We start from the raw sequence: 72,089 nt of genomic DNA on the forward strand, positions 1-72,089 counted from the left end.
ACAGCTGGCTGTGGGGAAGTCCAGCTTAGATGCAGGCATCCAGCCCTGGGATTTATTGTCTCAGGACCCCAGCCCCCTCCCCCACCCCAGCCTCCAACACCCCTCCCTCCCACAACTGAGACAACTTCTCTGCAGCACAATAACACACCCCGTGCTCCAAGCAGTGCCAGTATCATATACATTGTTTTATTATTTGTTTGTATGCTTTCCATAGCAAGTGAAAAAATAATTTAAACCAATTATATGTACAGAGGCTTGGTTAGTTTTCCCAAGAACTTCCAGTAAGTCCCCCAACCCCCTAGATAGCAAAGAAGGGTTACCTTTAACATCGGTACAAAACTCCACCTATAAAAAGTCTCATGTGTAAAAAGGTTTCCTTTATTATAAGCATCACATTTCGGGAGCAGGGAGGGGATCAGGGTGGGAGGTGGAGGGAGATGTGCAGGGTGGGGGCCATACACAGCTGTCCAGGGGTAGTTCTGGGTGGGGAGTCTGTGGCTGGTGGGGCTCAGGTGATCTGCAGTGGGGTCTCCAACATCTCCATGAGGAAGGTGTCAATGGGCGTGTCTCCGATGAGCTTGAAAAAGAAGAGGTGCTCCAGGCATTTCAAGCCGATGGAGCGCAGAGCTGGGAGGCGCAGCAGCAGCTTGGCAAACCTGTGGGGAAGCCGAGGAGCATCAGGAACCAGGGAAGGACACGCCCAGACTCCTGCTGCTGGGCAGCAGGTCATTGGGTCTGCTCGACTCACCCGTGACCGAAGAGAAGAGCCTGGAAGGGGAGCCCAGGGAGCTAGAGAACTTCTGATTCTAGGGAGCTTCAGAAACAGGCTAGAGGGCTGGGTAACGGTAAAGGCAGACTCTGGATCACATGAGCTCTTGAGAATCTTGAATTCTGTGGCCATGTCCCCAAATTGCCCTCAGCCCCTCATTTGTGGGGGTGGTGGAGAGAAAGAGCTAGGCGCTGATGTATGCAGTCTCACGTCGCCAGCCCTCAGCAGCCAGTGCTCCTTACGTCCTCCACATTTTGAAGGGTTTCTGAAGCACTTAGGACAGAGCGTGACGCGTCACATGCGCTGAACCCACCTACCTAGTACCACGTGGTGAACATGTCTGATCACCTGCTGTGTGCCAGGCGTTAGGCTAGGTTCTGGGTTCCGGGATGTGCAAATGGACAAGAGCTGACATAGTCCCTGGGCTGAGGGCCCTGCGCTTCTCCTCACATTACAGCCGCTTTAGGCGATATCACCTCAATTTGCCTCAGATACCGAATTTTTGCTGCCAATTTGTAACCAAATGTTGCCAGTTTTTATGATCAGCTTCTTAGTCAGTGCTTACCCCTTTGAGTTAGGAAAAGAGGGAGATAGAAAACAGTAGTCTTTGCCCCTGAGGAGCCCGTGGTCTATTTGGAGAGATAATACACATACGCTGCACACATGCTGACTCACGCATCCTCACGCACACTCACACCACTCACACACACGTGCGCACACACTCTCACACGTTCTCTCATACCCTCACACACTTTAACACCACACGTGCATACACACACTCACTTACATGCTTACACTTTTGCATGACCTCACAACATGAGCATGCACACACCCTCACACACTCTCATACATGCACACCCTCATGCAATACTTCACAGTACACACATACCTCATGCATATGCTTTCACACATACACACGTGCACACACTCGTGCACACTCACACACACACACGCTCATGTGACCTTACATAAGCATACACACACCCACACCCTCACATGCTCTCACACACACACACCTTCCCACACACCTTCCGATAACTGAGGACAATCACTGTAAGGTTCACAAAAGGCAAAGACCAGCGTGTGAAAGAATTCATCACATATCTGCATATCTTTTTAGGGTCTTCATGCTGTGACATTTTTTACTCTGCCTGTGTGACCCTCTGCGTCTCTCAAAATCCTTCTTTTCCAATGCAGTGCTGGCTCATTTTTAATGTTATTAATGCCACTAGAAATTAAGTCACTACTTACAACTTCCACCGAAAAGCACAAGGACCAAAATCACTTTAGTCCCTGTGGTCTTAAATCAGAGGTGTCTGGTTCAAGTTGGATCTTTCCTGAGCATCCCAACATTATTTTATTAAAAAATTTCAAATTGGAATTTCAATGCTCCTTCAAAATGTGTATATTTCTATATTCATGCCACATGACATTTTAAGGAAATGTAGCAATACAAGGAAAATAAAGTGGCACCACCAAAAAAAAGTAGAAATCACTTCTCTACGTGGAAAAATTAAAGGTCTATGCCAACGCCAACGCAAAGCTTCAAAAGCTTTCGATGACAGGAGGAAGCCGGACTCGGCCCCTGTGAAGTGCACTTCTGAAGAATTTCCACGGGGTGGCAGCAACTACCACTGAGAAAACCACCTTCACCTGGCCATGCCAGGATCCCTTTCAACCAGTTTCTGCAAATCAGAGGCTACCAGCCTTCAGCACAGTTACCTGCCTGGTTGAGTCAAGTGACATCCCTTATGTACGTGATGTAAGCCTCCCACGAACATGTGTGTGACAAACCCAGAGGATGCACAGGGGACCCAGCCTCTGCCTAGTCCAGCAACAAGTGTTGGCATCTCTCTCCAGCATCTGGAAGCTGTCCAGGCCCTTTGTAGCCCTCTTCCAGGAAAAGTGTCAAATTCCAAAGTTTTTAAAGTGATATTCATTAGGAACAACCTAGATGTCAACCACAGGGCAATGACTAAATACATTAGGATACATCCACACTGCAAAATATGACAAAACCATTGAAAATGATAATTTTGTATTTTTCAATAATCTGATAAAATTCCTACAATGGCTAAGGGAGGAAAATAATACACAAAACTGTACCATTTTTTATCTGTAAATACATAGTTCTATGTATATCTAGATACACTAGGATACTGGAAAGAAATATACCAAAATATTTACAGTTAATTTTTATTACTTGATTTACTTTTCAAAAAATAGGTTTCTTATTTCCTACCAAAGAATGCTTTGCCTTTATAATTAGGAAAAAAGAGAGTTGGTATTTTTTGTTCATTTGTTTTTTAAAAGATAAACAGCAGGACCTAGAGCCAATTCCAGGAAAAGAGTGCTTATGAGACTTGTAACTCCTAATATACTGCATGCAATATGCATTCAAAAAATACGTCTAACATTGCTTTAGGGCTGGAAGATTCAGTAGAAAGCATCCAACTCAGGGCTTTCAGTTAACATGACTTGCCCAGGGCTCACAGAAGCCAGAGGCCAAGCTGATGCTGGCAGCCAGGTCCTGACGCCATGGGCAGGGCTCTCTCAATCTCACCTACACTGCAGGTAAGAAGAGACTGTCAGGTGTTCACCAAAATCCATTTTCTCCTTCATTGGCATGCGGCTGGATATATTCTGCAGCCTCCTCTGTGACTAGCTGGGCCATGTGACAGTCCTCAGCCAGTGGCAGTGAGTGAGAGAGTGAGGGAACTCTCCAGATCCAAGTCTTGCCCACACACCTGACCTCTCTGCTCCTCCACTTCTTTCACTTTCCATCAACTGGATGCAAAACACAATGTGGCTCTGAGTCGTGGTGGAGCCACAAAAAGAAGGAGCCTGGGTCCCTAAGTGATGGCATAGAAGAGAGCCACCTCTCTGAACTGATTGCCCACCCAGACTGACATGTGAGCAAGGAATAAACTTCTGTTGTGTTAAACTCCCGACACTGGATCACAGCTTAATCTCTCTAATACACTAGGCCTTGTTGCACCAAAGGGCTGAAACCCACCCACTTGGATTTATTTGCAGCCTCCAGCAAGTAACACAGTTTAGCCTCTTCTGGACAACGGACAGATAATGGCCGTGATTCGGGATAAACAGCTTAATGGAAATGAGACTTCACAGAGGACTATAAGTTATGAGTGAGAATTGGGAGCGTGTACAATTAATGCTACGATACAACTAGTATGGCTTTAAGGCAATCTTTTTAGTTTTATTTCCAGTTTTCTATGAGACTTGAGGATCATTATTTTCCTACTTTAAGTGGAGTTATCAGGGAAGGAAAACTCTTTTTGTTAGCTGCATTGTGGGGGCAACTTTTGGGAAGAATATTTTTTTAATGACTCCAGGAATACCTATAGTGCCTCAGAGATCTTCCAGACACACTTCCTGATTTCCAAACGAAGAGCCCAGAGCCAGACCTACCACCATGCCAGAGGCCACAGACGGCACCCCAGGGACCAGCGGCCCCACCTCCTGGCACCAAAGCCTGTACTTTCTACTGCATAGGGGTTTCCATGGAGGCAGACCGGAAAGCAGTGCAGTCACACTTCAAACACAGGCTCTCTGGAATCAGACGGACCTGGGTTCACATCTCACCTCCACCACATACCAGCTCTGCGATCTCAGGCAAGTTACTTCACCTTTCTGAGCCTCTGTTCCTTGTTAGAAATTCATCTGTATCCCAAATTGAAAGACGTGTACTATTCGTTGGGCACTGCTTTAGGCGCTGACGCTAGAGCAGTGAGTGGTGAACAAGACAGACAAGACCACTAGCCTCTCAGAGCTAACTTCGAGCAGCTTTCAGCTTGTCGTGAAGATTAAATAACACGAAAATGCTTAGACAGTGCCTGATGCACATGGTGCTCGATCGGTGGGGAGTGGGAGGGTTGCTGCTGTTACTACTATTCCTCCAGCGCCCTCTCACCTGCCTGGTTGTTCCGGATACTTCTGCTTGGTGTAGGCCTCGAGTGTGGCATAAACCTTCTCTCGCAGAGTCTCCACCTCAGAAGGGTTGGACAGGCCCTTGGCATCTGAAAAAGATGATTGAGTTGGCCTCTGGTACACAGCTCAGCAGGACACCCTCTCGCAGAGGCTGTCCTCATTCTCTCTGGCCACCTCCCCTAGAGTTACTAGAGACACCTGGATGGGGGACAATTGTGACAGAAACAAAGCTGGTCTTTGCACCCCTCATTCTTCTTTCTATGCCTAATCTACACAAGAACTTTTGGGGCAAAGGTTTTAAACTCCATTAATAGCCAAATGTACCCAATGAGGGGGGTTTCATTTTATCTGGGCCATTCTAGAAATATTACCTTCACACACTTATCAAGTGCCTGGATGCTAAGCCTGGACTGAGTGATGAGATGAGCTACGAAAACTGAATGACACGTGTCCTGCATCGATGAACTAACTGCCTAATTCAGGAGATAAAGCACGTGTGATAATTACGAATAATCCCGAGGACGCCTCTTCCTTGACCCACAGCAGCATTTGATGATTCTGATCACTTCCTCCTCCTTGAAAGTCTTTTCTCCTGGGTCTCCAGGACACCACCCATCTGGTCCTCGCCCTACCACACCGACTGCCCCTTCTCAGGCTCCTTTGCTGGCTCTTCCTTTTCCTCCTAACCTCAAATGTTGGTGGCCCCAGGGCTCAGTCCCCAGAACTCCTCTGCTCTATCTTTATTACTCCCCAGATGAGCTCACCCCTGTCTCGCAGCCTTACATGCCAGGTATGGGCTGATGCTCTCAAATGTGTAGGTCGGGACTGGCTTTTCCTGTGAAGTTCAGACTCATGGAAGCAGTTGCTTCCTGGACAGCTCCTCTTGGAGGTTTACTGTCCATCCTCAGTCTTAATGTCCAGAGACAAAATCATGACTCCTACCCACCCCCCTCAGAACTTCCTCCCCATGGCGTTTTCCCTATCTCAGTAAACCAGAAGTCCATTCCTCCAACTGCTCAGGAAAATAAAACAAGGCAAAAACCCCAAGAGTTATATCTAACTCCTCTTTCTTTCTCATCCTATATTCGATCCATCAGCAAGTTGCAGTGGCTTTACCTAAAACTATATCCAGAGTCTGTTTACTTCTTATACCTATTTCATGTGTACCCTAAGCCACCATCATCTCTCATCTGTCCCACCTGCCCCCAAACACACACTCCACATCCATTCAAAACACTCTTCAAGATGGCTCTAGGAGTAGAGGCCATGAACAGCGGACCCTATGCTCTCCTGGATTCCTGGCCCTGCCCTCTCTGTCTCAGCAGAGCTAGAGGACCAAAAAGCATCAAAGCACTGGAGGCCAACCATGGAGGGGGCTACACACTACACAGCTACTGGGGTTAAACAGCAGTCACCTGGGTTAAACAGCACAATGGCTCGCAGGCACCCCAGCTCCGACTTATCCATCTGCATGTCTTTCATTTTGGAAACCAGCTCAGTTAGAACTCTGTTCATAGGAAACAAGGGCAGGTAATGAGAAAACCATGAGTAGCACGCCAAGGACCAATAAGATGAATTCAACCAATATTTGTTATGTATTCATCCCGTTTTCCAGGCGATGTACCAGGAACTAGGGTACAGGGGTGAATAAGGTGTGGTCCCTCATCTCAAGGAGCTTATGGTTTAATTGAAGAAACAGACATAGAAACAGCAAGCAGCAAAGCCCAATGGAATACTGCCATGAGCAAAGGCCAAGGGAGCACCAGGAGGAAGTAATGAATCCTGAGCAGGGGACGGGAAAGGCATCTAGAAGACACAGACATTAGAAATGCAATGGGCAGTGCAGGGAGAGGGCAGACACGGCTGGAAGGACGCAGCAGAGGGCAGCATTCAGTGGAAGGGCAGAAACCTCCAGGCACCAGGAAGGGCTGAGACATTCCAAAGACCACATTGGCCTCTACATGGAACCCGTTGTGGGAAAGGGCAGGGAAGGAATGGAAGCATCATAGGTGGACATGCACATGACCCAAGAAGACCATGTATGCTGGAGGTGGAAAGGGGCTGTAGGACCCTGGCACTGGGCAAAGAGACTATTTCAACCTTACCCTCCTCTTTACCAGCTCTTCATCCTCTCAGCCCCAAGTCATTAATGTATTCATTTCATTCATCTCTTTCAATCAGATGGCTTAATTTCCCTGTAGTGCCATTTAAGGCACAGAATCTCTGTCAGGGTGTTGCTGCTTGACTGAAATGGGTCTGCCTGCCGCTGCTACAGGCTTCCCCCAGAGATTACACAGAGTCCAGCAAAAACCTCAGCCCATCTTCCCGGGCCTTTTGAAGACAGAACCTGGATCCTTTTCCCATCTCTGGCCCCTAGGATAAGCAGTTCATCGTCCCCACCCCCAGCTTACTTGCTAATGTCAACAATTCAATCTCTTCTTTGGCCCAGCAACTATGCTGGCCCCGACTGTCTCCATCTCATTGTAATTTCAACCCTTTTTTTAATCCTCTCATTTTTCAGGTTTATATTTTCATGGGCTTAACGGTCTCCATGTGGTCATACCCAGCTGTTTGGGCTGCCCATCCTACCTCCCAGATCTACCCACAGGTACACACACACGTGTGTACACACACACACACAAATACTGAAAGTAGAAGAGAGACACCTGTCAAAGATGGAGCCAACCCCAGCACTATGGGCACTGCTGCGGTGCACATGTAAACCCGTGGCCAGAAGAATGCCATCCTGCACAGAAACTGAGCGGTGGGAGAAAGAGGCAATCAGCAGTTCATTCCACCCTAGAGGAAAAGAAGGAGGCCTTGAGGAACAACAGACCACACTCTTGCTTCATCAGTCATCATCCAATGCTTGTATTATTATCCCACGTAATAAAAGGATTGGAAGTCCAGGGAGGTTAAGAACTAGTTCAAGACAACGTCACCAATTAATGAAGAAACAAAGGATGAGACTGGGGTCTCCTGACTTATGGCTCTGCACATCCCCCACAGTCTCTCCAACACAGCCCAGATTGACAGCTTGACAAGGACTCCTTCATTTTTTTTTTATTAGCCAATAAATATGGATTGAACATTTAACAGACAATAGTCACTACGCTAGCTGCCATGGAGGATAAAGCGGATATACCTTGCAGTCTCTGCCCCCAGGACCTGACAACCTAGTTTTATTTCTTTCACATTTCTATGTAGCTTTCAGTCAGCACCCAGTGATTGCTCATTATCTAACAGGGTTGAATGAGTGGACTAGTTCCCAATGCTCAGCCAATCTTCATGAAATTTCCTTGCTGGCTCAGTGACAAAGAGGAGACATGGCATATGTCAATAGATTGCACAGTGTCCCAGAAAGAGGAGGCAAGAGAGAAAGCTTGAAGGGACCTTGGAATCCATCTAGTACAAGCTTCAGCAAAAATCTTTGGCTTCTGTATCTCACCTGTACAATGGGAATATCTCTATTTGCCAGTTTCCTTATAATAATGAGGCTCTGCTTCAAATTATACTCAATAAAAATGATTTAACAGTCTGAAAATTTAATGCAAATTATAAAACTGTGGCAAAATTTACATGGGAAGAGTCACACTCCTCCACTAACAAACAATGTTTCATTTGGGAACAAAAGGCTTTTGGGAGGGCCATCCAAATTTAAGAACCTACAAATAGTATTTAAAAAGAACGACCCTGGATAGAGTTATCCCATCATCAACATAGTATACAGCTTGGATGGGTTGCAGCTTTATCAGGTTACTTGTTTTAGGATCCCAAGGGGGAATTCCAAAATGGCAGCCCAGGTGATAGAAAAAAAGAAACCCAAGATGCTTTACCTGCCCGCAGCAGAATGACCTGGTCCTCCAACGTGAGGTCAGAGAAGTGGGGGATACGCTTGGCCCATTCAACAAGGGTGAAAAGCTGCTTATCTGCAGCATGGCATATGTTGGTGACAGGGTCATTCGTCTGAAGAACGAACAAAGTACTGTGAGAGGCAGGTCCCTCTCCCCAGTCTCCAGCACCACCCAAGAAATGGAAGATGGATGGAGAGTTAAGAGCACATACCGAGTTCTCCATGTTCATGTCACCATAGGATTCCGTCTTTGGTTCAACAGCAAGTTCAGCTTCTAGAATCCTCTCCACGGGCATGTCTTCATGGCCACTGCTGGCACTTTCTGCCTCGCTCTCGGCTCGCTCCCGGCTCCTCTGCCTTTCTTCTTGCACAGCTGGCATGCAGCAGGACATACAGAGGTTACCATAAGGCCCAGGACAACTCCAGGAAGGTTAGTCACCTACTGAAACCTCAGTTTCCTCATCTGTAGAGTGGGGATCATCCTGGCGCTGAATCATGGACATTGCAATATTGACAGTGAAACAAGGAAAGCATTTGCATACACCTGTGCAGAACTAGGGGTTCTTTAGTCCATATTCTTTTCAATGCATTATAGTGACCATGCTAAGAAATTTGCATTTTAAGCTTTAATAAACTCCAGTTCTACCATCTCTTGTAACGAGCCTCCATCTCCTTGCTGTCCCTGCAATCTCTCACATTCTTCCTCTACCTGCTGCCTCTAATAAACTGTGAGCATGCAATAGTTAAGTAGCAAGCTCATCACTTTAAAACTCTGTCAGATCCTATGCATCATCCTTGGCATTCACGTCCCATTAGGTCTGCCTCTAGTGCACCAGCCTGAACACGACATCACCTGATCCAAGTTGTCAGGGAAGAGCTTCAGGGAGCCAGCTGTGGGTACTTAGTAAGTGAAGGGGTGGAGGATGTCACCTAAGTGACATTTCAGCGTCAGTGGCTGATTTTGGAGTTGGGGGAGGGTACATAGGCAAAGGTGTAGGCTGGACTTATCTCAGCCTCCCAGAAGCTTAGAGTTTTCATTAATGTTAACGCCAACTCTCAGAACAGTCTGGGTCTGTACATTAGGATGTAAGGCAGAGCCCCCTTCCCAGTTCTGCCCTCTTCATCAGGAGAACAGTCTCTGTTGGGCTAATTCCCATCATCTAGAAGGCTGTGGTTTCCAGCTTATTCCCAGCAGCAATAAGCAGAATTCAGTATTAGAACACATATTTTTACATCCCAAGAGTCAAGAAAATTACACTCAAAGTAGGTGACTAACCTGAAACTCAGTGATGGCCACTCCACTAGCAACTTCTACCTCTCAGCTTCTCTCCCTTCCTCCCCAGTCCACTTGCAGAGAAGCCTTCCTACTCTCTCAGGGAATGACCAGCCACACAGGCTGCAGAATGGACTGGAGCCAGGATGCTGGACATCTACTTTGTCATGCAAGCAATATCCCTGATCTCTCAAGGTGGGTCAGAGAAGAATATGACGACAAAAACACAACTTTTACTCCAAAGCCTGGTAGAGATATGCTGAAAAGCCTCAAGATGAGAATGGCATTCCACTGTTGGGAGAGAGAAAAGGAGAGAAGGAAGGAAGGCAAGAGATAATAAAGCAGGGGAGCGGGAAAAAGAAAAACAGAAGGGAGAGAGAACAGAGAGAAGAGAACAAGAGAGAGAAGAGCAAAAAACTTGTACCTTGGAGTCAAATAAATCTTTTTTAAAATGTAGCTCTACCACTTACTGGCTAAATGACATTGGATATATTACTCAGTCTACTAAGCCTGTTTCCCTATCTGTAAAGCAGAGATTATAGTACTGAACTGACATGGTTTTGTAAGGATTCATGAAATAATTACAAAAAGTTCCATTAAAAAGTTATTCCTTCTTTCCCTTTATCTCTATTTAGCCCCCTGGGCCTGTCTCTGGTCCTCTCTCCACCCTCTTTTTTGGCCTGTTGCCCCCTCTCCTTGCTTCCCTTCCTCTTTCTGCCTCACTCTTACTTTCTGTTCAATCTGTCAGTTTTCTTTCACCGCAACATATAGAAACTATAATATGTATTTTTCTCATAGTTGGATTTGCTGGCTAAAATAGAATGCTTCTTATATTAATTTTTAAAGGTAGGTTAGTGGGCTTCTATTTGTCTTGATTTTAAAGGATGGGGGAAAGAAAACTCAGTTAAGTGCCTTTTGTGCTCCTCAATTTCTTCCACAGACTTGTATCCCTCCAGGAAAATAACCTTCACGCTTCAAAGAAGATAACCTTGGCTTCAGGGAATTAGATTCTAATTCTGGTTTTGCCATTAATTGAGCAGCCTTTTGCTGTTTGCTTTTCCTTTTTGTTCCATAAATCTTACTGTCACAACTGAGGGTCATATATCTGTTACTGGAGGATAGCAGACATTCTGAGCTACTGCTGCTACCTACATCAGGATACGTCCAGGGAACGCTGGATGATCTAAAATGGTACCAAACCCCTGCCTTACAACAGGACTTTATTCATTTATCCAACATATATTTATTGTGCATTTACCGCAATAGCAACAATTTCTGGCGCTCTCTCTGTGCCAGGAATTATGCTCAACACTTTATATAGATCATATTTAATTCTCACAATAACCCTTTGAGGTACTATGAGCCACAGAGAAGCTAGGTAACCTGCTTGAGGTCACAGAGCTAGGAAGTAGATCCAACACGTGGACCCAGGCCGGCTGCCTCGTGTGCCCATCTCTATCCCCTCTGTACCACCTCCAAGGCACCGGCCTAGTTGTGTTAATAAAGACCACACAGGACTCACGAGGATGTGAGTGCCGCCCACAAATGGCCTCAAAGAGGATCCAGTTTCTAGTCTTGAGAGACTACTATGTGTAAATGGCCGCAGATCATGGAAATAGACTTCCGCAGAATTCCCAAGGAGGCCAGGGAGGCAGACAGTCCCAGTCCTATACCAACTCTGCCATTTGCTTGCTATGTAAGCTTGGTCAGGTCCCTAGCCTATCTGAACCTGTTTCTTCTTTCAGGAAATGGCTGTGTTACATCAGAGAAGAGCAAATATCCATTCCAGCTTTAACGTTATGTATTCTACTAGGGCAACAGGTCCTGGCCCTTGGTCCCATGCTGGTGAATTCTAAGCCCACCCCAATTCCATCTCTTTCTATCTGTGTAATTTCTGTAGTTTCTCTCAGTTATCTGTTCCATGATTTTATTATTCTCATCCTCAAGAAGGTGTTCAAACTGAGCCCCACATTCTGTAAATCAAGGCTTAAAATGATGGTGGTGAAGGAAAGGCTGTTCAGTAGCCTTTCAAATGGCTCTTCATGTACGGAGGTAAGGGATTGATTTACTTCTTTGCCTTCTCTTTGTCAGGGTAAATGGTTCTCAAGTTGTTTAGAAATTTCTCCGAGATCCTTCCCCCTTCCTAATTTTTACTACCTATCTTTTCATCACTCCTATTTCTTTACATTTTGTTAAAAAATGTAGGAGCAAAAACTGCATCCACTTTGCTATTGAAGTATCAGAACAATTCTAGGTTTAAAAAAAGGACTGCCCAGTCCCTTACAATTCACATGTCACTTTTGATTTCAGCATTCAGTTGAAACCATTCATTCAACAATTTATAACTGGCTATAATGGGCTAGTTCCTGGTGATACAGCATTTAAAAAAAAAAAAGCAGACAAAACTCTTGCCTTCATGGAGACAAACAGTAAATAAGTGTGTTAGATAGTGATAAATCCTGTGGAAAGGAGGTGTTGGGGATGGTTGATGCAATTTTAGACAGCATAGCCAGGCAAGGCTTCACCAAGAAGGTTACAATTGCATAAAGAGCTGAAGGACAAGAAGCGAGCCCTGCAGATCCCTGGGAAGAAAGCCTTGTGGGCAGTCAGATGGCACGTGCAAAAGCCCCAGCGTGGCAGCATCCCCGGTGTGTTTAAGGATGAGCAAAGAGGCCAGGGAGGCTGAACAGGGCATCCAGACCATGGACAACTTTGAAGTCGTAACAAGGGTTTTGCCTCTTCTCTGAGGGAGAAGAGAAGGCACTGGAAGATTCGGGTGGAGGAATGGCTTGATTTGACCCGCTTGTTCAAAGCTTCATCCTGGCTGCTCTGCAAAGAAGAGGCTGTGGAAGGACAAGGCTGGAAGCAGGGCAACGTCTCGGGACACTGTGATTATTACAAGAGATACACGTGGCTCGGATTAGGGTCATAGTAGCAAAAGAAGTGAGAAACAGAAAAATCCTGGATATATTTTGAGAGAGACACAAGAGTTTCTCACCCATTGCATGTGGAATGTGAAAGAGGAAAGTCAAAGGTTTGGGTCTGTAGGAAGCCATTTCCTGAGCCAGGGAAGACAGGCTGGTGGGGAGCAGGTTATCAGGAGCTCAGACTCGAGTCTGACAATTTTGAGATTCCTGTTAGATGTCAGATGAGCACTGATCTGGGAGTCACAGACCTGATGTCTGCTCATCGCCCACCTGGGGAACTTTGGAAAACCCAAAAACCCACGTCACCTCTCTAAGCCTGTTTCTTCATCTGTCAAATGGCTATAGCTGATCTGGTGATTCTGAAGGGTCACCTCTATCTTGACATGTGAAGATTCCAAGAATATCTTTTTTGTCAGTGGTGATGGAAGCGTTCCTTCTTAGCAGGGCCGTAAAGAACCTTTTTCTTCATTGCTTCATTCAGTTAGACTCCCCCTCCTCACAGAAAAGAAGTTCCTCAAGAAAGAGGAGCCCACTGGGACTGACTAAACTCCTTGTTCCTATTTCCTAGCGAGAGACAGGACTACCTCACTCTAAAATCTATTAAGATTCACCACTAACACCATGTACCTGCCTGAGCTCACTAGTTAATGAACTGTCCACTGCAATTTATTTGTGTTACTTAATGGAAAGACTTTCTGATCTTTTGAAGGAACAGAAAGCACTTTCAATATTCTTTTCCTCTGATACTAAAATAGCCCAGCTAACCCACACTATAAATTAAAAGATGTAACAGTTTAAATGCCCAGCAACAATCTCTGAATAAGAAGGCTAGGTCTGTCAGACTTGGGTAATGCCAATAATGCCAAGAGACCATGGAATATAACTGTATCAAAGGATTTACAGCAGACCAAAATTATAAAAGCCCAGCAAGTGAAATCAAACCTGCAGATTTCCCCAGAGTGAGACCTAGGACGGGAGGGGAGAGGTCAGCTCTCTCCGAAGGTCAATGTGACATTCCACGGCTCGGGCAGAGCATAAGGACCCTGAAACTCACCTCTGAGACCTGCTGCCTGGCTATTGGAAGAAAGAGGGAGAGGAGCCAGTTTGGAGACCACATTTGGACTCCAGGAGAGGAAGCGTGAAGGCGGAGGGGAAAAATGCCTCTTGCCCTCTTTGCTCTGGAGACACACATTTTGTAGGGCAAGGGGGCATCAATTGCAATGTTTGAGAAATCACAGTACCCAGAGTCATGCTGACCTCCACTCCAGACTTCTCCTTCCCACATGGTCCATCCTAGCAGGGTTCTTTCCCATGTACCTGTCTCCCGTGGCTATTTAGATGCCAGCTGCTGTCCCTTGAGTGGAGGGGGTAGCAGGGGAGCCTCACCTTCCCTCTTCATGCCCATGACAAGGCACTTCTGATAGCGACAGTACTGGCAGCGGTTGCGCTGACGCTTGTCAATGAGGCAGTCTTTATTATCCCGACATGTGTAGATGAGGTCTTTCCTTATGGTTCTCTTGAAGAACCCTTTGCAGCCTTCACAACTATACACCCCGTAGTGCTTTCCTGGTTACAAGAAAAGAACATTGCATAGATTGTTCTTGTGTTCATTGGGATCTTTTATTCAAAAGAGCCCCTTGGCTCTCCCCCCAGTGAAACTGGCACATCACCTGGGCACTGGGACAGAAAACAAATAATGCAGGCTTGATCACAGGAACCAAACTGAGAGAGTAAATACACCTTTCCTGGTATTATCCTCTGTATAACTCCAGATAGCATTATTAGAAAATTCCTCACCTAAGATTTTGTTTACATTTATTTTAACAAGGCAACTTTTGGGTTTAGTTAAGCAAATGTTCTGCCTCAGTTCAAGACGTTAGTGTACATGATAAATAAAAAATATGTATGCTGTCCTATATTACCTAGCAGGAAAAGAACCTCGGCTTAACTAGTCCATAACTGAGGCCCGAGGTCTTAGCAAACCCACTTACAATTATTATTCTTTATTATAAACTGTGAACAGAATCCTGAGTTATAATTTTTTTTAAGTTCTATTGCCTACTGAGAAAATAAATTGGTATATAATCTTTATAGCATAATATGACACTCAATCTTTAGATATGACATAATGATCTGATAGAAAGTGATTTTGCTTGATCCAGAATAATCTGTTGCATATTTCATTGCCCTTATTACCTCCTCCACCCATTTGGTTTTCAATTACCCCAGGCGGGGATGGCTAATTTGTGCCAGGAGAGCCACGACGCTGCACAGGCATCATGAATCAATCACGACACTCTAAGTAGAAGTCTTCTCAATGCTACTCACCAGGCAGCTATGCTCCACTGATTGGAATCATGGAAATTGAAAAATATAAGAAAGCAGATCATTTAAAACATATTTATGTCTGATTCTTGAATGCAATATGTGATGCCATTTAGCTACAGACCTGACATGATTTTCTAATTATATTTTATTTAAGTTGATATTAAAATAAATGCGAAGTCCCTGAGAACTAGCAACTGTAAATATCTGCACCCCAGGAGCATACATTTCAGAGGAAGCCACCCTAACTAAGATGAAATGGAGGCTAGATATAGCATGCCTGATGAAAACTCAGTCTGTGCCCAATTAGTGGATCATACTAATACACTGAACTCACAGCAACAATAAATATACCATTTTATCTTGGGTCCAAAGAACCTAATGCTCTAGGCTCTGAAATATTTGTCTTCAAGAAATATGGGAGCAATTTGTCAAATGTATGACCTAATCATTCCCCTGACTTTTCAATATATGAATGAACCTCTGGGCTTTCACCTAAAATAACCACAGCAGAGAAAATGCTCGGTCAGGGAGTGGCTGGCATTCTGTTATGGCAATGGCTAAGTCTGCGTGATTTGGAAATGACTTTTTGAGAGCAAGCAAACCATCAGCCATGTAGCTAAATAAGTCCCAGGCACCTGGAACTTCCAATAGAGTGACATTCCGTAGTGGCTTTGGTGACAATAAGAGGATGAGCAAATATTCAGTCAGCCACCATGGACAGCTATAGAAAAGAAAAAAAACCTTCCCATCTGCTTATTCTTCAAATCATGAAATGTGAGTTTCAAATGAGTTCAGAATTGGCGGGAAGGGGGTTAGGGGTGGGAAAGATGGAGACGAAGGGAAAGAAATCAGGAAAGAATGAACTCTAGTGAAAGAGGAAGATGATTAAAGAAGATAAGTTGGTGAAAACACATTTGTTTCTGCCCAGAAAAACACGTTTAAAATGTAGAATATTGTAAGAGGAAATATGCTAAAATATTAAAGGGTTTATCTTTCTTGGGAACATTATGGGTAATTTTTTTTACTTTTCCTTTGTACTTTTCTAGTTATTCCAAATTTCCTACATTGGAACATTATTTTAGTAATTATTTACTTGGGGCTTTTTACAATTATGATTTTTTTTAATTAAGGAAAATCTAGCTTGAGATACTTGATAATCACAACAGCTTCTCTGTCCCAGATACACATGCGGCAGCATAATTCCGGAGAGTTGCTTCTGAAACATTTCCTGTAACCTAATCCTCAGAAATAAAATCATACTTTATATTCATCAAGAATGCAGGCTGTGAACACAGGAGCAGAAATTTACAGTCTGAACCCCCAGGTGGATTATCCTAAAGGGCCACTTTCTTCCACTGGGAATGAAATATCCAGGTGGGCCTTGAAGTAAACCCCTTCTCCGGAACCCTGTCCCATGGAACATTTGGGAGGGCTGTCTGCCTCTGTGTGTACCTGAGGATCTGTCCCCACAGATGGCACAGATGTGCTTAACCAGAGATCCAGGGCTGGCGGATGGGTAGTTCATGTTTCCAATCCCAGGAAGCCCTGGTAAGGGCTTGATGTCCTCTGAATTGCTGACACTGTTGACCACATTTAGCTGCAAGAGAAAAAAAAATACAATAAAGCACAGAGCCAGAGTAAACCCAGTCCCTGAGGCCTAAAGCAATGAGGGCCTACTGGAAAACAAGTTCTATTTCAAGAATTAGTTTCCACATGCAGAGTATCTGAAACTGCCTACCTGTGATATGAATTTACAGGAGGAACAAAATAATTTCTAGAAGCCAAAAGCTAAAATTGCAACACCTTTCCATCAGTGTCACTCTGCTTTTATTCATTTACTCATGGGTTTTATGTGAGCTTGAAATCCATGCTGAGTTGCGCAACTAAACCAATGTCAGCTGTGCATTTTTAAATTTTTAATCAACTACTGGCTGCCTATTCAGCAGTGCTCTAAGAGAAGCGATGGCCCTCAGGCAAGAGACTTAAACTCTAAGAGAGAGGAGGAAAAAAAATGCAAATCCATTCATTCGTCAATCAATAGATATTTCCCAGGTGCCCACCATGCCAGGCACTGTGCCAGGCTTTGGGGCACAAAGGCACATAAAAATATGTACCCAGAAGGAGTTCACAGTAAAACGGAAGAGAAGGATATGCGTAATGATCATCTCCATGTGCCCACTGAAGATGCTAACCTAAAAGCCCAGGTCATTACAGTAGCTCCAAAAATTGGGTAGAAAGCTCCAGATCATATTTTTGAGCTTGTTTGTAACTAACAGACTATATTTTATAGTTTTTTTTATCAAACTATAAGATCTGTAGAGACAGAGACTGTGTCTGTCTTGCCTCCCCAGTCCCTGACACCGGCCCAGCACATGGTGGGGAGCTGGTAGATTTGAAGGGCTGCATAAGTGAACCTGCATTATCCTTTTCCTCATCCCTCATCACAAGTTAGCATGAGCTCCCCACCCCACCCCAGGGTCTCCCGGTGCTCCTGTGGAGATTACAAAGGAGCTGCTGCTAAGTGTTTTGTCTTCACCAAAGAAAACAAGTTGAACAAATATGAGTCAGTCATCCAATCAGCAATATTTCTGAGTGCCCATGGGTATAGAGCAACGTTGTAGGCACTGGGAAGAGAGACATAAAACCTACAAGGCATGTCTTTCACTCCTCAAAAATGCACAATCTCATTAAGGAGTCAGAACATGCACAAAAGTTAAGAACAGTTATAAGCAAGTTGAAATGAAGGTTGTGCAGAGTATGCGTGTGTTTTAGTGTCCAGTAGAGAGACATGGTAAATATCTGCAGGTTGTGGGGAAGGACCACTGACTTCCTATGGTCTATCTGAATTTTGCATCATATTGTCTAATCAAAATGACTGTAATTCTCCAACTGAACCAAAGGTAGGATTTTCTTCTGTATTCAAAGCCTTTGGGATAGAAAGAATGATCAATAAAACATAAGCTACAACAGGGCCTGAGTTAAGATCCTTCTAAATTCACTAGCTTTGCAATTCACTAAGCAAATATTTATTAAGCACAGGAGGTGGACAGAGGCTCAGGATAAAATGCTGTAAGGGACACAAAAAAGAAAAGACACAGCCCTCAGTGCCTTGCTTCGAAATCAAAGTCACTAAGAATTTTTAAAAATTAATTTGTATGATGGATAAGAACACACATGTGATGGAAGAATTCCACCATCCCCCACCCTTTTTTTTTGACCAGTAAGGGGATTGCAACCCTCGGCATGGTGTTGTCTGCACCACGCTCAGCCAGCGAGTGCACCCACCATGCCTATATAGGATCTGAACACGCGGCCTTGGCACTATCAGCGCTTCACTCTCCCGAGTGAGCCACGGGGCCAGCCCACCACCATCCCCTTTTTTACACGAGGCTAACAGACATCTGGAACTCGTATCCAATATTTTGCCTTGTTTGGGTGTAGTACATTGGTTTTCAACCCTGGAGGTATACCTGGAAGCTGTGAAAAAACCGATGTCTGGGCCCCAAGCCTAGAGACTCTGATTGAGTGCATCTGAGGTAGGGCACTGGCATTTCTTCAGGTCAACAGATGATGCTAATGTACAGCCCGGATTAAGAACCACGGGCACAGTGGGAATTCTGTCAGTGTGAATTCTAGGCAACAATTTTTCTGAGTACTTCAAGGAAACAGATTAGCACTTGGATCTGCCCCATGAAATGAAAGCATTTTAGGTCAGATGAGTCCACAAAGAGAGCCCTCTAGCTGACCCTGGCTCTGTCCTCAAGAAAGGTCATGGGTACGAGGAGGGGGCCATCATCACCCGGTGCCCAAGAGGCCCTCACCCATCCTTCCCTCCCACCCCATCCCCAGCAGGACTAGCCCTGCTGCTGCCAGTCTGCAGCAGCCACAGAAGAGTAACTATTGTTATTGCTACCATCATGGAATGCTTGCTCCATGCTGATCAATTCTCTTAATCCTCATAAAAACCCAAAGAGGTCTTTCTATTTTTCAAATGAGGACATTGAGCCTTAAAGTGGTTTATGAATTTGCTCATCTATGGAGATATATATAAAAAGAAGAAATAGCAGGCATTGCCTCAACTCACCTTTAATGAGATTAAGAGTCAGCTGGGATAGTTTAGGAAGGAAAGATCACATGATATTGAGATCAGGGAAGACTTCCTGAAGGAGGCAGCATTTGAACTGGGACTTGACAGTCTTCAAAAACAGGCAGGATTTGGATGGGCCAGGCTTTGAGAGCAAAAGCCTAGAGGGAAGCCCGGGAGTTTGTAGAGAAAATGTGTTCAGTGGATGGATGGGAGATAAGGCTAAGAGATGGGCTTTGATGGAGGCTGGAGGCTTAACTGACTGGTCAGGAAATTGGGTTTAGTTTGGGAGGCAAAAAGGAGCCTCTAGAGCAGCTGGGCAGAGGAATAATGCTCTTGAAACTCTGCGTCAGTGAAGTGAGGCAGCAGCATGAGGAAAGATTGGGGGAGAAACCAAGGCTATTGCACATGGCCAGGAACCGGGTTAGGTACCTTGTCAAACCTAACTGGTTGGAAATAGAACTCCAGCCTTCTGGATCCCAGGTTATCATTCCTCCTTCACCACATTGTTTTCATTGGTGGCAGAATATCCTCAGTCTTCCCCGCCCTTAGCAGCTTCCCACCCCACCTCCTTGGCCAGGAGCCCCTGGAGGAGCAGACACGCTTTGGACACTTTCTCCCCAGTCGTGGCCAGCAGCCACTCTCCAGCACACCTCCTCTTCATGAGTCCAGATGGGAGGGAGCGGCTGGGACAGATAGGCTGATGTTTTCTTCTCTGTCCATCTCTCTGGCTGGGTGGGGGTTTGTGTGGGCTAAGAACAATGGCAGATGAGATCAGAGGCAGTCATCAGAGCACAAACCCATTAGCTGCCTGGACCCTAGTCCCCCAACTTCAGCTGTCTTGTTCCATTAGGAGCAGCTCTGCTGACATAAGCACTTTAGCAACAGGATTCACCAGGCGGCTCTGATCTGCTGCTGCACAGAGGCTGACTGCTCCCTGAGAACAGGACAGAAACACTCACCTGCTGGCTCGTCTTCCCTTCACCTACTCAGCAGGAACCAGATGCTCCCTCCACGCTTCTGGAGTCATCACAGAACATCAAGTCTTGCATTTCTGATCTGCCTTCAGGCCAGATTATTGCACCAAGGACCAGACTGCAAGTAGGCACTCCTGTTTCAGGGCGCAGACCCCTGCAGTAGCACACCTTTAATCTAGTTAGGGTCTTTGTCGTGAGGAGTCATGAGCCTGGACCTCCAACAGTGTTCTGGTCTAGACCCGCCACTTCCTTGCTGTGAGAACTTGACCAGGTCACTTTGCTCCACAGAGACTCCATTTCCTCATCTCTAGACTAGATCAATGGTTTTCAAACCTACAGTGTGCGTTCAGCAGGGAGGCCGGGAGGTTGAGGCTTCCCATCTGCTGTCCTTGGTTCAACCAGATCAATTTTTATTTGACAAGGATAGTGGGCTTTCAAATATACTTTCATTTGAAGAAAAGGCTTTATGACATTTTTTTTTTTAATCATCAAACTAGATGGCCTTTAAGGTCTATTCCAGCTCTAACATTTGCAATTTTTTTATCTAAGTATTCTCTATAAAAATACTGATTTGAGAGAATAATAATTTAGTTATCAATAACTACCTAAGCAGAATTTAGCAAGGACAGAACCCAGGTCAGACACAGGGTTCAGGGGAGGAGAAAGAGCCCAGCCATAGACATCACACTGACAGATGTATAGCATTACACACACACACACACACACACACACACACACACACACACACAAGTGTATCCTAAGTCAACTTTATCTGAAAGATGCAGTTATACATTTGGTGTCTTTATAAATTGCTCACTCCACTCCACTTAGAAGCTCCCAGGGCAGGGACTGGATCTTCTACATTTTTTGTGTCTCCAATGCCTAGTACTGGGCCTGGTTCAATGAATGCTCATTGAAATGAGCTTCTCTAGGACCTTCCAGCAGCACAGTACAACAAATCAATGATCACCTAGTTGTATAATACATATCACCTAGGAATAATAATAATAATAATACCACCTTACTGCCATGGAGCACTGTGCATTTTAAGAAATAATTTTTCAAATCCACATCTCCTTTGACATTCATAAAAATCCCTGTAGGGTAATCAGGGCAAGTATTTGTAAACCCACAATGGAGAAAAGGAAACTGAAACAGAAACCAGTTAAAGTGGTTTACAAAAGTTTACACAGTCCCTGCTTCTGTAATACCAGTTCTGTTGTCTAGACTCCTCAAGATCAAAAATCCAACAAGAGCAAAAAGGGAAGCTGCCCCACACCCAGCCACTCCCTCCCTCAGGTCACAGAAGGAGCATGCTTCTGTCCCGAGTGCCACTCAGACCCAGCACTGGGCAAGGAAGGCAGGATGCGTAGGAATAGTCTGCCAGATCATTCAGATTCAACTCACCGCTGCTGACACCAAGGCCTTCTGTCGTGTGTCATCTTGTTAACTGGGCAAAGTTTTGCTGCCTGTGGTTCCAGAGCCCCAGCCCAGAAGATTGTTCAGGGTCTGAGGCTGCTGAGCTCCACCAGCACTTGGCAAGCTTAATATAGTTCCCCAAAGCCAAACGTGGCCTTGGCCTCTGCACACAGCCCAGTTGGCCAGGACCAGAACTTTCAGCTGACCTTTCAACCCCAATCCCTCTGTACAGACATATGGTCCAGGAATAGCGGCCCTGCCACTCACGCGGCTATGAAGATGAATTTACTGGCCAGGTTTGGCTCAGTCAGACTCAAGTGTGGTTGCTAAAAGCAGCCTCGGAGGGACGGTACCTTGCCTGCTTTCTACACACTGGCTCTCCACTCTCTCACCTCATCCTGGATTTTTTTTTTTATATAGATATAATAATTGCTATTCGAAACTATCTTGCTTATTCCTTAGGTTTTTGTCTATCTTGCCTGCTTCAGTGTACTTGCCGAGAGTGAAGACTTTCACCACATTCTTCAGTGCTTATCCCCAAAACCCAGGACAGTGTCAAATACCACCAGATGGACACTAGGTCCTCGTAGGCAGTTGCTTGAATGAATGTCAATGCCCTTTGCAAAACTGTACTTTCATCCCAGAGCTGCAGTGTATCTCTCTGCCTCTAGCTACTGGCTCTACTAGCCTTCCTGGAATCTGCTCAGAGGAAAGAAGGTAAATAAACAAACCTCACATGAATTCTGAAGGGTAGGGGTCACCAGCTCTGCAGATTACAGTGGGTGGGAGTGGCATAATAAACACATGTATGTCCCCACGGTTGTCAGGCCCACTCCTCCAAGCATTCTTACACTCTCACTGGGGTCAAGGGACATGTAAGCGGGCAGTTCACAGGTCTCTTCTCTCTGCTGCCTTCGGGTTCTGCCCCTACATCTACACCAGCACATGCCACACCTCACTGCAGTGTATCTGCATAATGTGGCCACCTCCCCCACAAGATCTTTTAGAAGCACTGATTATTCATCCTTTAATCCCTGGCAGTCAACGAGAAGATCTTGGAGTCCCTGTTTAAGTCAGCATATATCACAGCACTAGACAAATGCAGTCTGGATCAAGAGCCTTGGGTTCTGAGCCTGGCTCTGTTGCTGACAGGCTGTGTGAGGCTGGACACATCACGTGGGCTCACTACTCCATTACTGAAGGAGGGATTCGGATGGATGGGATGAGTGATCCTTACCTGGGCAGGGGTGGGCTAGTTAGAATCCTGTGTGGGGCTTTTGCCACTTGCACAAGGGCCAAAATATGGGATGGGGGAGAATTGTGTACTCTGAAAAAGATCTCCCATGTGAGAACCATTAAATTAGAAATTGGGGTGAAAATGGCTGGCCAAATGTGACTCTACTTGGCCTGTGGGGTGCTTTAAAAGTGTTTGAATCTGAATAACTTCGAGGGAGCAGAGCAGCTCCCCACAGCCCACCAGTCCCATGCCCCTCCTTTACTCACCTGTGTTGTCCTGCCTGGCCCAGACTCCCGTAATCCCTATCTAGGTGATCTCTAAGGTCGTCTCCAAATTCTCTAATCCATGGAGCACTACATTTTTTAAGTCCTTACCATCCCTAAAATTCTGTGACATGACTTTGCTTTTAGACTCCTAGAACATGAGGTGTCTCCGAAGAGACCCCAGGCAAGGTCACCAAAGTTCTCTCTGTAATAGTAGAAAAGGCTGACACAAGGGGAGTCCTGCCTCGTTTTCAAAGCTAAATTCAAAGAAGGCTTCAGGACTGTATTAATGTTCTCCAGAGAAACAGAACTGATAGAAGATATATACATATATATATTTATATTTATGTTTATTTATTAAGATATTTATTATAAGGAATTGTTTCACATAATTATGGAGGCTGACAAGTCCTAAGATCCGCAGGATGAGTTGGCAAGCTGGAGACTCAGGAAGAGCCAATATTTTAGTTCAAGTCCAAACGCAAGAAAAAGATGATGTCCCAGTTTGAAGGCCCTCAGGTAGGAGGGTTCTGTCTTCCTCAGGGGAGGGTAAACCTTTTTGTTCTATTCAGACCTTCAATTTATTAGAGAATGCTCACCCACTTTAGGGAGGGCAGTCTACTTTACTCAGCCTACCTATTTAAATGTTAAGCTCATTCAACATCTTCACAGAATCACCCAGAATAATGTTTCACCAAATATCTGGGCAACCTGTGGCCCAGACAAGTTGGCACATAAAATTAACCATCATAAGGCCCTACCAGTTCTGCCTCTAAGTGTGCTGGTGGTTGGGGCAGCAGGGATCCTGGCTGTTACGTACACAGGGAGGGAGGAAGTTGTGGTAGATGGGATATTGTTCCCACTTCCTCACATCCTCTGCATTGGGTCTTTATAGTACCTCCCACTAGAATAGACATGGCCTGTTTCTCTGTCCCATCTATGTTGGAATCAGCCTCATGGTTTTCTTAAGGTTATGGAATTTTCGTGGCACAACATGAGCAGAGGCTTCACTGTGCCTCCCAGATATGGTTTGGCCTCAGGTCACTGCTGCTGCGTGAGTCTGGGGAATAAGGAGTAGACTTGTGCCCAGCTTGCAACCAAGCCCAGTTCACCCACCATCTGAAGGGCCACCCTAGTTTAATGCAGACTTGTGAGTGAGAAGATAAATGTTTGTTTTTGTAAGCCTTGATGATTTTGGAATTGTTTGTTATGCAGCACTGTTGCAGCAATAGCCAGCTCCTGTAAGAGGGGAAGGATGATGACCTCAATGTGGCACTGTTAGAAAGAAGTAAAGGGCATCTGGCCATCCCGTAGGCTCTGCAGAGCAGCAGGCCAGTGTCTGCCGTGCACACACCTTCTCCTCCATCACAGTGTAAGGAACTCGGACTTCCTGACTTCCCACAGTCTCAGAGACAGCATGTAACATAGTCTGTTTTGTTCTAGATTTTTCCATGTGCCACACCTGCCTGTTTCCCCTCTCAGCTGTAAGCTCTGAGAGAGCAAAGACCATGTCTTAATCATTTCTGTATTCCTTTTAACAAGAACACACGGCACTTCATTGACTCAATAAATACCCATACTGAATTGAGAAGAACAAAGGTGGTCCATGCAAGTGGTGACCCAAACAGCCCTGAGAAATGCTGAAGTCACATCCAGCACAGAACCACTAAAACGACAAGGGAGGCTCCGTTTTGGTCACAGCCTCCCAGACCCTAAGGAGTCGTCAGTTCCCCGGGACTGCTCAGCCTGAGGACACATTCAGTGAAGGCCCTGCAGGAGGGAAGTCTGCAGAGACAATCCAATCTCTTCAGCAAGCACACATGAAGCACCTGCTGAGTGCTGGGTCTGCTCCAGGGGCAGCCTGGGAGAAACCATCTAAGGTGGCAGGAGAGGCCTGGTAGAGGAAAGACACCTACCTGAGAGCTGGGTGGGGCAACCAAATTGATTCCTGGAGGGGCTGCCAGCGCTCCTGAGGGTGGGCCCACGGCAGAAGTGATGACACGATACGGAGAACCCAGGGCATTGAGGGGGGTCCCCACTGCACTCAGAGTCCGTGGGGCACTCACTGGGGTGTCTGTGTAGCCGGGGTGGCTGTCCATTGGCTTCCCTGTGGACAAGGCTGCCGATGGGCTCATAGACATGGAGCCAGTGTGGCCAGGGGCACCTGTGAGGAGAAGAAGAGGATAGGTGATGGGGGACTGAGGGAGCACAGAAATGGCTCCTGTGAGAACAGGGGCCTGCCCCCACCCCCACTTTTGTTCCCTGTATTTTCCCCTCCAGTTAGCCACACCTGCACACCTGTGACCCCCAGGTGCTTACATCCACACTGAGCTGGGAGTGTGAAGGCAAGCAAAAGACAGAGGAGGAGGGACTACTCGAGGACAGAAATATTCATTGATGCTTTAGTTCTCTGGGGTCCCACCTGGAATCCACTCTGGACTGAGTCAGATCCACAGCAAGTGCAACAGGGGCCCAGCGCACAAGTTCCCCAGTCGATACCAAACACCCATATGGGGAGCCCAGGCTGCTCCAGAATTCCCCACCTCAAACTCATATTGCTCTGAGAATTGGGGCAGGGCTGAAATTTATGCACTCATATGCTACAAATATTTATCAAGGTACTAGGTGCTGGGGATTCGGAGCTGAAGAGAACACAGTACCTGCCATTGGTGGTCACATTCCATAATGATGACGGGGAGGGCAGAGGCTGTTGTCATACACCTGGCTTCCTTTATCTTTTGAACTTTATGCCTGTAAGGTACTTGGCCTGCCCATCTCTACAGCACAAGCTTAATTAGTACTCAGCGAAGAAGACTTGGAATGGCTAGGCATGGCTTCATGGCCACATAGGCCCAGGAAGCACAAGAAGGCAAGTGCAGACGGGCCTGCAGAGACCGCTTCTGCCTCCAGGAACTGGAGGCTGAAGCCACAAGTGTCTGCAGAACAGGCTTTGGGCAGATGGGCACCACAGCAGCACTTTTCTCATGTAAGTCGAGCCCATGTTTTCCTGTATCCAGTAGCAAACTCAAGATGAAAGAGAAGGGAGCCCCCCTGTCATCCTAGGAGCCCAGCAAGGGACCTTCTCTCCAGGGGAGAGGAGATATAAGCCTCAGGATCTGCAGCAGCAAAGCAGAGACTGGAAACATAACAGGACAGCCCACCCTGAGCCACGGCACTTGTTCCCCGTGCAGCTGGCACACAAGAACAGAGGCAAGGAAAACCGTGTACTAACTAGCTGCACTCGGCTCAACCACAGCACCCATGCTGTCCACGTGGGTAGAAAGTGAAAGGATTAGTGGTCAGGAAGCACGGCCTGCTGGAGAAGCTACTCAATTCTCCCGTGCCTACTGTGAGCCAGACACCATGCCAAGCAGACGTGATACTGAGTGGAGAGAGTCATGTGCCCCACTTTATGTAGCTCACCGCTCACTCAGCAAATATTTCATGAGTGCCTACTGCATGCAGGGCACTGTCCTGAGCCTTTGGGAGGCATCAGTGGCAGCTAAGGGTAGTGTCAGGAGTAGGATGCAAGGAGGGATTTGCTTCCTTCAAACTCTGGAGGAGAGCAGGGAGTGTCAGGAACACAACTGTGGAACTGTTCTTAAACATAAATATCTCACCAGAGCTTCTCTTGGAGCTAGCTTTCGCTAGGTTGGCTAAGATCTACTTGTGGAAAGAAGTCACTCCCGTATCCAAGCAAGCTGTGGCCTTCTATTCATTCTACCTATGGAGTTTCAGTCTATCAGGGACAATTGCTTCATAAACAGATAAATCCCAAGACCCATGTTCTGAGTACCACAAGTGAGGATGAACTGCATGCTGTGGGCCCACAGGGAGAGGCAAAGGGGTTGAAATGATCAAGTCAGACGTTTCTTATGTGTCCTCAGTAGCATTAGCCAATTTTCATACATTAACTCTTTTTATCCTGACAATGATCTGTAAGGATCATTTCAGCCTTTTGCAGATGAGAAAATTTAGGCTTCATCTCACCCTGATGCTCTCAGTGCCAGGATGACTTGCTCCACCTCCAGTGTCTAGGGAGCTCATATTCATCCTTCAAGGTCTAACTCGATTGACATCCCCTCTGGGAGGCCTTTCCTGGTGTTCCTGGTCAGTCCGATACACTTTGCTGTTTTCTGATAGTTGCCTGTGCTTACTCATAGCATAGCACTTGTACTGCATTGCCATATTTATTTCCCTGTCTTTCCCACTAAACAAAGAGAAAAAAACCACATGTTCATTTTTGTTTCCCCATCGCTAGCACTGTACCTGGCCCTGCCTGGGTGGTAAGCAGCAGAGCCTAGATTCCTATTGTCAGTCCAAAGCCCACACTCTCTCCTGTGTTTGCTGTCAAGGACAGCAAAGATGATTTGGAGAACTGTCTGCATCACAAAGTACAAGGCGACTCAATTATGAAGTGATCTCAAGCTGAAAGTTCATCTGAAGGAGGCAGAAGAAGGCAGCTCCCAAAAACTCAAGCCAAGACAATAGAAAATCTTCCCAGATGGCTACTGATTGGAAAGAACAATTTTAGACTCTTCTGAGGCCCTGGAGGCTGTGACATTTACAGAAGTCAATGTATACCTCAAGTCTGTTACCAAGATATGTGTGACAGGTGAATTAGGAGCCAGCCCTGACTTGATGGGTGAGGAGCGTGAACTCCACTGGGACAACAGCTGTCCTTCTGCCATAGCCGAGCCAGCTGAAGGAAATCAGCTTTCCCTTCCGGCTTCAGCTTTCCAAAAACAGAGCAACAGGCCCTGCAACTCTCCTTTTTAATCTGATATAAATGGGTCTCAAGGAGACTGTGCCTTTTACTTCTGTATCCCCAGGGTCAAGCCCAATGCCTGACACCAGGCCTAGAGTAACAGAACAGGCAGAAACAAGAGTGTGCTCGACCCAAGAGCGCCCAGCATGTGGAAGTTGTGCCACCAGTGACAAGGGACATTTTAGATGGGGTGTAGGCAAACTTTTAAGAAATGCTAATAGTTTAACATTTATTTTTTCTGTTTCCTGCTCATAGCAAGTGACTGGACTCCCATTTTCTGTATAAACTTGTCTTATTAAATATAGCTATTTAAACTTTTTAAAAAAAGAGTAAATTGATTTATGAAAAGTCTAAGTACAGAGGATACTTGACATATAAAATATTATGAAAATAATACGTAAAGAAATGATGTTAAGGAAACATTGACTTACACAAAAATATACAAATATGGACTTTGAAGAACTCACAGATTGTTTCAAAAATCAAATGAGATAATGATGTGAAAGTGACTTGCAATGTAAATACATTGTTGTTACTATTATTATTAATAAAAACAAAGGCAATTTGACTACTCAGTGCAGTGGTAAGACTGGTACGTTGTTGGGACAGAATGAAACAGCAGGTTCAAGTTGGGTTTTCAATGGCCTTAAAAATGTGATTTATTTCTACTGAGTCAATAACCCAGAAGAGGTGGGCTATTTTATAATCACATTTTTAAGAATAAAATAAAATTCAAAAAGACAAATATATCTTACACAAATGCATTTTGGTGCTTTGCCTCTCACAGTGACCCAGTGGTTCTCAGAAATAAATAACTTTGCCTTTAGAAATGGTGGGAAACAATGACTCTTATGACAAAAGTGTTTCTCAATGGAAAAGTAATCTATTCTCCCAAATAGACACTAATGCATACCTGTCTATGACATCTTTATCAGCCTCTCATGCCCTCTCTCTTTTTTTTTTTTTACAGCCATGTGGAAACTGCAGCCAGTATCAAAAGGCATCACGTTTTCCAGAAACCTGATTATATCTTATTTCTTTTCCTTCCTCACCAAGCCTTTTCGTTAAGATACGAACAAGGGCAGAAAAATTGAAGGTTTCCCTCCAGCACTAGCCAGGAGGAATGGGCAGGTTCCCTTTTGAAGGATGAGTGGCATTTAGTGCAAATTGATCTGGGGTAGACTCTATCTAGCCCTCAGCCTGGGGTTTGCCTAGTCCAAATCTGAAGTCAAATTTTTCTCTAATGCTCCCTGTTGTGGTTTGAATGTATGTGCCACTCCAAAATGAATCTCAGAACTTAAAACCCAAGGCAATCGGATTAAGAGGTGGGCATTTGGGAGGGAGTAGGCCATGCAGGCTCCACCCTCATGAGTGGGATGAACGCTCTAATAGAAGAGCGTCAGAGAGCTGCCTGGCTCTTCCATTTCTTCCACATGCACGGACATAGCATTTGTCCCTTGTTTGCCCCTTCTGTCAGGTGAGGATGCAGCAAAGGGCATCATCTTGGAAGCAGAGAGCAGCCCTCACCAGACACTGAATCTGTTGGTGCCTTGATCTTGGACTTCCCAGCCTCCAGAACTGTAAGAAATAAATTTCTACTATTCATAAATTCCCAGTCTGAGATATTTTGTCATAGCAGCATGAATGAACAAAGACAGTCCCTCAACCCAATTCACATCATGTAATGACCCTTGGCCTCTGCATCCAATCAGCCCTGCTGGCTGCCTGACCCTGCACCCTCTTGGCCTTCTAGCCACTTATACTGTGCCCATTGTCCAGGTACCTAGAAAATGCACAAATTCTGTATTCTGAAGAGTCCATTCTCTTTGCTCAGGCAATGATTTTACAAAAATGACTTAACTGATGGGAAAGCACTAGTGGAGTTTCTCACAAGCCTCCCTTCTCTCCTGGCAGCATACCCAAGAGAAGTGTTTCCTATTCCTGGGCCTCATTCCCTCCAGTAAGGAGTCAGCACTCAGTGGCCACTCAGATCCCTTCCACCTCTAATATTTCATGAGCATTGGGTAAGATGTGGCTCCCTGGCGTTGAAAAGAAAGAAGTGTAGGTGGCTGTGGTCTGGAGTGGTCTGAGTCTGGACCACTTGCTGACAGGACCCTGTCATCACCAATGGGATCTAGTTAGACTTTCAAGCTGTTTGGCATTCCAGATTGCAGTCTGAGATGCTGAGAGTGTCACCAGGGGCCAAAACTGTGAAGGGAATCTGTAGGGTGCATGACACTACAATGGTTTCTTAAGTCCCTGTGTGTGCTGTGGCAGGATGGCCGCAGGGGTGCAGAGCTATGGAGAAGACAAGAGCTCTGAGGCCAAAATAATACTCCATTGGACTTGAGGCTTCACCACTTGCTAGCCATGTGTAAACTTGAGCAAGGAGCATAGACTTCTCTGAACTGCAGTTTCCTCAGCCATAAACTGAGTCAAATGTGCCTACCTCAGAGGACTGCAGAGACCACCTGAGACCACTGGCCCAGTGGCAGCAGCTGTACTTACTAAACTGTAAATGTTGTGAGGGGAGGGGCTGTGTATGGCTTGAATGCCACAGTAGAAGATTATGGACATAAAGGGTTTAGCTCAAGCCAGGCAAACAGTAAAGGCTCAGTTAAGGGTACCCATTGCCATGTACTAGAACACACACACCAGTTGTTTATATTATTGAATTTTCTGAATGGTTGGTGGATAGTCACAGCTCTGAGCCCAGAGTGTCCTCCTATCATCCCAGCCCCCCAACTCCTCCCCTAGGGACCCCCCCAAATTAAGCCTGATGCACAGGTGTCCTCCATGGTGACTCCATTCTGCATTCCTGATGCCCTATGGGTTGTCATATATTTTGTATTTCACCTCCTTGCTGTTAATGATTATCATTCCAATGCCTAGCACTGTGTGTGGAACATGGTAGATGCTCAAAAAATATTTGTTGATTAATCAATGAATAGGATAATTTTTTGTTAATTAATGTATATAACTAGATGTAGGGTTTATCAAGAGAAATCATATGCATAAGAAATCAATATCCCAAATGTTTACCCAGAACCAAAAACTTTTGAACAATGAGAGAGAGAGAGACAGAGAGAGAGAGAGAGACTGACTTATTGAGAAAGAGGAAAGAAAAGCTCGGGTACTTAGAACTACAGAATTCTTACCAAGGTAGGGAAGTTGCTTAGCAACCCCATCCTCAGCCAATAAAAGTAAAATGTCAAGCATGCAGCCCTTCTGACTGGCCAGACACGGGAGCAAATGGTTTGGTGTTTCCACCCCTGTGCTGTTGTCGTGCCAAGGTAGAGAGTTTGCTTTCCCATTAGCACCCCTCTTCAGGAAGGAATGGCAACTTGTAATGAATCATTGATAATGGCTAATGCCCATCCGTGGGGAAGGGGACAGAGCTGAAGACTTGCTATTTCTCAGAGTCAGGACTCTTCATTTGAAGTCAGGGGAGCATCACGGGGGCCCTCTCCCACTGTGATCCCTCCTGCAGTGGGACAATCACACACGAAGGCCTGCCTCCTCTTCCCCAGGAGAGGGACATGATGCGCAAGCCTAATGATCATACAATATTCAGACACCTGGCTTGTTCTTCTTTGTCTGAGGGAAACTTATTCACATATCTTTTCCCTGCTTGGCTCTTAACATAGGCTGCTGAGCAAGGTCGGCAGGGGACTGCCACAGGAAGGCACTTTACATGACACGTTAATGGCATCTCCTCTGCTGAGTAACACCATCACCAATAACAATAGTTAATATTTACTGAGCAATTGCCTTGAGCCAGGCATGGTTCTGAACACCTTACATATATTAACTCATTTCATACCTATAACACCACTTTGGGGTTGGTACTCTTATTATTGCTTTTGTACTGATACAACAACTGGGGGACAGAGGAATTAACTTCCCGAAGGGAACATGGCTAGTCACTGGTACAAGTAGCATTTGAGCTGAGGAGAAGCAGCAGATGTAGATTTTAATCCCAGCCACACCATGTACTGTACCGTATGGCTCTGCCAGTTCTTACAGTAGGTACCCAGGACAGCCCTTCCTGCCCCTTCTCAATCCATCCTGACTCTAGCCCCTCACAATTCAAACCCCAGCTCTGGTTCCCTTCATCAGGGCTCCCAGCCCAGCCTAAACTTTTCCTCCCTGCTCCTTCCACAGAAGAGCTACTCAGACACCAAAAATTTGCTAATCTGCATTTTTTATCCTTGAACTGTCATCAGCATTTTCAAAAGCACTTTCACGTATACATTTGGGCTGTACAACCACCCTGAGATTGGACGAAAATGTATCTTAAGCCCGTTTTACTGGTGCAAAGCTCTATATTTTAACAGATGTGGAAAACAAGATATCAGACATTAGGTTCCCAGTGAGAGGGGAGCGGAAGTAGAAGCTGCTTCTTTTGATGGGAAGTCTTCTCTGCTCCCAAAGCCATTTCTGGCTTTCTCAATGGGATGATAAAGGAATGTGTGAGCGTGAAGAGCGTGGATGAGAGCCCCTTCTTCTGCTCCCAGAGGCTCAGCCCCCCTGTCTCTCGGTGGGAACACGAGGACAATAACATGCATTAGCTGATGGGCTGACGCCCATGCCCCTGAATGCAGCCCCACCTCAGTTGAGCCACTTCTGCAGCTGCGCAAGGCAGTTCCACCTGGATTCATGCGGTTCCCAAAGGAGGGCTGACTGGGGTTCGGGGTGGGGACTGGAGGTTGCTGCTTCTAGTGCTTGGAGGAGGGGGCAGGGGAGAGTAGCATCCCTTCATCTCTCTCCCTCTCCTCTCCTTCCCTTCCCCCACCCCCATTCCTCCTGCCTCCCTCCACCCCCACCCCCTTCCTCTAAAGTCTGTAATGATGGAGTAGTGAAAAGCAGGGAAAGATTGATAATCAGCCTCATTATTACCAGCATTATATATAATTATCACAAAACCTCACTCATTTGGATCAAATGAGAGAAAAATCAAGTCTAAATTCGTGACAAGTTGGCAGATTACTTTTAAATTGCAATTGTATTACTTTTAAGTAACACACGTGAATACTTTGTTTCAAGTACCACAAGCTAATAGTTACTAAGTGGGAATTTTATAAAACCTGCTTTAAAAGACTCTTTTGTAATTAACCCTCCGTTAACATGCTAATGATGCTCCTACTATGCTTTTTAAATTGCTTGAAAACAGATGTATCTTAAACAGGCTCAACACTTCTCCTACCATCTCATTTGCCTAACAAACCTTTTTTTAAATTATTATTTTAGGAACAAGCAAATACAAACTAGTTCATATCATGAACAATTTAGTCACCCTCCCAAATCAATGATGTCATAAATTAATAAGACCATATAGTTTTTGTTTAGAAACCAGACTGGAAGAACCAGCTCATTTTATAGAACAGGAAATAATCTCAGAGAGGTTGAGGGACTTGCTCAAGGCCACACCAGACAAAAACACCACGTCTTCTGGCTCCTGGGTCCCAGCTTATTCCATCCACTACATAATGCCTTACATTCATAAAACTCTTTATGAATATATACTGGTATTTTTATTTCAATTATTGGTTCAGTCAGTCAAAAATATTTGTTGAGTGCCTATTAAATGCCAGGCTCCATGCTAGGCACTACAGATAGAGCAGTCCCTCCTGGAGGAACTTGTCTATTTCACACAAGCTTCGAACTGACTTAGAGTAGACTGTAAGGCAGAAATTATTCCAATTAGATAGATTAGGAAACTTAGGTTCAGAATGATAAAGCTGCCCTTTCAAGTGCTTGCTGTTAATCATTACAGACCTGGAACTTGAATGTAGTCTAACACAATGGCTGTTAACCTTTCTGCATGTAATTAATGGCATTTTGCTTGCACACTATCTTTTCCACCCAGGACCAAATTATAAACCTTGCTGGTATACATGGACTCTATGCTGTCCCTGACAAACGAGAGGCACCAGCGGATCTGTCTAACAAGGAACAGCTGTCTGTCCCTTTAAACCAGTTCATATGCTGGTACACCATGTACCACTTGGTCCACTAAGTCAAGTGCCAGCAAACATTCGAGGGATTTGCTGAGGGTGCCCCTAGTGCACTTCTTGTTCCTAAACTTCTTGAACACCAATTTTGTCCACACTCAGTTCTTGAATCCATGACCTCCATCCCTTTCTCTGTCTCTCTGGACTTCATGTTCAGATAGGCTGTTTCTAGCCCCTAAATATGGATTGTCTTCTAAAGACTGCAGTCATTTTAAAATATAATGACCTCTATATTTCCAGTGCAATGTTACCATTGGGTTCTAAATACCTAAATTTTTTTGATCCATTCTCTTACACTCAGCCTAAGAAAAAACTCCAGGAATAACTGATATCCAAATGTTCTGAAGGCTTCAGAGCTTGTAACTAGCTTATGCATCCCTCAAGGCAGGGGATGGGTCTTATGTTCTTGGTGGCTTGCACAAGGGCTGTGCTTAGCCACTGTGTGCTGATCAGTCTCCAATCAGTCTAGGATATTCTTTCCCTGCTCTCTGACCTCTGCTCTGCTCCCCACATCACTGGGGCTGAGAAAACGCAGGTACCATGGGCCCAAACCTTCCAAATGACTGTGTCCTCATGACATTTAGCAACCAGTAAAATGAGAAGGAGGGACAGAAGAGATGTTGAGTCACAGAAATGAGATCCATGCAACCAACCCAGAAAAAACATCCCAAACTATTTCTTAAGCACTTTCTTTGCTGCTCCTCTGCCTTCTTGTAAATGCTTTTTGAAATAATAACCACAGGCCTTCCCATTTTTTAAGTTTATGAGATCCCATCAGGAGTTTGAGATTGATCCTTATCCTAGAAACTCTTGCTATTCCCTACCCCTGCCCACATATAGTTACAGCAGCTGATAAAAGGAAACAAGCGATTCCAGGTTGTTCAATTTGCAGTTGAGGAAACGAGGGGCGTCAGGACTTATCGAGGTCACTGGCCTGGGGCAGGTTCTCCTGAAGATGATAGGGGTTAGAAGTCCCAGGTCATGGCTTCATTCCTGCCTGACTTCATGAGCGCCTGCCCTGAAATCACTTGTTAAAACATAATTTGCCGAAACTGGAGTTCCCTCCAGGGCAGAATCCATGTCTTACTTTACTTTGTCAGCATCTCACAGTGTACAGTCTGACACTTTAAGAACAGGCAGGCCTCCTCTAAGGGAAACGTACATGCAAAACTCTAGCCGAATGTAATACCATCGTCTTCAAACTTTCTTCGGAAAAAGGGAAGTAACATTTATTGTGTGTTTACAATTTTCCAGGCATTATTTTATTTAATCCTCACTGTTGAAGGTTAACATTTCCCCATGTGACTGGTCACATTTGGCTATTTTACCAAAGGGCGAGGGAAGGACTCCCTGTGGCTTAGCTCCCTCTACTCCTCTTCCTGCCACCCCAGGTGGCTCTGGAGGGACTCAAGAGAACCCAGTTGGAAGACCACGAATAGACACAGGTCCTGAGCAAGGCCCACCGGCTTTCCCAAGTGTCCTCACCTGTAACCAAGGGGTCGGACCAGATGATCCGCAGGCACTTTGACAATTCAGCTCTGTGACAGGGAACCCAGCAAAAGAGCTGGTTAGGGCTAAAGTGTTGGGAATTGCTGCTTACTGAAGAGAAATGAGAAATGGTAATAAAACGTCTCTAGAATGATCCCCTGGGGGTCGGCAAACTTACTGGAACCCAGTGTCATCCGACGTCTGAACGTGTTAGTTTACGCTTTGACCGTGGCTGCATTTGCACTGCAAGACATTGTGAGAGTTGCCACAGAAACCCTACAGCCAGCAAAGACTAAAGTATTTGGTGTCTGGTCCTTTAGAGAAAGATTTGCAAACCCCTGCTCCAGAATGTAAAATTGAGTTCCACATATTAAACTAAAGTGGAGTCCACCTGGAAAAAGATTTTTAACCTTTGTTTTATTAGCACCTTTGAGGGCCCAGTCCCCTGTTCCCCCCCCACCACCCACCGCTAGTCATTTTATTCATTTGCTGCAATTATATATATTCAAAAGAAAAACAATGCTTCATGATCCATAAGTAAATTGTGAAGAGCATAGGGTAAAAATTGAATATTTTGGTTGTTCTTACACACTATCCACCCCACTTGGGGCTGATCTGGAAGACCACCCCCCACCGCACCTCCACCCCCAGTGAGTGGTAAGCACAGTGTAGGGTTAAGCACAGCAGCCCTGTGCAAAGCTGCCTGGATTTGGATACTGGCCCCGCCCCTTACCAGCTAGGTAATCTTGGGCAGTTTGCTCAACCTCCCTGTGGTTCCACTCTCCTGTCTGTGAAATGGAGATGATGACAATAATAGCATCTGACCTGCAAGGATCCTTGAGAATACTAAATGAAACAATGCAAGCAGTGCCCTTGGAAGAGTGCTTGGCATGTTGTAGGTACCTAATAAATGTTGGCTACTATTTCCATTCCTTTGTGAGGATCCCTGAGCCAGGACTGAGTCGATCTCATGAGAGCCACCAAAACCCAGGCATTCCAGAAAATAGATTTCTTTCATTCCCTGGGCCAATGTGTCTCCTATTTTCAAATAAGAGGAGAAAATACCAGCTTCCTGTAGTAGCCCCAGGCATGCCAGGCACCCAGTGCTGGGGGCTAAGTTCTCTGCAGATCCAGAGCTACATAATGAGGGGAAGGAAGAGGTGGAGCATTTAGATTCTCTTTGCACAACTTCTTCCCCCAGTTGCTATTCAACTATCTCTTGGTAAGACTAAATATTTCAGAAAATAGTTTATACTGAATATGTTCCTTCCCAAACCTCATAAACAGTTACTCCTTCCTACATAAATCCTAACCACTTACGCCCATGGTAGATTCCAATTAGCCACCCACACATGTGTGGAGGGGAAAACTGTTCCAGCATGTGAACACAGGTGCACACACATGTATATACAAGCACCTCCAACTGTACCCTCCTCTGTGGCTGTGCTCATGAAAGAGGGGGTTTTCTAGCTGAATGGTTAGGGCCAGTTGGGCAGGACTCTTGCAAATCAGTAGGTCCTGAGGAGAAGCCACCAAATAATTCTCCAGAGGTCACCATTGCTCTGCAGTGGCTCCTAAACCACCCTGTCATTTATTCCTCAACATCCAGGCTATTGTGTCAGGGCTGAGGCTGGATTAGAGCTCCAAGCCCTCCCCCCCCCGACTTCCCCCCCCTGCCCCCGGGCAGTGTGCTGCTACCCCTAGTTCTCAGACCAAGTGTGTCACCCACAGAAGCCATGAGAGGCAGCCCAGCAGGGCATGAACTCTGGAGTCGGACTGCCTGGGTTCAAATCTGTGGCTGGGCCATTTTCTAGCTATGGGACCTTAAACAAGGTAATCACCTCTTGATGCCTCAGTTTCCTCACCTATGAAAGGAATATGATAATAATGATAGTAGTACCTACTCGTGGGGTTGTAGTAAGGATTAAAGGGGCTGATACTGGTGCAGTGCTTATGGTGGTGGCTGGCATTAGTGTTACAGTGTGCTTGTTAAACGAAATGAGAGAAACCCTCTCCCTCCCTGATCCCCTTCTCACCCTAAGGATTACTGCACAATTGGATGCGGGGATTACAGGCTTTGTTCTGCCATCTTCTAAGAGGCAGCAACTGTCTCATCCCAGGAAATAAATCTCTTAGTGAGCAGCTGGCAAGCCCAGGACTTGGCAGAGAAGGAGAAGGAAGGATTCTCTCATCACCACAAGGCAGGGCCCAGAGATGGGAGAGAGGGGGCTCATTGGCCAGGCCACTGCTGCCCAGGTAGTCAGCTCTCTATGGCCAGTCTGACCAGTCTCTTGCTCACTGATGGGATGATGCACTGACATCTGGTAAACAGGGCCCCGAATACACATTCCAGGTATTACGTCCCAAGGGTGACATTGCTTCCTTGGAGATTCTCACACAAATCATGGGAGTCCTCTGATATGTGAAAGGGCAGGGGATTATACCCCCAGTCATTTCATAAGGGCAGCACAACCTGCTGCATTGGGCAAAGGCAGTTAGAGGCTGCTGGTGACATCCACTCCAATCCTCAGGTTTCTCCTGTGCCTGCCAGTGAGTCCTCCTGTGTCCGGCCATCCCTCCCTCCCTGGGCACTGCAAGTTCTCAGACAGACCTCCCTGCAGAGGGGGTGGCAGTGTCCTGCAGCCCAGCACCTCCGCCTCCTTCTAAGCGGCGCATGCAAACAAAATGGAAAACATCAACAGAACTAAACAAAATAATTGTTCTCCTCGCTCAGGAATGACAAGAAAAAGTAGCTTTAGAGGGAGACATTTAAACAACCTAGATGACCCTTTCCCATCCCATTCCCCATGTTACATCAGATTTTCTTCCATGGCTGTACCATTGTGTTTCTTTCTATCCGAAACCTAATTATACTAAATACTGGAGCCTCCTCAGTTATGAAAATCTAAGCCAGCAAAATATGTGGGTCTTTGTGGATCTAATTTTATATTCCCAGATTCCTAATTCATTATTCCATACTAATGTCTGATTTTTAAATTAATTTGCATGTTAGTATCTGAGCAAGACAGAGGGGGTGAAAATGTTAACTTGTCTTATGTGCCAAATCCATGGACAACACTATATAGTAGCTGCTTTTTTATGTCATAGCTCATTTAATTTTCACATCAATACTCAAAGGATGAGATTATAAATCCTGTTTTAGAGATGGAGATACTGAGGCTCAGACAGGTTCACTGGCTCGCCTGAGGTCACACAGCTAGAAAGTGAAAAATTGAGAACCAAACTCAGCGCACTGTCTCCCCCTACCCCCCACCCCCACCAAGCGCCTTTCACTATATCAGATTAAAGCAACACTATTATAGGTTTGAGTCAGGGCCTTTTCCAGAAGTGCTCCACATCTCAACCCCACATAACCTTGGACTAGTCTCTGCCTTCCTTTAGGCCCCATTTTACACATCTGTAAACAAAGGAGAGGTCTAAGATGCTTTTTTTTTAACATCCCTTAGGATGCTAACATTCCAAGATTCCAGCAAGTAGCCCCCATGGAATTCTAGACTAGACCTTCTGTCTTCCGCCTTTACTTTAGTTCTCCCTGACCTTTCTATATTCAGCCCTTCTATTCACCCCTACTGTCTCAAAGGGTCTCTGGCATTAATGAAGCCATAATTTCACAGCCTGTTGGGGCCCCGAGAATCTGGCTGAGGATGAACATGCTCTTCAAACAACTGAAGTCAGATGTAAAGGGAAAAGCAATTCTCAGCTCTGAATGGGACTGAGATGGGCATTGAGAAGGCTTTTCACACGCAGGGCCTAACTATAAACTGGAGATCAAATGCCCAGGTTGCAGCATTGGTCACCACTCTCACTCAGTCATCAGACTAGCCCAAATAAAGAACATTTCCATCGCCCCCCACCCCTCAGTCCCAGCATCAACCTCGTCACGCCTCCGCTATTGCACACATCACGCAGCATTATAATATGCTTGTTTAATAAGCCTGTCCCAAGTCCCAAAGACAGAGACGGTGCCTCATTCCTGTTTGTATTCCCAGTGCCTAATACCATGAGATGCTCATAAAAACTACCCGGTGAACCCTAAATGAGTGAGCAAAAGCGCCAGTCTAATACCTCCAGGCAGGGATCACATCTACCTTGCGATGTTCCACCACACTTCACAGAGGGTCCCGCCCAGCAGAGCAGGCAAGCTTGACTCCCAAGCCTTTGGATGAATTGGCCATCTGTCCATAGAGGAGGTTGGGAGAGCAGGAACTTTTCAGTTCTCAAGAACTTACAAGAATTTCTGCTTTGTCCTGCCTGCCAGAATCCACAGGGCAAAAGCTCCCCTTTTGGCTCCCAAGAACACGAGCCACATGCCACCAACTGACAAGTGAGAGGCCAGTGATCAGCTGTTGGGTCCATTTACTCAGAGCTGGGTGGCTGTGCTGCTTCTGTCACAGAATCCATGGATCCTTGGGACCAACGTGCCTGGGCGCTAAAGCGGCCTGTGCACCCAGTGTGGAAGATTCTGGGAAGTGTGACTGGGCTGCCCTGCCTGGCTTGGTGACTTCAGTTTGCCAGTTCTAAAAGCCCAGACCCTTCACCCCCAGACCTTGACCCCCGGAGTGTGAGTGATGACAGCGACCCTTGCAGAAGAATGGGGGAGGGGGCGGCAGCCCGGGAGGAGAGGAGAGGCTATTAGCAAATCAAAAGGAAGGAAAACAGAGGAAGGAAAACGCGGTGGCAAATTAAAGTGCTATGTTTTCTTTTTAAAAATCCAATTACAGGAAAATCCGCTTTTAAGTAAAACAATCATGCCCTTGTTAGGAAGTATCCCAGGGACCCTTAATATAAGCAAAACCTTTTTAATCACATTTTTCTCATTACAAGTTGGATAATAGGGACATCATAGTAATTTCCCTTTAACTCTTTCACTTTTCACACCCACACAAACACATGAGTTATAACAATGCTCTTATTCTATCTTTGTCTCAGACACACTCTCAAGCATGTTGGTTTAGACGCTCTCCTTAGAATATCCCCGTATCCCCATTCTGGTATGCAAACATCATTCTCTCTCTCTCTCTCTGTCTCTCTCTCTGTCTCTCTCTCTCTCTGTCTCTCTCTCTCATGCACGCACGCACATACACACTCACATGGAAATACATGCTATATATCCACTATGTAGGTATATGAATATACACGCTCTCCTTCTAATTCAATACTAATCCAGTTTTCTGTATTTTCTGATTTCCTCTCCCTCTCTCCATGTAGGTCCACACAGTGAAGCCCAAGTGTGATACTTACCGCCAAAGCTTGCAGGAAACTTCATGAAGTGAGAATAATTTCCATACATGTTTACTCTTCAGTTCATGCTCCTGTCTCGTGAATCTTCTAAATATACAGCTTCTCCAGGCTCCCAGGCACAGCCGGGCTCTCTTCAACTTGGGCTAACAAGAGTGGTCATTGCTTCCTAGCAGCCCGGGGAGCACAGGCTGGGCCAGCCCTCTGGGATTAGTCAGGAATCTGCCTCTAGATCGGAGAGTCCACATAGTGCGTTTGAGCCGGCTGTGGCGGCAGCAGCTGGTGCCTGTCAGTAATCACGCATAATGCCGCCGCCGCCGCCGCGACACTGCTACTCTTGCTACCGCCGTCGCTGCTGCTTGAGATCCTGTTGCTAGTTTGATTAACTCGGGGCCGGGCTGCTGCCTGCGACTCTTCCAGCTCCCCGCTAGTCCCCAGAGGTCCCTACGGGGTGGCACGATCTATTATCTCGGAAGCCAATCGATGTATGACCGCCCCAGAGTAGGTCAGGAGAGAGGGGGGAGGTGGCAGCGGTTGGAAGATTCTTTAGGTGCCTTTTCTTTGACTTGCACCCCCCAAAATCAATGGGGTTTTATTAAAATGCATTTTCTTACTTGGGCTTCTATCTGTCCAATGCACTTGGTATTTGATCTGTGAGAGGGGGTGGGGGTGGGGGCCAAGAGAAAACAGAGCCCTTTCAGAAGCACAAGATTAGAAAAGTGTGAGACTCAACCCCCAGCATGGAACACTAAAATAGAGCAGTTCTTAGATTTGGGGTGGGCCTCTCCTGCTTTGGTGGCTGGAAGCATTTGACTGTGCTCTAGCAATGGAAGTTGACAAGTGCAGATGGGAGCCAGAGCTCACTCAATGGAAAACTCACAGGTAGGGAGGAGGTGTTGGTGTGACGTGGTGGTCATTCTCTGAGTTTCGCTGGAGGGATACATTCACCTTATATGTCATTGTCATCATGCCACCTGTTCAAATCACCACTGGGTCCTCACTGACACAGACTCTTGTGTGGAACTGACCCACTCATCAAAAAGTCTAAGCACACCTTTGATGTTTGGATCTGCCGTACAGTTCTCCTGACAAGTCACTTCTCAGCCTATACTTGAACACATCCAATAATGGGGAGCTCACTACTATCCCATTCTGTCTCTAGACAGTTCTCACCAGGAAATTTATTACACTGAGCTGAAATTTGCCTCTTCTCCCTATAGCTTCCATCCACAGGTTCTGGGACACTCCCTGGGGCCACATAAGAGAAGCCTGTGGGGTCTGTGAGATCTGCAAATTCTGAGACAGATCTGCCATGCCCGTAGTCTCATTTTCGCTAGGTACTTCTGGCTTTTCCAGTCATTCCATGTATCATCCAGTGTTCAAATATGCTCACAACATATTGTTTTTCCAATAATGTACTTCAATTCACATAGATAACCTCATGGTGGGAAAGGGGGTCGGCCTGACTTCGATGCAATACTCCAGGTATGGTTCAGACCTTTTCCTCCTGGCATATGTGTTGGCAGGGTGATGGGGATGATGTCAACACACCCACCAACATCAGTGTTACGGGCTGAGCTCTGAGGGGCTGGAGCAAGAATGAGAGGTTTTCTCCTGATGCAGCACAGACATAGTGAGCCAGAGAGATGAGTCAAATCAGGCTCCTATAGAAGAAAATCAAGAGGCAAATGCTAGGAGAAGCCAGAACAAAATTAACAATAAAAGGCCAGAGGCACGAGCAAAATCAGGATGACAAAGGAGGAGGCCGAGATGAGGATCAGAACAGGAGCAGGTCAGGAAGGAGGAAGAAGGATCCAGGCCATCACTGTGAAGAGCCGTGGAGAACCTGGAGCTCCCTTGGCTGGTGGCTGGATCTCAGTGCATCAGTGGAGGCCAGGTGGACATGAGCAGTGCAGAATGCAGGAGGACCGTATGCCCACTGGCTTTAGCTTTTGGCAGCTCCACATGTTAATTTGTGTAGCACTAATTGAATAAACCTTCATGCCCCTCCCTGCCCCAAGCTGTGTTCTCCTTTATACACATTCTTCATTCCATTCTTGGGCAATTGGTTTGGGGGGCCTACATGCAATAAATCCTATCTTCCTCAGAAATGAAAACTTTTTGGATTCATTCATCATCCCAGATCTTTTGAGATCCTGCTTCCATTGTCCAGTATATGTTTTATTCCTACCCCCATTTCATAACTTGTGAGAATCTGATGAACTGCTTTCCATATCTTATCCAAGTCATTGATAAAAATGTTGAAAAGGACATAGCAAAGACAACATCTTATAACATATCACGAGAAAGTCCATTCATTAGTGCCTTTGACATTTTGCTCTATTACTTACTAGTATGGTCTGGAGAGTATCTATCTATAGAAAAAGCACCAATGCAGAAGCCAACCTTGCTGGGTACAAATCCCAGTTCCATTGCTTACAGCCTCATGATGTTGGTAAATTACTGAACTTACCTGGGCCTTGGTTACGTTGTGGAGTTGTGGTGAGGATTAAATGAGTCGACCCATGGTCATCACTTAGAAGATTCCAAATATGTAGTAAATGTTCAATATGTGTAAGCTAATTTGATGATGATAATGTGGAGGAGGAGGAGGAGCAGGAAGATGTAACCTTAATCAAGTCATTTTACCTGTCATTTCCTTTTTCATCATTTGTAAAATGATGGAGCAGGTATAGATGAGTTTCAATATATCCTTCAGCTTTAAAACTGAATGCAAACTAATTTACCACCCACTCCATAATTGTCCATTTTCTCCACAGTGGCTTTTGAAGCAAGAGTCTTGCTGAAGTACAAATGATAGTTTTCTACAGCACACTTGTCAGAGAAGGAAATGAGTTATTCCAACTGGCTGTTTGTTGAACCTGTGCTTACAAGGGTTTTTCCAAGTGCTCAAGTACTCTGAAGCCACCCTTTAAAAAGCTCACTCTAGATCCTTGTCCAAGGGCAATGTCAAGATGATCTGTTGGTTGATTGTGGTAGACTCTTCTTTCTTCTCCTTTGGCTAAATTAGGCTCATTGTCTACCTCTTTTCCTCACAGAATGAAAAACAAATCCCTTAAAAGTGGCATGGAAAGCCTGCCATTGTGTCTCAGTCTATCCTTTGTGCTCTCTGGAGAGGAAAGTGCTCTGGGACAGTATTCACAATGCATAGGGAACATATAGCTCTGCCATCTCCAGCTGTCTGACCGTGGGGGAGCTCATTTACTCTCCAGAAAAATACACACAACACCTACCTCACTGAAATTTCTGGTTTTGATTTTGGTTTTGTGTATCATATGTGATAAGAGTTGGTCATGTATGTTCATTTTCACACTGCAGAGTTTTATACAATTTCTTTGTAAATGCAAAGAAATTACGTTTTCTTGTCTTTCTTTTCTCCCTTGCTCTGATGGTTCCTTCTAGTCTAGCTGTTGTGCTCACTGTGGGAGCATGGTATTTTCATTCCAACTTCTGGTTCATTGTTCATGCCCATTTACCTTTTCCCATCTGTCAAATTCTTACCTATCATTCAAGTTCCAGCTCAGTTCCTACCATGACACACTTAACCATAAAGATTTCTCCCTAGCCTAAGCCTGATAAAACTTATTGTCCAGTGTGTTCAGGTGACACTTAACATGTGTGGCCTTGTGGCACCTTCAGTGTAGTGCAGCCGAATTGTTATTTATCTTTCTTTTGTCTTGTCTTCATAACATAATTGCTAACTTTTCAGACAGTGATAATGTGTTATGTGTCTTTGTTTTCCCATAAGTGCTAGAACACACAGTAGGTGCTCAATAAATATTTGCATCAAAAAATGCTTGACATGCTTATAGTATGCCCAAAACAATATATCAAAGAACACCCTTGTGATATCCTCCATATGGTTTTAATATCTGTAACAAACCATAAACTTTGCCTAAAGTTCAAGAAATATGAATGTGGCTTTTCTTAATTCACATTTTTTGTTGGGCACCACTGTATCTTATTTAAGACCATTACTGGTATAACAACATTATCCTAACTCATTGATATTTCTAACCTAAGCAACCCACTTACTTCAGTCATTCCAGTTTCTCCAGCTATTACTGAATTCTCATTACTATGTCAAGTAAAAGACCAAATGCACAATGTCCATAGTAGAAATTAACTAATTCATTCATAAGAATTTTGGGTTTACTTCTTGTCAAGGCTAGTTATCTAGTCCTCTTAAATGATATGTTCTGCTTTTATTAAAGCTGTAAGTACCTTTGACTAAATGAAAAGGGCATGCAGTTTCACTAGTATGGTTTACACAAACTCAGCCAATAAGATCTTATATTCCACCCTGGTAATTAAAGGACATAGCCTTACCTCTGGTCTTTTTTTTTTCCCCCTGCTTTATACCAAGGGTGATATAAAACAATATATTGCAGAAAACATGAGTAAAAAAGCAAACTCACTCATTTGACAATTGCCAATAAACATTAGATATAGAATTGGATGTGAATATCTCTACACTGATGCTATGGACTAATGCTTTTATTTTTTTTAGTACTTTACCTATATAATAGTATATTGTCTCAATGTATTTTCCCTAATATTAGAGTTAAGTAGGGCAGGCTTTATTAACTGAGTTTCATAAATGAGGAATTGGAGACTAAGGCTGTGAAGTCAGAGAAGGAAAGAGACTTGCTCTAACAAATTGGATTTTGGGTGTGGTCTCACAACTAGGTAATGACAGAAATGGGTATAAAAGTCAGGCCCTCACCTATGACTCCAAGCCCATGTGTCTTTCAGCAGACCATGATCCTTCTCTCAATGACATGTTTGCATTATATGTGTGTGGAGGTGTTAATGTATATTCTCTTTTCTCTTTGCTGTTACTCATTCATTCACTTATCATTCAACCAACATTTACTGAGAGCTTATTATCTGTCAATCAGTGGGGATATACTAAGGGAAAAGATGGATATGGTCCCTGACTTCATGGAGCTTATGCAGCCTCATGGAGGAGATAGATATTAAGCAAATGGTCACAGACACATATGTATCATTAAAACCATGGTATATATTATGAAGGAAAACAATTGGATGAGATGAGAGAATATAGCAGGAGAATCTAATTTAGATCGAAAGGTCAGGGCAGACTTCTTTGAGAAGATGACAGTTACACTCAGATCTAATGTATGTGTAGGATCCAACCTGGGGGGAAAAGGGGTAGGGTGGGGGTGAGGCTGTAACAGGAAGGAGGAACAATAAGTCCAATAGCCCCGAGGAGGGGATAAATGCAGTGCATCCAAAAAAAAATGGGGCTCGCAGTTCCATGGTCCGGCCTCCCAGGGCTCCATTGCAACACTCTCCTGCCCATGACTATGCTCACATGCCTTGGCAGCTCTGGACTCTTACTACTAGAAAACCTCCCTTCCTGGCTTGTCCCCCCTTCACGCCGGTCAAACAGATGACTTGCCATTTGCCAATGACATTCCCCAGTAATCCACTTTCCTGCATGTGTTCAGTGTGCTCCTCTGCCCGGGATAGCCCTCCCCTCCCTCTGCTCTCTGTTCCTCAAGGAACATTCTCATGGGCCTGTGGGCAGCCCTTTGGTGAACTACCCTCTCTCCAGACTCGCTTAGTCTGTGGCTGGGACCAGTCTCACGTCACTCAAATGTTCCTCCTTATATCATTATCAGGAATGCATCTGAAAGATCCTCTCACTAGATGGCAAGCCTCAGATGGCTGGCAACTGAGTCTGAGTCATTTTTGTAGCCCATAAAGCTTTTACAACAAATTCTAACACATAGTAGAAACCCAGTAAATACAAGATGAATGGATGAATGAATAAATGTTTGTTGGTTATGCTGAGATCTCCTGATGTCAACTCCAGAGCTCTGGGCTTGAGGAAGTGAGCGTGCCTATTCCTAGCTTCCAACTGTGTTTAACAGCCCAAATTCCATCTTCATGGGCTCCTTTTCCTGGAGTCACAGACTCATATGTGGACAGACTCGACATTAGCATTAATATGGTACATCAGTCTTGATGACTGAGATACTCTGAGGACAGAAAGGAGGTGCCTGAATTGGAAAGAGTGCTGATTAACTTTAAATTAGAACTGTCTCAGCTATCATCAAAAATGGGGCCATTTCCATAAGGCTTGAATGTTCCCAAAGGCACACTCTGTCTATGAGGTGTTATCCACAGCTTAGGAACCAACTATAAGTTTGTATCACAGGTAATTGCTCCAGTCACTGGTGAAACCAGCTGACTGAGTTAAGTTTGCCTGAAGGAAATGGTTCCAAAACTTGTCTGCACATTAGAATCACCCAGGAAGCTTAAGAAATGACTAATGTCTGTGTTTACCTCCAGAGATCATTCAAGTGGTCTGGAGTTGTGGTTTGGGACTTGAAACTCTGAAAAGAACCCCAGACAAGTTTGGAAACCATTGACTTAAGGAAAGAGAAATTTCTTATACCAAAAATCAAAGAAGGGCCCATCAGCAGAAAATGAAAAACAGCTTCCCGGGGTAATTCCAAGAAACCAATAGGATCCACTTTGCCCATCTGCTACTGCACACAACCGGGGCTTATGAGCCCTAGAAGCTCTTGCTCAGTGGGAGATGTGGTGGCTGTAGTCATCTGCTGTGGAAACTTAGCAAATACTGACTAGAGTTTTGCTGGCACTGTGTCCTAAGCATGGCTTGCTCTCACTCCACCCCCTCTGCTGTCAAAATCTTGCTCATTAAAGGCCAGTTCCTCAGTTAAGTCTTCCTTTACACATAGTTAATACCTCGACTGCTCTCCTCACAGGAGCTTAAATCTTTATTACAGCACTAATTTAATTTCCCTTTGTATCATAACTCATTAAACTGGAATCTTTTTCTTGAGTATAGGGACAATCTCTTACACGTCTTTATATCATCAAAGAATCAATCATTTTGCTTGGTACACAGCAAGAGCTTGATAAATGCTTATTGAATGGATGCTGAGATAACAACTATGAACAGGGAATACTTTATCCCTATTGTCATGGAGCTATAACCTATAACTTATAACTTATAAGGGTAACTTATAACTACCCTTAACTCCAAACTAAATAATGTCATACAATTTTCAAGGTAGAAGAAACAGTTACATAGATGCCTCCATCTCTTGGCTTCCAGCCCAGTGATGATCACAAAACCCTCACTGTCATAAACAACTCAACCACAGCTGCAATGCACATGGGAGCTCTCAGGATACAGAACAACTGTGATCATGCTGAGAGAAGAATGGGGCTGAGACCAGGGGAAAACATCTGGTCCCCTCCAGAAAGGAGCTGGCAGTGTGAATATGGGAAACTCTAATCCACACTGGGTTCAGATCCAAATAGTCCCAGCCAAAGAGGTGAATGTCACCATTAGAGCTCAGGGAAGCATGTTCAAGTTCCTGATAGGAAGGAAGAAATTCCTAAGTACAGCCCAGACCCTGAGACCAGTCCACTGCCACTTGGATTCTATTGAACAAACATGTATTAAGAACCACTGTGTCCTGGCTACTGGCTACATGTATTCAGGTGTAGATTTGGAGGCTGCAACCCAATCGCACACAGGCAAAGCAGTCTATTTTCAGATCCCACTTAGTCTTGGAGAAGAGGCTCTAAATATACCATCCAGTGACTGCAGGAGGCAGATTGTCATGCTGGCAGCTGAGCGGGGTGGGGCAGACAGGGATGTCAGGAACCTCACCATTAACCTCAGCACAACACAAAGGCCCCCACCACTTGTAGAACTATATTTACATAAGGGCAAATGTCTATTACGTTTGACTTGGTTTTCATTTAAGAGCTCCTTGAAATGGGTTTTATATGACAGTAAAAGCTGGCTATGTTGTCCACTCTGAAGATCCACTGAGCAAAGCATAGAGACGTCACAAGGTAGGACTTAGGCAAAAATGACCTTTTTCTGTTCTGGGGCATTTATATCATAAGAATGTCTTGCAAATATGTAAACATTAATAATGAAATTTCCCATGTGTATAACACCTGATGGTTTACAATATGCTTTTGTAACACATTCCTAAACAGGTTTGAAATATTGTTAAAAGCAAAATCCAAGAAGGCTGCAGTCAGAAAGGATGTTGGATATTAGGACATGAAAATTTATCTTGCCATAATTATTTTTTCTGTAACAGGAAACACCTTTTGAGTTAGTATTCAGTCAAGACATAGTTTTCTTACTACCAAAGCCAAACACTGTATACCCCCTCTGGAACCACCCCTATTGCCAGGCAGCTAATCCTGAAAGGCCATAAAGAATTTAGTTTTGGAAGGAACTGAGAGAGAACTGGACTAACCACCAGCTTTCAGGTGACTCTAACCAGTCGCAAAATGAATAGAAATAGCTGTAAGTAGAGAAATAGTTGATTGGGATGGGGGAAGAGGGCTGCAGGAAGAGAAGGTCTTAAAGTCAGAGTGTTTAGCAATATCAGAGTTTGAGAAAGCTCTATATTTCATGTATTATGTTAGCCTTAGAAGAGGGACTAGACTCATTTGGCTTGAATCAACCATGGGACACTGAAGAGTATTGGTCACATAGGTAGGAGACAGAGGAAGATGGGACCTGAGACATTTCTTCACAGCAAGCCTGCTCCAAGGGTCCAGGCACCATCTCCAAGGCTACAGACCCACCTGGGAGGCCCTGCCCTGATCCTCTGAATCGGAATCTTTGGGGCTGGCGGGTGCCTGGATATGTGTATCTTCAACAAGCTCCACAGGTGATTCCTATGAGCATGAAGAGTCACAGCCTTAGAGACTGGTGTCTGCAGAAAGCCAAATATTAACTGGATATGCCACATGACAATGTCCTGGTTCATATGTAGAGTCGGCATCAATGCCATTTCAGTTTGATATCCTAAAGTCACAGTTGTTAAGTCAAGATTAGAAACTAATTCTTTTGACTCCAAATTCTGTGCTCTTTCCACTAAACTTCACTTCACTTAGGAGATGATATTCTAGAACTACCTGAACCCCTGTCTCTGGTCAGCAGGAGGCCCAGGCTCTGGTCTGATAAAGGTTCTGGAAAATGTGCTGAGCGTGGGGGTGAGGTGGCAGTGAGGTGATGCCGGCCTGCAGCTACAGGTCTCAGGAAGACTTAGCCAGGAGAAAGCAGTCGCAAAAGACAAGAAATAGTTCAAAGCATTTAGTATACAAAGGGCCAGGCAAATAGGCACAGCCAAGCAAAAGAAGTCCCAGAAGACTTCCAGGTAGAGGGAACTAGAGGATTAGAAGGGTTAGCGAGGGAGAGGGGCAGGTCCAGAAGCAGTTTCTGATGCAGTGGCACGCAGAAAGGAAGGCTTTTCTGGCTGCCTGTGACCTCACCCAGGAGCAGCTGTTGAGAATTTTACGCTATTTCTGAAATGGCCCAAACATCAGGGACTCTCATGGTGGAATTTCAGACACATCGGCAGACTGGAGCACAGATATTTAGGGACTGGAATCTTTCCAAGGCCAAATCAAAGCCTATGTTTGAGGCTGATGTTGCCTGCTCATCCCCACCCCATGCTTCTCCCATGAGAGGCCACTCAGTCCTGCATTGACTCTTTGGGTCTAGATCTCCGGTGGGCCTCAGTAAGTGCAGTGAAGGGCTGTAAAAACAGATGGAGATGGCAGTGGTGACAGAGAGGATGTCCCCTTAGCATTCTGGAAGATGAAAAGAGCTTCTGAGGACTTCAGGCCACCAAAAGCAAAAGCAAACAAGAGAGGAAATATTCAATTAGTCCAACAAGTAGTTCTTGAATATGCATTGTTTCTCCAACTGCTTGAGGGACAGGGATATGCCCTCTCCATATCTGTCCATCATGCCTGGTAATGAACAAAAGCAATAAAGATTAGTGCTAAACATTAATCAGCCTTTTCCATTGGAGGATGGGCGGAGGGCTGTTTTAAAACTTCTGCTGATTGACCAGTTAGCCACTGGTAGACCAGGAAGACGCTGTGAGTGAGGGGTGGCCATGGGAGGGGTAGGTGCTGCCCTTCCCCCCTCTCCCATCCATCTTGCACACTCCTGACAGATTAATCCCCCTAATGCACAGCTCTGATGTGACTCCTCAAACCAATCACTTTTAATGGCTCCCCCTCTGCCCACAGAGGTATCTACACTGGGTCCCATCCCAGTTCTGCCAGCCTGTTAGCCCTCCATTTAGCAGAGCATATTCCAGACTCCAGAAAAGTGCCCTGCATACCCTTTTCTAGACACTCTGCACATTCCTGGTTCCCAGCTTGCTCAAACTACTTCCCCCTCCAGCCACACCATCTTCCCCACTGTCCATTCCCATTTACTGAATCCACCCTCATCCTTCTCCAGGCATCCTAAACACCACCTCTTCCTCATCCTTACCAACTCGGCATCTCTGTCTCTTCCTTTACTGCTCTCTCTCTTCTCTGTGTGTCTCTGTGTATCTCTTTCTCCATTGCTCTGTCTCTCCTTGCTCTTGAAACCCTGGCTCCCACCTCCCAGCATTGGGTACCTCTGTTTCTGACCTGCAGCAAGCCTAGCTGTGTGACCTTTAGCTTTTCTCAATGTGAAGCACACCTACAAACTCACATCATTTAACCTGCAGTTACTAAAAACCCATCCCTCATGCCCTTACTTTTGCCTTTTGAATTGATGCTGTCCCCTTGGCTTGCACCAAGGGCTTGGCCTCATTGTGATGAGGCAGGCAGCTCGGTTTTCTGGGGACAGGGCATGTCATTCCACCCCTTTGGATCCAAGTCTCTTCCTTAGGAAGCTTTCTCTGCCATGTCCCCTTCCAACCTTCATCCTCCAACCCCAGCCAAAGCCAGAAAATGTTTCTACACTCTTATTGTAATCCAGTCTTTCCAGCACAGTCCACAATTGTAATTAAATAATTGCCTAACTGGTGGTTTAATACCTGCCTTCCACCACAGGTAGAAAGCTCCATGAGGGCAAGGCCCATATTCCTTTTATTGTATCCCCAGTGCCTAGGACCTATTTGGTAGGCAATAAATAGTTGGTGAGTGGATGAAGGGCATTTATCACACTCTGTACTGGATTACAGCTTTGTGTGCACAGTACATGTCTAATCCACCCTTCACTATCTTTAAGAATATAGGCAATGTTGGGCACTCTGTATTCCCCCAACACTTCCAACAGTGCCTTGTTCATAGTAGATGCTCAAAAATAAATAAATAAATAAATAAATAAATAAATAAATAAATAAATAAATAAATAAATAAAATAATTGTTAAATCTATCCTTCTACTGGAAAAGTAATCCAAAGCCAGTGATGGTGAGTCAGTCATTAACACCACATCTGAGTCTAAAGAGGACACATTTAGTCCAACAAATCAACAAATAATTATTGAGCACCCATTCTGCAAAAGCATATAGGATTCTTTGCCTGTCTGTCTGTCTACGCTAAGAGACAAAGCAGTTGTAGAGATGGTGCAGGGTCTGGTTTTGAGTCCCAGCTTTGCCCCTGAGTATCAGTATGACTTGGAGCAGGGCAGAGCCCTCTGAATGTCAGTTTCCACAGTTTCTTCAGCCTTTAAAATGAACACAAAATTCTTAGTTCACAGTGATATTGTGAGGATTGAAAGAAGGGATGTATTTGAAAGTCTTTTGTACAGTGTGAAGTGCAATAGCATGTATAATTATCATGAGCGCCTGACGGAAAGGAAGAGGCAATAGAATGAAATACACTGTGAGAGTCTCAGTCACTCCCTAAGCAGTGAGGTGCAGGCCAGGCGTAGGGTATGAGGTCCTGGCTCTCTGGACCTGTCTGTCCTGCCCCCCCTGACAAATTCCTAAGTTTCCAAAACACAGACTCATCATCTTGTCAACGGACTCCATTGCTTCTGGCTTCCAGGGAGGAGCCGGCTTACTAATAAAGAGATTGTCTTAATAATGCGAAGTACTTGGGTGCTATGGTAACAGGCATTACATGATCTGCAGAAGAGGAGCAGCTTTTGATAAGAACAGGGAGCCTGCAGATGGGAAAGGGGGGAAGGGGATGCACACAGGATGGGGGCAGAGGAAATGCGAGTGTGGGTAGACACAGAGTGAGCAACGGAGGGAATGAGCAAACATACTGCTGGTTCCTGCCCTCAGGGTGGCCTCTCCTGTCTGGACCCTACTAACTGGAGGGTATCTTGAACATCTCCAGATGTTGGAGTACTATTGCAATTTTGGATCCCCATGTGCATGTATACTGGTAGCCCCGTGGCTTTTTTTTTTTAAGATCAAAGAATGTGCAAAATCTGAATAAAACCAGGTTGTGATTTTACCAAAAAAATTAAAGACAAGATTTCGATGGATGACTTATTATAATAAGTTCTTTTGCAGCTCAATTTGGCATGGCCTTTTGGATGATGTTCTCCATGAGTCCTACCAATATGGAGAACCAGAAGCTTTGTGCACTGTGAATAGAAGGTCTATGCCAACACCTATGTCTATGCCACCAGATCTCATTACCCTATAAAAATACTACCTGCCCATGTGAGGATTTGCTGTCTACTCAGAAGGCTGCCTGTACAATGGCAAAAGAATGGGGCAGAGGAAGGAGATTCCTGACTCACGAGCCCTTCCATGTTCCAGACCCTTGACTGGGCACTATCCACAGCAGCTTCTGCCAGGGAATCTGATACCTTCATTTCTGGACCCAGCTTGCCACTAGCCAGCTGTGAGAACTTTGGGTTTTCTTAAAGAGAAGCACATCTGTCTATAGACATTTTTTTATGATTCTGTTATTAAAATATCTTCTTCTTAATGTGGTTCCTAAGTGTCTCTTTTTAACCTTTGCTTTTTTTCTGCCCCCACCTCCTGCTATTTCCTCAGTCGCAGTCAACGTCCTGGGCCAATCACAATGATGAAGAAAGCTCATTTCCTTCTTAGTTCTATCTTTTGACTTGAGCTCTTTTGGTAAAATATTAGTGGCCTCAAACGCAAGCTGAATGTGGCTATTTTTTGTGTTTATTGAATAACGTGGATGTTTCTCCTGCTGCCAGCACTAAAGGAGGTGGGTATAAAAGAGAGGAAGGATTTTAGATTAGGAAACTGAAAAAGCTTCCTGGCTACCAGGCGGCAGGGTCTACTGGAATGTACATGGGTAGCTACAAATATCCCTTTTCTGTGGATTTTTAAGAAAAACTAGACTCTTCCATTCCTCCGTTAGGGTAAGATCAAACATACTTGCAGGAGAAAAGAGCAAGTGCCACAATTTCTTTAAAAATTTTATGTGAATTTAAAGTAGCTTTGAAATTTTTTTTTTTTTTGTAGCTTTGAAATTTTTAAAAAATATTATTTAGGCTGGAAAGAAATACAGCAGAACTTAAACAACTATTAACTGTGGGTCACAAGATTTTGATGAGATTTCCACTGTCTTCTGCAAACCTTTCGATATTTTACAAATCCTCTGTGACCACCTATTACATTTACAGTGAGAAAAATAACTAAAATATTTTAATATCTTAAACAAAAATATTCTTTAGTCTTCTGAATTATTTGTTTTTGCTATTGGTGTATCACAAATCGCAGTCCATTTTGTCCATACATTTTATTTCATGAAGCAAGTAGCTAAGGAACAACAAAACAGACAAACAAACAAAAGCAGCCTGGAATCCTCACCTCCCTGAAAAAGCTATTAGGTGGGAGCCAAATGTTATTGAAAAGTCAAAAGATAACAAATGTTGCTGAGAATATGGAGAAAACAGAACCCTAATACATTGCTGGTGGGAATGTAGACTGGTACAGCTATTATGAAAAACTGTACGGACGTTTCTAAAGAAATTGAAAGTAGAAGTACCATATGACCCAGCAATACCTCTCTCTTCTGGGCATATACCCAAAGGAAAGGAAACCACCACCTTGTAAAGACACCTACACTCCCATGTTCATTGCAGCATTATTCACAATAGCCAAGATATGGAAACAAGCTAAGTGTCTGTTAATGAGTGAATGGATAAAGAAACTGTGGCATACGTACAATGGAATATTATTCAGCCCTGAAAAAGAAAGAGATCTTGCTATTTGCCACAATATGGATAAACCTAGAGGACATAATCTAAGTGAGATAGCTATATATAGAAAGAAAAATATTGCACGATCTCACTTACATTTGGAATCTAAAAAAAAAATTCTAATATACAGGGATAGAGAACAAAACAGTGGTTATCAGAGGCAGGGGCGGAAATGAGGAGAACTACCAGGATACTTCAAAAATTTCATGCAAAAGTAAATAGAATTAAAAGATAACACAAGTCTTCCCATGAACTTTGTGAAGTTCCTTCGTATAGGTAATAAAATCATCCTGCATACGGGATTCATGCTAAATGAGTAGATTTTAGCTTCTCTTGCCACACACGCAAAGAAAAAGTAACTGTATGAGATGTTAATTTGCTTTGTGATAGTAACCTTTTTACTATCTATATGTACCCACAACATCATGTTGCGTACCTTAAATATAGAAGAAAAAGGTTGGAGCCAAAAATCAGAGTTTTATAAGCATCCCCTGGGCACATCCCTTTGGGGTCCACTCACCTGAATTACATTAGACTGTCTCATCCCTTTAATGAATCACTCTCTTCAGCTGTTCCCCCCTTTACTCCCTCCTGCCCTTCATTATTTAATTACCATCTGCTTTTTATGTCTCTCAAAAGGTACTGAAAAGAGACACCACCCAAATTCCTACACGATTGAAGCCTGTCTTGGTCTTCTATCCTGCTGATTCTCCATAAGCCTTTATAAAGTTTGTGTCCAGTGAAATCAGAAGTCCTGATGTGGGTTCATATCCTGACAACTATGTACAACACATATGACCTTAGGCAATATATTTACCCTCTCTGAGCTCTCATGCTCCCATCTTTGAAATGTGGGTGATAGTTGTGAAAATAAGATGAGAAAACATGTAAAAACACATGATATGGTGATCAGTATGTAGTAGGTGCTCAGTAAATGTAAGGAAGGTCTACCCCTGTTCTTATTTTGAGAGGATAGTTCAACTCTAACACCAGTCCCTGGAGGTAATCAAGACATCCATTGGATCCTTTTAATCTTTCCCAAGTAGAACCTTCAGCTGCTTAACCCCCAAGGGGCCAGGCTAGCAAGGATGACTTACACAGCCATGGCTGTCAACAGTCTGCAGTTATCTGAACAAGTGGTCAGCCTCAGCAGCAGCACTCGGGGCTGTGCGCTGAGACAGCTCTTCCTGCCATGGAGCAGTAGGATGGCTCTCTTTGTTGAGTCTTTGTATATTCCAATAGACACAGTAAATGTGGTTTAATGAACTACCATATGGCAGGTACGGTGCAGGCCCAGAGTACCAAAAAAACTTAAGAAACAGTTCCTGCCCTTCTAGAGCTCACAATCTGAGGATCATTTTGATGTGGAAACCTGTATTATGCTACACGTCTCTTTAGTTCTGCCCTCTCTTCCCTTCACAGCCAATACCTCTAGAAGGGAGTAGCTAAACAGTCCTCACCCCTGCGCCTGTTCATTTACCCACATTTACTTGCTTCTTGACCCACATAGCCTGGCCTCTATATCCACCACTCCAATAGGACCACTCTTTCCAAGGTCACCAAAAATCTCTTTGCTTCAGATTTGAATAAACATGTCTTAGGTATTGTTTATTTGATGGTGCAACAGCATTCGACATTGCTGACGTTCCCTTCCCTCCTTGTAGCATGCTCCTTTGGCCTCCCTGTCATAATTCTCTCCAGAACCAAGTATCCAGAGGCTTACTAGACAGCTATACTTGAATGTCGCACAACCATCTCACACCCAACATAACCCAACTAAACTCGTGAGCTTCCCCGCAAATCTCCTTTTCTTCCAGGGTCCTCCATCCCCAAATGGCAACTCTATCCACCAAGTTACTCATGCTGGAAATCTAAGAGTCATCCATAAAACCCTTTCCCCTTTGCTCTTTATATCTCATCACCATCTAATCCTGTCATTTTTCTCCGTTTTTAATGAGGCCACCTTGTTCTACCATCTTCTATTGCTTACACTTCAGTAAAAACTTTCTAATTTCTTTCCTTGCTTCACTGTTCACCTCTCCATTCCATTAGCCACAAAATAGCCAAAATAGTGTTTTTAAAATATAAATTTGATCATATTACTACCATCTTTAAAATCCTTTAACGATTTGTCCTTGCACTGAGCAATAAACTCTCTTCCTGTAACTTGATCTTCAAGCTTCCCCACAACTGGGCCTCTGGCTACTTTTTTTTACTCACGTACTCTTGTCCTTGATCACTGTGTCATAGCTACACAGGTCTCCTTTCAGTGCCTAGAACACTCGATACTCTTTCCTGCCCAAGGACCTTTAAAAATGCTATTCCCTCTGCTTGGAAGGTTCTGACACCCACTCTGCCAGGCAACTCCAACCCTCCTTCCAAGTTCCAGTGTAAATACCACCTCCTCAGAAAAGCCGTCCCTAAAACTCCAGTCTAAATTAGATCCTCCAGCTGTACTCCCTCATAAAGCCCTATTACTTCTCCTCATAATTCTTATCAAAATCTTATGTTTATTTATCCCATTATGTATATGATGTTTGCATCCCTATGACTATGAGTAGTATGAAGGCAGGGACTTTGTGATCTTAATTGTCTTCCACTTAGAAAAGAGTCCTGGTAAGAAAATAGGACTATACACCCAAAATGAAAATTTTTGCTGACATCAAAAATTAATTGACTTATTTTTTTCATTCAAAAAGTATGAATAGATTTTCAAGGATCACTAGGTATTTGAGCAAAATCAGCATCACAAAGAATCTAGATGAATAAATAAAATACTGACCCCAGAGAAAACAAAATAGAACTCTTACAATAATTCTAATTAGTATGTTCTGAGAGATCCAAAAAGATAATATATCTATAAAACAAAACTGTTAGTATTAAAAAAATTCAGAGAATAAGAAAGAGTTATTGTTGCAAATTAAAGAAACAATTGCTAAAGAAAAGGATCAATAGAAGAACTGAAAGACAAAATCAAGAAAATCCTCTGACCCATAGATCAAAAAGACAGATAGAAAACATCAGAGAAAAGTTAGACATAGCAGGTCAATACAGTAGGCTGACCATTCATTTAATGAGAGTTCCAGAAAACAAATACAGAGAAAATGGAAGGGAGAAAATAAAAGAAAGAAAGAAAAGATGGCAAATGCCCAGAGCTTATAAAAAATACAAACTGGGCCCATACCCAAGTATATTCCAGTTAAAGTTTAGAAACACCAGGAATGAAAAAGATTGTAAAAGTTTCCAAGAGAGGAAAAAATAAAGCTGTTCACCTACAAAGCAACAAGTTTCAGATCTTCATCACTAAAACTATATACTAGAAGACAAAGCTCAAAGGAAAAATAATCTTAAACCTAGAATTCTAGCCAAACCAATCAAGAGGGTGGAAGTACGGGAGTTTTAAACATGCAAAGATCCAGAAAGTTAACTTCTTTTTTTTTTTTTTTTTTTTTTTTGACTGGTAAGGGGATCACAACCCTTGGCACGGTGTGGTCAGCACCACGCTCAGCCAGTGAGCGCACCGGCCATCCCTATGGGATCCGAACCTGCGGCCTGGCGCTACCAGCACCACACTCTCCCGAGTGAGCCACGGGACTGGCCCAGAAAGTTAACTTCTAATGCGCCCTTCTGTAAAGATTATTTGAAAGCATACTCCAGCCAAGCGAAACAGACATCTAAGAGGAGAATATGGGATCCAAAAATAGTGGAAGTAAACCAGAGGTGAGAGGAATTGAAATCCTAGATTGGCAATTCTCTAGAGGGCCTAGAAAGTAACCAAGCAAATTAGAAAAGGAGGACAGAACTTTTTAGAAGAATGTCTTCAAGAGTCAAGGAAATTTCTCGGAACAGGATGTTGAAGCTGGATGATCTCATTGATAAGGTGAAAGAATAGCATTGTTTTATGAACAAGAAGAAAGAAAGGCTGTTAGGAATACCAGGAAAAACTAACAAAGACCTGTAAAAGAAAGTCATAGTCCAAATATACAAAAGTGAGAATGTGCTATGATTTTGAACATGGATAGAATGTATAAAAACAGACTCCATCTGACATTGTTTCTTGGAGCATTCTCCCTTGAACAGAGGAGATTAAACAACATAAAGCAGCATCTTTTCTGTGGATCTAATCACACTACTTGGTCCTTTAGAGAATAACCATTACATAATCATAATGTAAATACTCACTGATTTTCAATTTATAAAATCAACATATAAACAAAACACAAAGGACTTAATGGTAATTACAGAACAAAACGTAAATACTGTCAACCTAAACAACGTAAAAAGGAAAGAACAGCTGAGAAAAGTCAGAATATGGAGGAAGGGTGATTAAAATAATTATAAATAATTGAATAATTATAATTAAAATAATTCTAAAATAACCTGCATTATTTTATAATGCAGAATTAGAAAATACTGTCTAAAGTTGAGATATCAAGAAAGATAATCTTTTAAAAATGTAAATTTATATATAGTATTTAAAATTACATAGGTAAGCGATGAAAAAACAAAAGCAGAATTAGGTGGCTACTATAAATGAGTTAAATTCTTACTCTTTTATAGTGAGAAATCAATAAGCACTGTTTTAAGTTGGAAAACCAAGAAAAAGATATATAAGCATTTAGATAGGTAACGTTTGGAAACAACCACCCAAATAACTAGAAACAGAAATAAACACAAGGAGAGGTGAGGAGGCGAAAGGGACATTTTTTTACTGTTCGTTTTATATTGTTCTATATGGCTTGAGTACATACTGGCCTGTGCATATACTCATATTACTTTAGTAATTAAAGTGAGTGAAGAATATGAAAACCTAAATACAGAAAATAGAAGTTCTGGGCTAAGGGACTCAACCACAGAGCTCTCCTAGAGGAGGCACATTTGAACAGAGTCTCATGGAAGTAAGGAGAACCCTATCACAGCTCCTTAAGTGTTCTCCTGTCACAAGAAGCCCGGTGTGCCCTTCTTACATCCAAAATACGAACATCCTGCAAACCTGAGATCACGGCCTAGCATTACAGGAGAATGAAGCCTAAAGGGTTTTAGCTGGCTGCATCCTGCAGAGGAGCCAATCATTTAAAGTGGTCTAAACTAGAGACTTTGGAGCAATGGTGGGCTAGGTGAAAGTTATATGACTTAGTGGTCAAAATCATAGCCTTTGGATCAAATGGCCTTACTGGACTATCACTTTCTAGCTGTGTGACCTCAGGCAAGTGAGAGAAATAATTATACCCATCCTCTAAGGTTTTTGTGTTGCTTAAATAAGCTCATTTGTTTGTCCGCACTTAGAACAAAGCACAAGATGAGTGTTAGCTATTATTATTATTGTAAAGAGATGCAGATTGCAGCGTAAGGGAGAGCCTAAGGACAATGAATGTGTTGGAGATTCTCTTAGGTAATGATCCCCTGTAGCTTCTCCCCTCCATAACTATTACAGGGACAACTTGATTTTAGCCTGAGAAAAGAGAATGTCAATTTTGGGAACAACAACGATTAATATTAATACCACTAGTAGAAGCTAACGTTTATTGAGCATTGACCATGTGCCAGGGAGTGTGTAAAGCACTTGACATACATTATCTCATTTCATCTTCACCACCAGCAGATGAGACAGACTTTATTAACTCCGTTTTGTAGGAGAGGACACTCAGAGGAATTGTTTTGTTGAACCATGCAAAATGCTATTATTTGACCATTTTTTACCTACAAACAAATGGCTATTTAAAATAATTTAATTTCAGAGGCAAGTAGCCCAAGGCAGCTATTAGCAGAGCCAGGTTTTAAGCCTGAGCCCTGATGCATCTCATGCTGATGAGAACACTCCTGAAGGAGGGACTACAGGACAATGACCCAGGACACACAGGAGAACAGAAGATACAGGAAATATGGAAAGTAACATTTTTTCATGTCATATGACAGAGGCATTAAAATTGTTCTCAGTTATTCTAATAGAGCCACAGGAGTGAATCCAGGTGTGTATGACCTGATGCTGATTCAGTTTAAGAAATCCCCTTGTATTAGTCTGTTTCTGTTACTTATAACAAAATATCTGGAACTGGGTGATTTATAAAGAAAATGAAATTTATTGCTTACAGTTTCAGAAACTAGGAGTTCTAAAGTCTAGGGAATACATTTAGTGAAAGCCTTGGTGGTGGCAGCAGTGACTCAGGGGTCTCACGTGGCAGAAAATGGCAGAGCAGAGAGAGACTAACCTCTCATGTGCTCTTCTTTTAAAGCCCTCAGAACCACATCCATGACCACCATTTTTAATCCATTCACAGTAGGCATGGTCCTCAGAATCTAATCACCTCTTCAAGGCCCCACCTTTCATAATAGGACTTCCCATCCTCTGTAGTTACAGTGAGAATTAAGCTTCTAATATATGGACTTTGGGAACACAGTTCAATCAATCCACAACACCTCTGTTTTAAAATAAAATAAAAATGCACATATATACTATTGGATATTTTTCATATTGTATTTTCATATAATGTTATAGATTCTTAGTTACCGTGGGTGCCCTCCTCAGCAACTGCAAGGCTTTGTCAGCCTTGCAGGTGGGTTTTTGGGAGCATGAGATGTGCAGCAAGGCAAAAGAGTGAAGGTGTCCATGGCTGCACACCTGTCAGAGTCATGAGGAGCATTCATGCGTTGTCCCCATGCAGGCACAGGTGCAAAGCCCTGCCCCACCCTGTGGGCTAGACAGCTGAGACAGAGGAACACTACAGCTTTCGTATCCGGCGCATCACCCTTGAACAGGCAGTGCATGCTGAAAGTTCCCTGTACCCATGGGTGTGTTCAATCAGTGTTTTTTCACCTGAACCCCCATCTTACCTGCCTGGCCTCACATTTTTCTAGTCCCTCCCTCTTCTTTCATCACCTCTCCATACATCCCTGTTCCCTGAATACTTGAGCACAGACTCAGGCTTCCTCTTCTTATTACTTTCAGAAAATCCTGTAGGTGGAAAGAAATTTAATAAGTAATAATAATGCCTTCTATTTTTAGAGCTTCTGCCTTCTGCGCAACCCGAAGAATGCCACAGCTATAACAGAATCGGTGAAAGGGTTGAAAGGGTCTTCTAAAGGTCTTTTAGGAAAGTCTCCTGCAATGAGGCAAAACTTTCCTGAAACCTCCCCTGGGCAGGTGGTGGCCTCTCCTAATCTGACCCTGGAATCGAATTCAGCTCCAGGCTCAGTAATCTCAACCCCAGACCCTCTCCCTATCCCCAGCCAGGGTCCTCCTTTCCAACTCCTGTTCTAGCTCCACTCTCCCCAGAGTAGTTAGAACAGACTCCTACTACTCTCCCAGCCTTTACCCTCTCATCCAACCAACCTCCACCTACCAATACAGTGATCTTTCCAAAAGACAGCTCTGATCATGCTTGGAATGCAAGGTTAGATGGGAACACAAGTGGGGACAGGGGTTAAGGAAAAGTGTCACAACTTGGGACTCAAAAGATTATAAGAAGTCACCAAAAAGAGTGGTGGTGAGGAATTATGTCAGGCAAAGGACACAGCCAATGGGAAGGTCTGAGTCATAAAGCACATGGATGTTTGAGGCACAGTAAGTAATTCAGAGTGGCGTGAGTGGGAGGAAAGCAGAAATGAGATACCGGGGAGAAGATGGAGAGGAGGTTGGGGCCAGACTGGGAGCCAGGACTTTTCCTGGTGGCAGGGGGTTGGGTAGTTGGGTGGTAGGAGCCACAGTGGAGGCCTCAGGCAGAGTCAAGTTGAAAGACCCTGATCCCAAGAAGCAGAGGAAACATGCATCAGAGAGGAGGGTGCTGAATGAGAGAACAACAACATCACCATCACATCCATTTCCACAGCTCCAAATTCCTTAAATTGTCTACCCCACCCCTACACACATGCACATATCTGCACACTCCTCCCCTTCTGTAGTGTAAAGAAGCCTAGTTGCCTATTGCTGTTTCTAAACTACAGGAGAGTAAAGAGAGTCTTAGATTTGGAGCCAAAAGGGCTGGTTTCAAATCTGCTCATATGCACAGGGTATAATCACAATTTGTGGTAATGGGCATGCTGCCAGTATTGATCTGGCCATCACATCTTGGGCACAGGTGGTGACGGTCAGCTTTGTACCCCATGAATATTCATAACCAATAAAAAATTAAATAAATTAAATTAAATTAAATAAGACTTAAAAAAAATCTGCTTACATGCATTTGGCCTGACCACTATGCCTCCACTTAGTGCTAAATGCAACAGAAACATGTCCTTCCTAGAGTGATTGAGACTTTGATAGGAAATAACACATGCGAAATACCTAGGACAGCTCCTGGCCCATAGGCAGTGCTCAGTCAGTACAGTTTTACTGTAAATTTTGTTGTTTTCTTGGGATCTTCTCAACTTTCCCTCGAGTTCCACATCTCCAAACTTTTAAGAAGTTGTTTTTGACAGGCAAGGGACATGTGCTCCTGCCAACAGCACTGCTGATGCTGCTCCAGTGGGGCTTTGTTGTTGGGATGGGGCTGACAGTGACAGAGAGGACTAGGCTGGGTGTGTGTGCCTGCATGTCTATGTGCGTGTGTATGTGCATGTGCACGCATCTGTGTATATCATGCTGCTGATAGTGAAAGGAGCAGGGGGAGAGGGATGGAAAAGGCAAATTAATGCAAAGAAGAAGTGAGGCAAAATGCAGCTGTGCGGGAAGAGGGTTAAAGTAGATGAGAGGCTGGAGGCCTGAGGGAGGGGCTGGGCCCAGCTGGCCCAATTCTCCATGGACAGCCTGGGTGGGCCCACATGGAGAGCTGCGAAAACAGCAGCATGTACACACCCTAACAGTAGTATCTCCTACTCAGGCCACTAAGGCCTGGATGGAATCCTTCCTCCAGGGCACTACCTCCAAGCTGGAGAAATTCTCCAGGGCTTGGGGCTGGGGATTGGTGGAAGGAAGGGGGTGTAATTGCACCAGCTTTCAGGGATCTACCAACGGTTTCCAGAGCTTCTTCCGAGGACAGGCTCTCTGAACACATGCTTTTCCGTGACATCACTGTCAGTGACCTTTGGGGGCCAGCAGGGTGGAGTCCAAGGGAAAGGGGACAGGCCACAATTCTTTGGTTGTCACAAAGGTTGGGATTGTGAGCTGCCCAGAGCTGGAGAGCAGCCTCAATGAGGACAATGTCTCTTGCTGGACTGGGAATGGCTTTCCTGCCCCAGGATATTGCAGGACTATAGTGGACCTGTTGTTTTTGCTCCTTTTCTATATTAAAAAGCACATTGTTGAGCACAGAAGCTGTGTGTGTGTGTGTGTGTGTGTGTGTGTGTGTGTGTGTGTGTGTGTGTGTGTGTGTGTGTGTTGAAGTGTAAAGAGTCTTATAAAATTGAATTTTGCTTTTCGAACAAGTGATGATGATGTGGAGCAGAAAACTTACAGCCCAGCCAGTAGAGAGAAGTGTGTTTTTGCTTTTTGGAAGCCTGGAAAACGAAGGAGAGAAGGAGGGAAAGGCTTCTGCTGATATTTCAAGGAGAACACCAAAGAGCGCTGGAAGAGTTCAATATGCCCAATGAGTCCAAAGCTGATTACAGCCGAGCACACACAGCCCACCGCCCTGTGTTCACTTAAAGTAATAGCCTTAAACACTTGAGGGAAACAACTCAATTACCTTATTGATTTAGGATTTCAGCCACCTCCCCCAACATGCAACACACATGAACACCACCACAGAGCCATACATATTATTTGTTTTTGTTTTGCTTCATTTTAAAAGCTAAAGTAACCAGCATGACCTGCTCCACCAGTGTAGAAAAGTAATAAAATTATATCTGTTTCTTATATGCACATTAATCACCCAAGTCCCTCTCTCGGGATCTCCTCCCCCAAAATGAAAGAGCCCCAGGTGCTCACTCAGCCCAAATTGGTTAGTGTAAGGAAATAATTGAGAGATCTGGTCAGTCCGCCAGTCCCCTTTTCCTCCTGACTCCCATTTTCTGCTGTTGTCACTTCCAGCCCCTGTCGCATGGTGTTGCTGATGAAGCCACAGAGACTCACACTGACTGATGGCTGGCCCAGACCCCTACTTGAGCACCAGGGTTTTGTGAGGGAGGACAATCCCACTGCTTTGGTATTCTCACTCATCCATGTACACTCACATGAGCATTCATTGTCCCAAAACCATGTCCTTTAAAATGGGAGGGGCTTCCAATGACAGCCAGAAGCAGCCCCCCTTGGAGATTTGCCCACTGGTGTCCCTTGATTCTTTCTCCCACTCACAGGCCTTAGCCAGAGCCACCAAAACTATTACAAGCAACTTATTATACCAGTGACTTGCAAAAGCCCACTAGAGACAGGAAAGTGTCTCAGACATTATCCAATCCAATGTCCTTATTTTACAAATGAGGAAAATGAAGCCTAACAAGCTCAAGTGATCCATGCAGAGTCACACAGCCAGCCTACAGAATGTTACTTTTGCAGGGGTGGAGGTGACATGGAGGCAAGGCCAGTGGGTCTCGACTCAATATGTGGAAAACCTCTGAAGGTGTATGTGGAAAGGTCGACTTTAGTTACCCGTCCTTACTCTCTAACAAAACCACACCTATGCCAATGCCTGGCCATGGAGAAGTCCCATATGTCTGCCTCTGCACTGAAAGTCCCACATCCCAGGAACCCCTTAGTCCCAGGCAAGCCAGGACAGCTGGTCACCCTAGACTCTGCTCTAGTTATTAGCCATTATTTATCCTGTATTTGCAAACTCTCCTTCTCAACTGGCTCCTTTCTATCAGCTCAAAACTTTCCCGCATTAACAAAAAACATCCCTTGATCCAGCATTTCTCTCTCCACCTCCTCACCTCCCATTTCCCTTCCCCATCCCCCTTTGCCTTTTCTTCTCTCTTCTGTTCTTTCCTCCCCACTTTCCTAATCTCGAAATGCTTTTTAAAAAATAAACACTCCTACACACACACACACACACACACACACACACACACACACACACAAACACTCACATCCATCTCCCTTGTGCAGTACACTGGGTAGGAAATGTTACAGCTGTAACAGCTTCCTCAGTGGCCACGTGGCAGTGCGCTGGACTGTGACAAGACCAACTCTAGGTATGGCAAGGCCTGGCGCTATCTGAGCGCTGGGAACGAGGGGTGGGCAACGGGAAGGACGAGACCAGGCTGTTATCGCCTGTCACCTGCAGCTCCCCTACTTGTCAGGTGGGGAAAGCCTAGACTCATCACATGGCCTGGGGGATTCCAGCTGACCTGCTGCTGAGGCAGAGGACACCCAAAGCAAGTCTGTCAGGCATAAGAGGTCTTCAGATGAAAAGTTCACCTGTCCTCACCGCACCCTCCCCCCCGTTGGTCTTTCTCTTTCTGGAGGACGGTTTTCATGTTGTAGGAGCCCCTTCTCCATGTGTGTGCACCCCGCCCCCATGTCATCACAGGGGCTTTCTGGGTGGTTGACATGAGAGCCTTTATCTTCCTGACACTGAGACTGACAGTGTGACAATGTGCTATTTAGACATATAAGGGAAGCAGCCAAAACTAGAAGCCAGTCCCTCACTCTGTGAAAAGAAGAGCACAGTATCATGGAAAGTGCGTGGATTTTGAAACCAGACAGATCTCCGTTCCAATGCCACTTCTGCCCGTTACTAATAAGTCTGGGACAGGTTATTAAACCCTCTGAGCCTCAGGGTTCTAATTTTTAAAGTAGAAATAATACCTTAGAGAGACTCAGGTTTGTCGTGAGGTGGACAGCAGTGTTGGCTCCAGCACAGAACAGACGTCCTGCACATAGTAGTTTCCCTCTTTTTCTGCTGCTCCCCACTCAGGTCCTGAGCAAACCAAATTATTGACCCAACTTCCCCCTACCTCCCAGTGGTGCCAGGGAAGCTCTGGAGGCAAGAGATTTCTCCCTCCTGACCGAGCAGCAAAGCCGCAGCCCCATGCCAGGCCACGCGAGGGCCGTGCCAGCACACGCAGGTGAGCACAGGAAGAGCTGGGCCGCACAGCACCCCCCACCCCCTTCTCAACAGAGGAGGCCCGGGCTTGTTTTTTTCTCTTTTTAACAAGCAAAACAGGATTTAAAATAACAGCCCACACAAACGACTTCTTAGAAACCTCACCCTTGACTTATCATGTGGAATAAAAACAATTTCTTATCCCAGCAAAGCTGTTTATTCTTTTGGGAACATTTTCATATACATTATTTCACTTGATCCTCAAAACGCTGAAAGGGAGACAGGCAGGCTTAACTGTTCCCTTTGAACAGACGAAAACATCGTGGCTTAGAGATGGGGTGGGGGCGCCAGAGCTCCCAGCTCCCTGACCGGTGCTCTTTCCCTCCTGGAGGCACAGAGTCCAGAATGCATCCACCGGCAAGCTCAGCCCTGACACTCAAGATCCTCCCCAGCCCATTCAGCTACTGAATCATCAGAGGTGCCCACACGAGGCTCATGCCACAGGTGGGGATGGGAGTGGGTGGGGACAGCAGTTTTGAGAAGACAGCTACCCTGGGCACATCTTACTGGGGTGCTAAACACTGCACTCTCCACTCAGTTGAAAAGAAAGGGGTCCCTAAGCCACCACTCTGCCCAGGAATCCTTCCTTGCTGCTCCACCCAGCCGTTCTGTCCTCTCTCAACCTGGGCCCTCGGAAAAGCAGAAGACGCATTTGGAGTCAGCTCCCCTGAGGTCATGCTAGGCTGAGACTCTGACTTTGGCTCAAGAATTTAGGTAAGTCAGCTCACTCCTAGAACCTAACTCAGAGATCTTAAACTGAAATTGGGCTGCTAACCTAGGCCATCAATTGACTCCAATGTACATTAGACCTGCCCTGTCCAGCAGCATGGAGGGGCTGGAGGCAAAAACAGTGAGTGAATATTTACTCTCGACTACTCAGTGTTTTATGCACCACGGCACAGCAGTGAACAGACCCAGCAAAGTCTCCATTGTCTTATATTCTAGTGAGGTGAATAGAAAAACAAACAATGAACATAATAAGTAAACTAAGGGGTACATGAGGTGATAAATGCTATGTGAGAAAAGAGTATTATGGGGTAATGGGGTGGAGCATGCTGGGGAAGGCGGGGGTGTGCAGGTTACTATTTTAAACCGGGTTGTCATAAGCTTCATTGAGAAGTTGACATGTGAGCCAAGGTTTGAAGGAAGGAGGGAGTTGGCATACGGGTGCATGGAGGAAAGGCTTTCCAAGCAGAGGGGACAGTCAGAGACAAGGCCCTAAGGAACAGAGAGGAGGCCAGGGTGGCTGGAGCAGAGGGCTTGGGGGCATGGGGAGTTACAGGAGGTGAAGTCAGAGAGGGAACAAAAACCAGGTCCTGTGGTCACATGGGTCTTGTACGACTGTAGGACATCATCAGGACTTTCACTTTTACTGTCAGTAATATGAGAACATTTGAAGGCTTGCAAGTGGAGGACTGAATTGATCTGACTTTTAGTAGGGTCTGTCAGCTGCCCTATTGTGAACACACTGGATGGTGGAAACAAAGGTAAGAGCCGGGGGACTGGTTAGGAGGCTGCTGCTGTGATCCACGTGACAGATGGGGGTTTGGACCCAGGCAGTGATGGAGGTGGTGAGAAGTGGTCAGTTCTAGCAATTACTCTGAAGGGAGAGCCAGCAGGATTTTCTGAAAGGTGGGATAGTGGGATGGGAGGGAGGGAGAAGAAGAGAGAATCCAAGTCAACTCTAAAGATCTGGGCCTGAGCAACTGGAAGAATGGAAATGGCACCCACTGAGATGGGGAGACAGAGGGTGGAGCAGGTGGGTGTTGAAGATCAGGAGCTTGGGTCTGGAGGTGTTGAGTTTAAGATGTCCACTGGATGTCAAGTGGAGATGTTGAGGTACTAAGCCATGCAAGCCAGCTGCTATATCCTGCTGATAACTGCCGGGCCCCAGTGGCAATGCCAATTTCCACTGCCCAGTCCTCAGAGTGCAAGGCCCACCAAGGAGGCTTACCCGCAGCCTCATTTTATAATCACTAGACACCCAGCTGTCCAGGCCTTGCCACACGGACCACTCTCTGTCCGTGAGGTGGCTCTGGAGGCTCTGACTTATGGCATCAAAAGCAATCTCAGGGAAGCATTTCAGACCAAGTCTAATGCTGTCTGGGAAATCTCCGGGAATGGGTCACGTTCTTAATCTATTCCTTGGATTTGGCTCCTGTCCAGTGAAACCTGGTCCAAGCCTATGACAATAAACACTTCGGGATTAGCCAACACTAATTGAGCATCTACTACATATCATGCATTCTGTGAAGCACTTTCACTTATATTTCCCATTTGAGTTGCATCACAACTACAGATATTCTTATCCCCTTTTGAGAATGTAGCAACTAAGACTCAGAAAGATTCACACTTGCCCAGGGTCGCAGAGCTAGTAAGTTTAGATACCAGCATTTGAACCAGTCTTTTGATCCCAAACCACTGCTATCACCCCATATGGTATTTTTTAAGTACTTATGCATCCAGGCTCAGTTTGTATCACACCCCCTCCATGGAGCCTCTGACCACCCCCAGGGCAAGTGACATTCTTTTTTCCCCTCCCATGGAACCTCTGGCTATGCTAGGACTGCTGCTGCCTCTGTGTGGCTTGGTCCTTCCCGCTGGGACACGGCTTTCTGGAGAACATAAGCCACACCTTTTCATCCAGTACTGCCTAATAATCCCCCTGCCCCGTACGGTAATGTGCTCAACATGTTTACAGAAGGGATGATATTTTACACTTTTTACATGGTCTCACCCAGTTTGGTAAGTATGGGCCACACAGGTCCTGTTAGCGCCACTTTGGGTTGAGAATATATAGACTCACAGAGGTTGGAGGACTCATCCAAGGTCACACAGCTGGGTGGTGGGGTGGAAACTAGATCTCAAACTCGTGACACCCAATTCAGTGCCCATTGCATAGTCGGTGGTCAGCACTGGCCTAAAGCCCCCTAAAGCCCCTTGGCATATCCTGCGCCTTGGAGGGAGCCCTAGAAGTGTGTCATCTTCTCCATTTCCTCTTTCCTTGGCTTCTCTGCCTTTGTCTCCTCATCACCATGTTCCTCCTCCTCATCTCTGGTTTTCTCCATGTTGTTCTTTCCCTGCCCCCAGCTCCTAATCCTGAGTAAGGGAGGTAAGCTCTGGGAGTGGCTCTGGGAGGACAGAGCTCTGTGGCATTCCTAGATATAGTGTGAGAGGTTAGGCATCTTGTTTTAATCACCTTCTATTCACCCTGTTGGGATTCCTGTCCCAGTTTGTGGGATGGTCAAACACATCACACGTGACACTGGACAGATGAGATAAACAGATTATTCGTCACATATGCTTACAGTGTGGGAAAGGAGGATACTACATAGGACCACACAGGGATTGCACTAGAAAACAAGGTGAATGATGGTCTATGGGACTCAGGTTTTGTAGTATCAAGGGGATGAGGTGCCCCTTGGTTCCCACAGGAGGATGTGATTGGCTTGTTTGAATAATTCCACAGGCTGGCAGGGAATTGAAACCTGCTGTTCAGACATAAGCAGGAATGTGCCTAGTCCCTTGAAGACAATCCTTTGACTAGGGGGTATTATCTGCAGTAGCAGAGTGGGGAGGGGAACTTGTAGTTAGGCCATTTGAGATGCTCCCAGTTTCACCAGATGTCAAGGCAGCACATAATATTGGAGCTTACTGAGCTATCTTAACTTCACCAAGCTAACTTTTTTTAAAATAAATTTTTATTTTGAAATAATTTTAAACTTACAAAAATATTACAAAGATGGTACAGAGAGGTCCTGTATACATTTCCCCTCATGTTAGCACCTTACATAACCATGGTGCATTTATCAAAACTGAGAAATAAGCATTACTACAATACTATTACCACACTGCAGACTTTATTTGAATTCTACAAGCTTTCCCACTAATGTTTCTTTTCTATTCCAGGATACAATCCAGAGTACCACATTGCATCTAGTTGTCACGTCTCCTCAGTCTCCTCTGGTCTGGGATAGTTTTTCAGTCCTTCTTAGTTTTTCATGACCTTGATGCTTTTGACGAGTACCAGTCAGATATTTTGTAGAATATCTCCCCAAGTGGGTCCGTCTGATGGGTTTGCATGTTTAGACTGGAGTTATATGTTGTTAGAAATAACACTACAGAGGTGCAGCGCTTTCTTGTCATTACATCCAGGGTACATTGTATCCCCATGACATCAGTAGTGATACTAACCCTCATCACTTGGTTAAGATGGTGAGTTCCAGATCACTCCACAAAGTTACTGTTTGTCCCTCTCCACACTTTATTCTTTGGAAGTGAATCACTAAGGCCAGCCTATACTCAAGGTAAGGGGATTTAAGCTCCACCTCTTGAAGGGGGAAGGTCTATACACATTATTTAGAATTTGTTTGTAAGGAATATTTGTCCCCCTCCCACCCCCATTTATTTTTATTCAATCAATTATTTATGTCAACATAGACTCCAGGATATTTATTTTATTCTTTGGGTTATAATACAAGACTATCATTATTTATTTTGCTGCTGAAGTTGTTCCAGCTCTGGCCATTGGGATACCCTCATTTTTTGTTTCCTGAGCATTTCTTTGCTTTCTAAAACTATAATATGCTCCAACTTTATCCTGCATTATTTTTTCCCTGATCTCCCTAGAATCTGCCATTTCTCCAAAGTGGCTTAAGATCCTTTTATTGGAGACTAATAGTTAGAAACTAAAATCTAGCTGCTAGGTGTGCTCATTGCTAGTCAGGTGTCACTGCATTTAGGCCCTCTCAGTGGACAGAGGTAGGAAATATATTTATGTACACTAACACACATATCTATATGTTCTACAGCTATCTGCCTGCCGATATTAACATAAATATGAGTTTGTACTGATATCGCTGACTCTAATACAGTACCACAGGGTTAATTCTAGCTTTCCCTCGTTTATTTGTAACTTCTTACCAGTCTACCTTTTTTTTTTCTTTTTTTTTTCATTAATTAACTAGTATTCATTTTAACTTGATTTCAACTGTACTGCTTTATGGGAAAGCAACTTCAGTGTGAATCAGAATCCTCCAGAAGACTGGTTAAAACACAGATTGCTGGGCCCAACCCCAGAGCAGGCTGGGGCCAAGTAGTTTGCATTTCTAATAAGTCCCCAGATGATGCTGCTTGTCTAGGGGCCTCACTGTGAGAACCTCTATCTACAAGAAGTCCTGGACTCTCTAGTAAAGGAGACTCTACATTTAGAAAGGAAGTAGCTTTAATCTTCACTGAGAATGCTGGGATAGGGAGGCTAGCCTTGTGCTGGCAGGTGGGCATGGTGACAGCTGTGTTGTTGTAACCTCCCTAGAGCTGCAAACATGGCGGTTCTATTGCCCTGAAACCATTTGAGGGAAAAGTAACAAGTTCTTGAGCAGGAAGACCCATTTTCCAATGATCACTCCACTAGTCACAAGCAAAAACACTTAAGTAACTTGAATAGGTTACTCGGTGTCTCTGAGTCTTCATTTTCTCATCTATTAAATGGGGAAAATAATAATATCTGCCT

The 72,089-nt window shown here is 44.7% G+C and overlaps 1 protein-coding gene across 3 annotated transcripts; it reads right to left on the reverse strand.

Moving 5' to 3' along the window:
* Positions 1-367: 367 nt before the first annotated feature.
* On the reverse strand, positions 368-40,685 carry RXRG (retinoid X receptor gamma). Of its 3 annotated transcripts, XM_063104932.1 has the most exons (10): positions 40,614-40,685; positions 24,998-25,245; positions 16,554-16,698; positions 14,160-14,339; positions 8,786-8,946; positions 8,557-8,686; positions 7,387-7,519; positions 6,136-6,227; positions 4,704-4,809; positions 368-656 (listed from the first exon to the last, which is right to left on the reverse strand). In XM_063104932.1, exons 1-10 carry the CDS (start codon positions 40,660-40,662, stop codon positions 509-511), a joined length of 1,392 nt encoding a protein of 463 aa, XP_062961002.1. In that variant the 5' UTR covers positions 40,663-40,685; the 3' UTR covers positions 368-508. The 3 variants fall into 3 exon arrangements, with proteins under 3 accessions (XP_062961002.1, XP_062961000.1, XP_062961003.1); XM_063104930.1 differs by having other exon boundaries at positions 8,557-8,946; XM_063104933.1 differs by lacking the exons at positions 24,998-25,245; positions 40,614-40,685 and adding an exon at positions 21,570-21,648 and having other exon boundaries at positions 8,557-8,946.
* Between the last annotated feature and the right edge of the window lie 31,404 nt (positions 40,686-72,089).

This window comes from Cynocephalus volans, chromosome 8, assembly GCF_027409185.1.
Source record: "Cynocephalus volans isolate mCynVol1 chromosome 8, mCynVol1.pri, whole genome shotgun sequence".
NCBI lineage: Eukaryota > Metazoa > Chordata > Mammalia > Dermoptera > Cynocephalidae > Cynocephalus > Cynocephalus volans.

Bases quoted from the DNA above. Each gene is read 5' to 3' on its own strand.
- RXRG (XM_063104930.1), bottom strand. From the start codon at position 40,662: ATGTATGGAAATTATTCTCACTTCATGAAGTTTCCTGCAAGCTTTGGC. The intron at 16,699-24,997 runs GTAGGTGTCTTT...TTTCTCTTGCAG, and splicing joins TTGCCCCACCCAGCTCTCAG to CTAAATGTGGTCAACAGTGT. The intron at 657-4,703 runs GTGAGAGGGCGC...GCTTCCCCACAG, and splicing joins TATCCGGAACAACCAGGCAG to GTTTGCCAAGCTGCTGCTGC.